This window comes from Homalodisca vitripennis, chromosome 1 (genome assembly GCF_021130785.1).
Source record: "Homalodisca vitripennis isolate AUS2020 chromosome 1, UT_GWSS_2.1, whole genome shotgun sequence".
NCBI lineage: Eukaryota > Metazoa > Arthropoda > Insecta > Hemiptera > Cicadellidae > Homalodisca > Homalodisca vitripennis.
In genome coordinates this window covers 94,485,675-94,539,735 of record NC_060207.1, presented here as the reverse complement: position 1 = coordinate 94,539,735, position 54,061 = coordinate 94,485,675, and the positions used below count along the sequence as shown (strand labels likewise).

The 54,061-nt window shown below is 35.0% G+C and overlaps 3 protein-coding genes across 3 annotated transcripts; 1 reads left to right on the top strand and 2 right to left on the bottom strand.

Moving 5' to 3' along the window:
* Positions 1-1,764: 1,764 nt before the first annotated feature.
* Positions 1,765-7,807, bottom strand: LOC124371116 (oocyte zinc finger protein XlCOF22-like). The gene is made up of 2 exons (XM_046829460.1): positions 7,780-7,807; positions 1,765-2,214 (listed from the first exon to the last, which is right to left on the bottom strand). The coding sequence occupies exon 2, from the start codon at positions 2,212-2,214 to the stop codon at positions 1,765-1,767; it is 450 nt and encodes a 149-aa protein (XP_046685416.1). The 5' UTR covers positions 7,780-7,807.
* Positions 7,808-8,149: 342 nt separating this feature from the next.
* Positions 8,150-17,611, top strand: LOC124366861 (zinc finger protein 708-like). The gene is made up of 2 exons (XM_046823463.1): positions 8,150-8,166; positions 15,357-17,611. Exon 2 carries the CDS (start codon positions 15,357-15,359, stop codon positions 17,289-17,291), a length of 1,935 nt encoding a protein of 644 aa, XP_046679419.1. The 5' UTR covers positions 8,150-8,166; the 3' UTR covers positions 17,292-17,611.
* A 19,435-nt stretch (positions 17,612-37,046) lies between these two features.
* On the bottom strand, positions 37,047-39,039 carry LOC124366854 (40S ribosomal protein S7-like). Its single transcript, XM_046823455.1, has 2 exons — positions 38,860-39,039; positions 37,047-37,171 (listed from the first exon to the last, which is right to left on the bottom strand). The coding sequence occupies exons 1-2, from the start codon at positions 39,022-39,024 to the stop codon at positions 37,094-37,096; spliced, it is 243 nt and encodes an 80-aa protein (XP_046679411.1). The 5' UTR covers positions 39,025-39,039; the 3' UTR covers positions 37,047-37,093.
* Between the last annotated feature and the right edge of the window lie 15,022 nt (positions 39,040-54,061).

Sequence of the window (54,061 nt, the reverse complement as noted above, 5' to 3'; positions counted from 1 at the left end):
AAAAAATAATATAAGTGCTTTGTATTATGGTATACACTAACAGGTATATTAAAGTTTAATATTTTTATACTAATGTTTCAACTGTGTATAATAGCTTTAGAGTGCAGCTTTAACTTAATAAAGAATCACTAAGATTAAAACTAAATAACTACATGCTACCTAGTCCAGCCAATATCACAGAAAGCTTAAGGGAGGTCTATAACACTAGTGTACTCGGGGAGGTTATGATTCATGAGTCACACTGTGCTTCTTGAGGTACTCCATGTTAAGGAAACTCTTCCCACAAATGTGGCAAGCTACAGTGTTTCCTTTGGCATGGATTGACTGGTGCCCGTCTTAACGAAGCGTTCTTCAAAAATGCCTTGTTGCAAGTCACACATACAAAAGGCTTCACACCAGAATGAATCGGAATATGATTTTTTAAATGAGACGAACTTTTGAAACACTTGAAACATTCAGGACATTCGTAGGGTCGAGCTTCCGTATGGGTGAGAAGATGCCGCTGGAGAAACAGTTCTTGGGAGAATGATTTGTCACAAATCTCGCACTGGAATGAATGTTCTCGATCATGATTCAGTGAATGTTCCTGCAAATGAATCGCGTGGGCAAACCGAAGGCCACAGATCGCACAGGTATATTGTTTGATGCCATCCACTTTACCCAAAAAAATCCTTGGACGTTCTCGTTGTGATTGTTCCTCATGTGGGCTTCAAAATCCTCCTGAAGAACTATACGTTATATTGCAAACATGACAATGGTACGGAAGTTGTTAACATTGATCTGTTTAAATGGTTTTAAATGTTTGGAATGTGTTAAGGTATGTTTCTTCAAATTTGAAGAGTCAGCAAACGCTAGACCACAAATATGACAAGCGAATGGTCGAGCACCAGTGTGGGTTAAAACATGTCCTTTTAACATCGGAAGGCCTAGTGAAAGCTTTTTTACAAATACTACAAGGATAAGGGCGACGCCCAGTATGTGTTATCATATGATTTCTAAGATTACTGGAATTTGAAAAGTTTCATTCCACACTGAGGGCATGTAAATGGTCCGTTCACCTGAATGGACAATAGCATGCCTCTGCAGTTCTGATGGTTTGCTGAAGGCTTTTTTTGCACTGAGAGCAAGGATAAGGCAAGCTTCCGGAGTGTCTTAGTTGGTGAATCTTCAAATTATAACTGGTGGTGAATGCCATCGGACACAAATTGCATGCATAAGGTCTTGCCCCACTGTGAAGACAGGCGTGTCGTTCCAAATCAGCTGACCTGCGAAATGACATATCCACACACCGTACATGGATGAGGTTTAACATCAGAGTGTGTCATGAGGTGCATTCTCAGATTGCTCTGGTTAGTGAAACTCATTTCACATTCCGAACATGTAAACGGCCGCTCCCCCCGTATGTATAACAGAGTGCCTGTTTCAGATCAGAGGGTCGGCTAAAATTTTTACCACAAGTTCCACAAATGTTTTGTGAGGCATCTGTGTGTTTTAGACAGTGTGCTTTCAAATCAAATTTACTTTCCAGAGTCAACCCACAAGTCTCGCATGTGAATGTTTCTTTTTCTGGTTGTTCGCCAACTAACTCTGATCGAGAGGGGTGACTGTCAAAGTCTTTATTATAATCTGAACAATTACCAGAAAAATCATCATGTGTTTTAGAGTGTTCCTTGACTTCATCAGCAGTATTAAAAGTGATGTTACATTCTAAACATGAATACCTTCCAGCATGAATCAGTTCATGTCGCCTCAAGTCAGAAGGTTTTAAACAAATCCCTTTCCACAAGAATTACAAAATGATTTTGATCTTGTGTCTCCTGTATGGGAAAATGAGTGAATTTTTAGATTGTGTGTGTTGGCAAAGTTTTTACCGCAAAATTCACAGCTGATCTGCCCCCGATGTACAGACCGCCTGTGGCTCAAGAGCTCAGAAGTGTTGCGGAAACTCATCTTGCAGACAGAACAGAGAACTCCGATGTCATTGGCAGTGCTACGCTCGTCATCATCAGAGTAAACAGCCTCTGCTACAGGCTCCTCTGTCTTCTCCTGCACATTGTTATAGGTCTGGATGGTACAGGGGCTCTGGTAGCCAGGGTTGGTGCCAAACCCCTCAGCAAGAAGGTTGAACTGGGAGCTGCTCGGATGACAGGAAGACTGCATGATGTGACTGAGAGCCTCCAAACTGACACCTCTCAGTGCTTCCTCCTGGTTCATCTGAAACAAAATCTGTTATTATTAGACAGTCAATGTTACATTATTCTGTAATGTCTATCAAATTTCTCTTCTGTCTCCACAATATCTCGAGAACAAAATAACCTACAGACTTGAAATTTTGCTTAAGCTTTATTTCTTTATAAGCACATCAAGTTCGTTGATGGTGTATGTCACTCCAGGGGATTTGACTTAGCATTAACAAACATTTTTACATTGGTCTTATGGGTAATAACGATGGCAAAGACAACACACAGAATAAACAGATTTGTAAATAAACTGAGTTTTTTATATATATATATATATATATATATATATATATATATATACAATAAACACTGAATCATATATACATACACACACACACATATATATATATGTGTGTGTGTATATATATATATATATATATATATATATATATACAGGGTGTTTGAAAAGTATGGGTACGGCTTAATATTTTAAAAACCATAGGAGATAACATCTACAAACTTTGCACAGTGTCATATGGCTATGTAAACTATTTTTCCTTCCTATTACCATGACATGCCAACCATGAGGGGACGGCCCACAGAGGAAAACATGGAAATCTTAAATTGAAGCATGGGTCGAGTGATACCTCATTTTGAAAGAGCTCACTTAGTAGAGTTGAATGCCACAAACCGCAAAAGGTTTATCCAATCAGAAATGGCGGGTTGTTTTAGGTACACATTGTGAAGTACATTATGCGCTGCCATTTCTGACTGGATCGTCGTATTCTGATGCGGTTGGCGGCGTTTCACTCTACTAACCAATGTGTTTTTCACTGACTTTTTTTAATTAGCAAATTATGTCATAAATTTATAACAGAATAAATAAAACACAATAAATACCGATGTTTTTTTAGTTTTTTTAGCTACTAAGTGAGCTCTTTCAAATGAGGTATCACTCGACCCATGCTTCAATTTAAGATTTCCATGTTTTCCTCTGTGGGCCGTCCCCCCATGGTTGGCATGTCATGGTAATAGGAAGGAAAAATAGTTTACATAGCCATATGACACTGTGCAAAGTTTGTAGATGTTATCTCCTATGGTTTTTAAAATATTAAGCCGTACCCATACTTTTCAAACACCCTGTATATATATATATATATATGTATATATGTATATATGATATTTTCAAATGTAACATATTAACACATTTAAATAAGGTTTACTTTGTTAGATTGGTTGGTTAGGTTTTAATTACGCTATGTTAGGCCCTTAGATACTCCATTAAGTACGGGTTTATTCATACTATCACCGTCCAGCTACTGTGTCAAAGTGGACTGAATGTGTCTCACATACTAAACTGGTAACCAATGAACTGAAATTTAAAAATTCTTTATTTATACAGGAAGATAAAATATGTAAGAGTTAGGGCCGCATGACCCTTTCTTACACTTAACCTGCAACGACAATGTAAAATTAAAATAAATAAAATATAACCTTAAGAATAAAAATTAAAAAAACAATTCAATTTAAACAAAGTGGCAAAAATTATATAATATTTTTAACAATTATTAAACTAACTACTTCTGTAAATCTTAAAAACATATTCAATTAAATTATACTTTTAATGTACACATAAAACTAAAGTAGTTATTATAACTAATTATTGCTAATAGGTCCTAACTTAAATTTCCACACAAAATTCATCCCTCTGCCAGTGTTACACCCACAGTAACATAAGCCGAACCTGCTTCGGCTAACCACCTAAAGGTACATATATTTCAGTTTCACCACAAACCAGGAATGGCTATCGATGGAAAGTAATTGTTTGGGAAAGAACATTCCACAATCTACAAGCCATTATATGGAATGACTTATCAAACACTGCTGTCCTGTACTGAGGCATTCTCAAAATGTACGAACTAGAGCGAGTGCTTCTTACACCTAAAAGAGATGACATAACAAAAAATCTCTATTTATAAGAAAGTTAATAAGGGGCGTCGGGGTGGGACTTTTAATATAATTGTAACATATAAATATACAAGACAGAGTTTGATGATGGTGCATATCACTTCATGGGATTCGGCCAAGCATTAGCAAAGTAACTCAGGGCTCTGACAAAAATTTTCCTCTGTCTGTCTTTTTGCTGGATATCTCATGAACAAATTTAGCTATGGACTTAAAACTTTGCATTTAACCTCATGCAACGTCATGTTTTGATAAAGGACATATCCCTCTATGAGATTTTGCTGAGGGTTTGTGTTGCCAGATATCGGCAAGATATCTCAAGTAAGATATCAATCCTTTGTTATTGACAATGGAAGGTTTGTAAGGATAATAGGATTTCGCACATTTGCCATCGTTATATTTTTCAAACAGAAACTTATTGAAGCTTCATACATAAAATTAGCAGACCAACCACTAAGTCAACCTTTGTGTTCATGTTCAGCTACTTCAGCTACCAATATTACAAAAGAATTAACTAGGAAAACCTAAAAAGATTTTAACAACCAAAACAAACCTCCAAACCCATAAAATTTGTACACACACCATTGAGGCCAAGGACCAAAAACAGAAAAGCTGCAAGCGGATGCCTTTTACCCCTTCCCGTCCCCGACCATCGCATTCCTATTCTCTTTTTTTCAAATGCCATGCCCACTATATCAACAGAAAATGCAGACATAGGATTCCTTGGCATTACTTCATCTTTGTTAGTTCGGGTGTGACATGTTTGTTCCTCTTCTTTCAATGACATAACTACATGCGGTTCGTTAGGCTGGGGTGTGATTTGCTTGTTCTCTTGGTTACTGTACAGTGACATTGCTTGGGTTCATTCTGTCTAGTTTGGACTTCATGCAGTTCATCAGGAATAACTTAATTATTTTAACTTTGAGTGGTAATGCACTGTCAAATATTTTAGTATTTTAAATGCCTTTGGGGGTTTTCAACCTCAAGAAGAGGGTAGATTTCAATCCTCGAAATATTAGTCTTGTTCTTTTTTGTAACATATAATGATGGGCAATGTCCAATATCCTATTATCCTTTCAAAGATTTTATATATATATATTAGAATTTTGCAAGGAACTTTGTCCATCAATGGATTTGGCCTGAGCGTCATTTAAGCATATTATAGTAAAACTGGCAAGTACTCTTCTGATTGTCTTGGGGCAGCAAATAATTCTTTTTGCCTGTCTGTCTATCTTGTCAGTCCGCAGGATATCTTGAGAATTAAATGCGCTTTAGTTAATTTTTTAGGCCAATTCAGCAAAATCTGTAAACGCAACATAGGGTCTGGTATAGTATTATCTTGTACATATATTTGACAGAAGATGATGAAGTTTTGATTTGCAGTGAGTCTATAGGAGCCTTTTCAGTACTGGATGGATTATATTGCCCTAAACAAAAATGGAGTATTGTCATTTTTGAAGGAAATAGGATTCTTCTGGACCTTTAACCATCGTTTAGTGATACAAGAAATAAAGTAACACTACGTTTCGAGAATCTGGCAATCTAATCTCTTCTCTTAGGTGAATAACTTACCTAACTCATAATTACAATATAGGTTAAAATAAACAAACCAAAACAGAGTGTTGTTGACATGCATATGTCAGGATCACGATAACCATGTAATGTGTAAATTAAAAGCACACTAACTTAAAAAGAATGAATTTAATAAAAACAAGACACTTAATTATTAAAACTGAACTAAAGAATACAGGTCACAATAGCTCTTTACTCACTGATCAACCACAAATGAACTGACCAGAGGCCAATAGTAAATGGCGATTGTTACGGCAAAAACAAGATGATAGCAAAAAGGAGGAAGCGGGAGTGGGCCTTTTTTTATTACTGGTTCAGTATAGATGAACTTCTCAAAAACATAATGAGACTGTGAGGGCAGACGCTGTCTTGCAGTAGAACAACTCCATACATCAGTATGCCTCTTCTTTTGTTATACGGATTGCCACAAACATTGTAAGGTAATAAACAACTGAATTAATCGTGGTTCCCAGCTGCATGAACTCCACAAGAAAAAAAACTTTTTGGCCCCAAAAGGTTGTAGCTATAACCTTTTGGTTGTTGAAAAGTTTGATTTGATTTTTTTTATTTGTTTGATGAATTTGTATGCTATTGTTGGGACTGTTGTTTTGTTTCAGGTATGTTATGAAGAATCCTGTCTCATCTCCGATTACAATTGGATTTACAAAATATCTTCTCCTTCAGCGTGATAATTTTCAAGGAATGTCAAAGCTGGTCATTCAGCGACATTTGTGGATTTCAGTCAACATCTAGCAACCTAGTAAGCACAAATCTTTTTGTAGTGTAAGGTTTCAATAGTAAAGAGACAAATGATCTTGACACTTCTTGGGAAATTCCCAAAGACAAAAGCCACTTATTGATTTGTTCTTGAACTCCTTCAACATGCACGTAAGTTCGGTTATCGTTAAATTTTCGACACCATTCAAGCACAATACCATCACTCCTAATTTTTTTTTCATATAAGCAGCACATTCTCCAATGGATTTCTGCTTGCACTAATTACTGTACCGTCTGCTTAGAAGAAACAAATAACACTCCTCAATTCACATTTAGCATGAGGAGAACAATAGAGAAGGCAATGTTTATGTGACTGCAGCTCAGTACAAACTAGCTACTTGAACTCGATAGTGACCGATGTTGAAGTGGGGGAAGATACACCAATCAACTACTGCACGCTCTACCTGACCTGCCACTTGTCTGGATCTCTTAACATAAGATCGGAGATTGAAAAAAAAAAACGGCCCTTGTACTAATAATATTTACATGAGTTAAAGTCATAATCATTTTAGTTGTCTTCATGACATAGATACTCTTACACTGAATGGTCTCTGTGATAGCCAGTTGTCAAGCTTACTCTGGAGCATCTTCCCTTGAAGGTTTCTTATTTCAGCTGGTAAATGGTTTGACATTTTTGGGCCGATTCAGGGTGGCTTTTTTCATATAAACGAAAGGTGGTGTGCAGGAAGGATGTACTGGTATCTATGGCAGGTGCTATAGTCATGCAGATCTTGGTGGCGGGCAATTCTTTATAATCAAGCATTCAGGATAACTTCTCTCGGATTTATAGTGAGTGATACTATTAACCAGCTTTTTAAGGTTTCCATGCAGTTGTCTCTAAGACCAACATTTCCAAGCGTTCTGTTACTGACAGAGGTGCTTCCAATTCCATGATTCTTAGTTAGTAGTTCCTTTACAGTATATTGCTTAATAGCCCAGCCAAATAAATCATTAATAGAGCATAATATTTATTAAAAAAATGGTTTTGCTGTTTACTACTTCTATTTTTTTTTTTTGACATGACCTACAACAGTATACAATTGTGATGTGTTCTAAACCGGACCGATAAGATTTGAATTGGGCCTAGAACATACCACGGTCTTTTGATACAAGCTGGCAAAATATCCACAGCTATCAAAGACTAGCTGATTCTTATTATTCTACAAGAAAGTGGAAATGTAAGATTCAAGAAATAGGCAAAGACCAATCAATCACATTGCTAAATAACAACATATTTAATGAGAGCATGAAATAGTGCATTACTTGTGGTACAATGTGGTCTTACCTGAAGACCAGAACCTAGCAGATACGTAGTAGGCAATTAATTAATAGCATGTGATTGTACCAATGCATTTCTTATGGGAATTTATGCATCTAGAGACCCGGGGGAGGGGGCCTGGAGATATTTTTGAAATAAGAATATGCCTGTATTGCCAAGGGACCCTAAGGAGTGTCCATGTAACCTTTCAATACTATTGATTGAATAGTTTACACGTGAAAGAACAAACTCATTTTCGCATTTACGATATTATCAGGATCAGTATTACTTTGAGTAGTCTAGTAAGTTATTTTATATTTTAATTAATTACCAAAATACCTCTGAAATGTTGTTGTTGCAGGGTAGTGTCCTCAGAGCAGCCTACTACGTAATCTGCTAGGTTCTGGTCTTCAGGTAAGACCCACATTGTATCCACAAGTAATGCACTATTTCATGCTCTCATTAAATTATGTTGTTATTTAGCAATGTGATTGATTGGTCTTTGCCTATTTCTTGAATCTACATTTCCACTTTCTTGTAGAATAATAAGAATCCAGCTAGTCTTTGATAGCTGTGGATATTTTGCCAGGCTTGTATCACAAGACCGTGGTATGTTCTAGGTCCAATTCAAATCTTATCGGTCCGGTTTAGAACACATAACATTGTATACTGTTGTAGGTCATGTCAAAAAAAAAATAGAAGTAGTAAACAGCAAAACCATTTTTTTAATAAATATTATGCTCTATTAAGATTTATTTGGCTGGGCTATTAAAGCAATATACTGTAAAGGAACTACTAACTAAGAATCATGGAATTGGAAGCACCTCTGTCAGTAACAGAACGCTTGGAAATGTTGGTCTTAGAGACAACTGCATGGAAACCTTAAAAAGCTGGTTAATAGTATCACTATAAATCCGAGAAGTTATCCTGAATGCTGATTATAAAGAATTGCCTGCCACCAAGATCTGCATGACTATAGCACCTGCCATAGATACCAGTACACCCCCTTCCTGCACACCACCTTTCGTTATATGAAAAAAGCCACCCTGAATCCGGCCCAAAAATGTCAAACCATTTACCAGCTGAAATAAGAAACCTTCAAGGGAAGATGCTCCAGAGTAAGCTTGACAACTGGCTATCACAGAGACCATTCAGTGTAAGAGTATCTATGTCATGAAGACAACTAAAATGATTATGACTTTTAACTCATGTAAATATTATTAGGTACAAGGGCCGTTTTTTTTTTTCAATCTCCGATCTTGTGTTAAGAGATCCAGACAAGTGGCAGGTCAGTAGAGCGTGCAGTAGTTGATTGTGTATCTTCCCCCACTTCAACATCGGTCACTATCGAGTTCAAGTAGCTAGTTTGTACTGAGCTTGCAGTCACATAAACATTACCTTCTCTATTGGTTCTCCTCCTGCTAAATGTGAATTGTTATTGCTAAAATGGAGTGTTATTTGTTTCTTCTAAGCAGAGGGTACAGTAATAGTGCAGCAGAAATCCATTGGAGAATGTGCTGCTTATATGAAAAAAAAAAATAGGAGTGATGGTATTGTGCTTGAATGGTGTCGAAAATTTAACGATAACCGAACTTACGTGCATGTTGAAGGAGTTCAAGAACAAATCAATAAGTGCTTTGTCTTGGAATTTCCAGAAGTGTCAAGATCATTTGTCTCTTTACTATTGAAACCTTACACTACAAAAAGATTTGTGCTTACTAGTGCTAGATGTTGACTGAAATCCATAAATGTCGCTGAATGACCAGCTTTGACATTCCTTGAAAGTTATCACGCTGAAGGAGAAGATATTTTGTAAATCCATTGTAATCAGAGATGAGACAGGATTCTTCATAACACACCTGAAACAAAACAACAGTCCCAACAATAGCATACAAATTCATCAAACAAATAAAAAAAAATCAATCAAACTTTCAACAACCAAAAGGTTATAGCTACAACCTTTTGTGGCCAAAAAGTTTTTTTTCTTGTGGAGTTCATGCAGCTGGGAACCACGATTAATTCAGTTGTTTATTACCTTGCAATGTTTGTGGCAATCCGTATAAACAAAAGAAGAGGCATACTGATGTATGGAGTTGTTTCTACTGCAAGACAGCGTCTCCACTCCCAGTCTCAGTATGTTTTTGAGAAGTTCATCTATACTGAACCAGTAATAAAAAAGGCCCACTCCCGCTTCCTCCTTTTTGCTATCATCTTGTTTTTGCCGTAACAATCGCCATTTACTATTGGCCTCTGGTCAGTTCATTGTGGTTGATCAGTGAGTACAGAGCTATTGTGACCTGTATTCTTTAGTTTCAGTTTTAATAATTAGTGTCTTGTTTTTATTAAATATCATCTTTTAAGTTAGTGTGCTTTTAATTTACACATTACTTGGTTATCGTGATCCTGAAATATGCATGTCACAACACTCTGTTTTGGTTTGTTTATTTTAACCTATATTGTAATTATGAGTTAGGTAAGTTATTCACCTAAGGAAGAGATTAGATTGCAGATCTCGAAACGTAGTGTTACTTTATTTCTTGTATCACTAAACGATGGTAAAGGTCCAGAAGAATCCTATTTCCTTCAAAAATGACAATACTCCATTTTTGTTTAGGGCAATATAATCCATCCAGTACTGAAAGGCTCCCTATAGACTCACTGCAAATCAAAACTTCATCATCTTCTATCAAATATATGACAAGATAATACTATACCAGACCCTATGTTGCGTTACAGATTTTGCTGAATTTGCCTAAAAAATTAACTAAAGCGCATTTAATTCTCAATATATCCTGCGGACTGACAAGATAGACAGACAGGCAAAAAGAATTATTTGCTGCCCCAAGACAATCAGAAGAGTACTTGCCAGTCTACTATAATATGCTTAAATGACGCTCAGGCCAAATCCATTGATGGACAAAGTTCCTTGCAAAATTCTAAATATATATATAAAATCTTTGAAAGGATAATAGGATATTGGACATTGCCATCATTATATGTTACAAAAAAGAACAAGACTATATTTCGAGGATTGAAATCTACCCTCTTCTTGAGGTGAAAACCCCCAAAGGCATTAAAATACTAAAAAATTTGACAGTGCATTACCACTCAAAGTTAAAATAATTAAGTTATTCCTGATGAACTGCATGAAGTCCAAACTAGACAGAACGAACCCAAGCAATGTCACTGTACAGTAACCAAGAGAACAAGCAAATCACACCCTAGCCTAACGAACCGCATGTAGGTAGTTATGTCATTGAAAGAAGAGGACAAACATGTCATACCCAAACTAACAAAGATGAAGGAATCCTATGTCTGCATTTCCTGTGATATAGTGGCATGGCATTTGAAAAAAAGAGAATAGGAATGCGATGGTTGGGACGGGAAGGGGTAAAAGGCATCCGCTTGCAGCTTTCTGTTTTGGTCCTTGGCCTCAATGGTGTGTGTACAAATTTTATGGGTTGAGGTTTGTTTGGTTGTTAAAATCTTTTTAGGTTTTCCTAGTTAATTCTTTTGTAATATTGGTAGCTGAAGTAGCTGAACATGAACCAAAGGTTGACTTAGTGGTTGGTCTGCTAATTTTATGTATGAAGCTTCAATAAGTTTGTGTTTGAAAAATATAACGATGGCAAATGTGCGAAATCCTATTATCCTTACAAAACCTTCCATTGTCAATAACAAAGGATTGATATCTTACTTGAGATATCTTGCCGATATCTGGCAAACACAAGCCCTCAGCAAAATCTCATAGAGGGATATGTCCTTTATCAAACATGACGTTGCATGAGGTTAAATGCAAAGTTTTAAGTCCATAGCTAAATTTGTTCATGAGATATCCAGCAAAAAGACAGACAGAGGAAAATTTTTGTCAGAGCCCTGAGTTACTTTGCTAATGCTTGGCCGAATCCCATGAAGTGATATGCACCATCATCAAACTCTGTCTTGTATATTTATATGTTATAATTATATTAAAAGTCCCACCCCGACGCCCCTTATTAACTTTCTTATAAATAGAGATTTTTTGTTATGTCATCTCTTTTAGGTGTAAGAAGCACTCGCTCTATTTCGTACATTTTTGAGAATGCCTCAGTACAGGACAGCAGTGTTTGATAAGTCATTCCATATAATGGCTTGTAGATTGTGGAATGTTCTTTCCCAAACAATTACTTCCATCGATAGCCATTCCTGGTTTGTGGTGAAACTGAAATATATGTACCTTTAGGTGGTTAGCCGAAGCAGGTTCGGCTTATGTTACTGTGGGTGTAACACTGGCAGAGGGATGAATTTTGTGTGGAAATTTAAGTTAGGACCTATTAGCAATAATTAGTTATAATAACTACTTTAGTTTTATGTGTACATTAAAAGTATAATTTTAATTGAATATGTTTTTAAGATTTACAGAAGTAGTTAGTTTAATAATTGTTAAAATATTATATAATTTTTGCCACTTTGTTTAAATTGAATTGTATTTTTAAATTTTTATTCTTAAGGTTATATTTTATTTATTTTAATTTTACATTGTCGTTGCAGGTTAAGTGTAAGAAAGGGTCATGCGGCCCTAACTCTTACATATTTTATCTTCCTGTATAAATAAAGAATTTTTAAATTTCAGTTCATTGGTTACCAGTTAGTATGTGAGACACATTCAGTCCACTTTGACACAGTAGCTGGACGGTGATAGTATGAATAAACCCGTACTTAATGGAGTATCTAAGGGCCTAACATAGCGTAATTAAAACCTAACCAACCAATCTAACAAAGTAACCTTATTAAATGTGTTAATATGTTACATTTGAAAATATCATATATACATATATATATATATATATATATATATATATATATATATATGTGTGTGTGTGTATGTATATATGATTCAATGTTTATTGTATATATACAGGGTGTATATTATGTCTGGAAACACCCAAATATATCCTTTAATAATTTAAATATAAATTTGAAACCTCTTACAATCGTGATAGAGATTGGGCATCTACTTTTTGGAACAATGTTTTGTTATGTCACACCAACGGGGGACGTCCTGCCGAGGGTATCGTGAATATTCTTAATGGAAGCCTATACCTTGTGATACATAATTTTAAAGGTAATAGCTTACTGAATTGAATGCCACAAACCGCATCTCAAAGGAATTATTCTATCAGAAAATAGAGCATTTTTAGTATTGAAAATTTACTGATGTTCAGCAATGTAATTTTAACATGGTTCTTGCCACAAAATGTGTTACACTAATTTTTTAGCATTTTTTAAATGTCCAATTAAAATAAAATAAACAATTTATTTTTAAAGCTGGTTTCATTAGTACAAATTTACCAGTTTTTATTACAATGAATAAAACTTATGAGTCACATTTCTCTGATTACTTATGAATCTGTACTTGGTGTTTTCCAGTCAGCAGGAAGGTTTAAAGAGACAAAGGTCACTAGCCTATGAGAAACATTATTGTGTTATTAATCATCTGGTCTACAGGTTTCAGTTTGTTGAGCATGGAGCTTTCACTAGACAGGTCTAAGCTTGGGAATTACAAATGGACAAAGGTCATATCATTCCTGTCGAGTTAATCAGTGTCTCTGAAGCATTGCTGTCAACAAGTTATCTAATTACAGTAGTTCAGTTTTTATTTGGCATTTTAATGGAATTGTCTGAAAGAGAACGAATTACTCTGTTGATGATGCGAGGATATGGCGATCGTCAAAGATCTTATCGGGAAGTTTGTAATTTGTTTAATGACACTTTCCCAGAAAGGAATCCCATAAGTGTTTCAACAATATCAAAAAACTATTGAGCGTTTTGAAATGACAGGGAGTGTACGTAATCGGGCCAAAGTCGGGTAGGATACAATCTGCAACAGATGAAGAACATGCACTAGATGTTTTGCAAACATTTATTGAAGACCCACATACATCGCTCCGAAAAGCTGCACAGCAACATGATATGCACCCTATGTCTGTGAGTAAGATTTTGAAAATTAATAAATACAAACCATTTAAAGTTCATTTAGTCCAACAGTTAAGTGAGGATGATTACGACAGAAGAGTTGAGTTTTGTGAACTTGTGATGCGCAAATGTGATGACAATAGAGATTTTCTGACCAACATACTATTTTCTGATGAGGCAACTTTTTTCCTAAATGGCAATGTTAACAGGCACAATTGCCGTTACTGGGCTAGTGAAAACCCACATTGGGATTACTGAGTCACATTCACAGCAACCACAAAAACTGAACGTATGGTGTGGAATTTTAGGTAACAAAATTGTTGGACCCTTTTTCATCAATGGAAATTTAAATGCCGAACTTTACTACAATATGCTCCAAAATGAAATAATCCCAGCTATTCAAATTGCATCAGGAGAATACTTTGATAATGTATGGTTTCAGCAGGATGGTGCTCCACCCCATTATGGGAGACAGGTAAGAGAGTATTTGGATTTAAGGTTTCCTCATAAATGGATTGGCCGAAGAGGAGAAATCGAATGGCCTCCAAGATCTCCGGATTTGTCACCAATCGATTATTTCCTATGGGGTCATTTAAAATCCAATGTTTATAGAAGAAAGCGTCATAATTTGGAAGACCTAAGAAACAGGATTATAGAGGAGATTGCTTTGATAACTGAATAAATGTTAGGCAACTCTGTCGAATCATTTTACACAAGATTGGCTCATTGTCAAAACCGTAGAAGGAACACAGTTCGAACAATTGCTTTGACACCAAATGCAGGTAAAACGTTTGTTGTAAGACTTTTCTAACAGCATACATTATTTTTTATTTGTAATAAGAAATCAATAACATAAGTATTTCCATAATTGTACTGTAATAAAAACTGGCAAATTTGTGCTAATAGAACCAGCTTAAAATGAAATTTTTGTTTTATTTAATTGAACATTTAAAAAAATGCTAAAAAATTAGTGTAACACATTTTGTGGCAAGAACCATGTTAAAATTACATTGTTGAACATCAGTAAATTTTCAATACTAAAAATGCTCTATTTTCTGATAGAATAATTCCCTTGAGATGCGGTTTGTGGCATTCAATTCAGTAAGCTATTACCTTTAAAATTATGTATCACAAGGTATAGGCTTCCATTAAGAATATTCACGATACCCTCGGCAGGACGTCCCCCGTTGGTATGACATAACAAAACATTGTTCCAAAAAGTAGATGCCCAATCTCTATCACGATTGTAAGAGGTTTCAAATTTATATTTAAATTATTAAAGGATATATTTGGGTGTTTTCCAGACATAATATACACCCTGTATATATATATATATATATATATATATATATATATATATATATAAAACTCAGTTTATTTACAAATCTGTTTATTCTGTGTGTTGTCTTTGCCATCGTTATTACCCATAAGACCAATGTAAAAATGTTTGTTAATGCTAAGTCAAATCCCCTGGAGTGACATACACCATCAACGAACTTGATGTGCTTATAAAGAAATAAAGCTTAAGCAAAATTTCAAGTCTGTAGGTTATTTTGTTCTCGAGATATTGTGGAGACAGAAGAGAAATTTGATAGACATTACAGAATAATGTAACATTGACTGTCTAATAATAACAGATTTTGTTTCAGATGAACCAGGAGGAAGCACTGAGAGGTGTCAGTTTGGAGGCTCTCAGTCACATCATGCAGTCTTCCTGTCATCCGAGCAGCTCCCAGTTCAACCTTCTTGCTGAGGGGTTTGGCACCAACCCTGGCTACCAGAGCCCCTGTACCATCCAGACCTATAACAATGTGCAGGAGAAGACAGAGGAGCCTGTAGCAGAGGCTGTTTACTCTGATGATGACGAGCGTAGCACTGCCAATGACATCGGAGTTCTCTGTTCTGTCTGCAAGATGAGTTTCCGCAACACTTCTGAGCTCTTGAGCCACAGGCGGTCTGTACATCGGGGGCAGATCAGCTGTGAATTTTGCGGTAAAAACTTTGCCAACACACACAATCTAAAAATTCACTCATTTTCCCATACAGGAGACACAAGATCAAAATCATTTTGTAATTCTTGTGGAAAGGGATTTGTTAAACCTTCTGACTTGAGGCGACATGAACTGATTCATGCTGGAAGGTATTCATGTTTAGAATGTAACATCACTTTTAATACTGCTGATGAAGTCAAGGAACACTCTAAAACACATGATGATTTTTCTGGTAATTGTTCAGATTATAATAAAGACTTTGACAGTCACCCCTCTCGATCAGAGTTAGTTGGCGAACAACCAGAAAAAGAAACATTCACATGCGAGACTTGTGGGTTGACTCTGGAAAGTAAATTTGATTTGAAAGCACACTGTCTAAAACACACAGATGCCTCACAAAACATTTGTGGAACTTGTGGTAAAAATTTTAGCCGACCCTCTGATCTGAACAGGCACTCTGTTATACATACGGGGGAGCGGCCGTTTACATGTTCGGAATGTGAAATGAGTTTCACTAACCAGAGCAATCTGAGAATGCACCTCATGACACACTCTGATGTTAAACCTCATCCATGTACGGTGTGTGATATGTCATTTCGCAGGTCAGCTGATTTGGAACGACACGCCTGTCTTCACAGTGGGGCAAGACCTTATGCATGCAATTTGTGTCCGATGGCATTCACCACCAGTTATAATTTGAAGATTCACCAACTAAGACACTCCGGAAGCTTGCCTTATCCTTGCTCTCAGTGCAAAAAAGCCTTCAGCAAACCATCAGAACTGCAGAGGCATGCTATTGTCCATTCAGGTGAACGACCATTTACATGCCCTCAGTGTGGAATGAACTTTTCAAATTCCAGTAATCTTAGAAATCATATGATAACACATACTGGGCGTCGCCCTTATCCTTGTAGTATTTGTAAAAAAGCTTTCACTAGGCCTTCCGATGTTAAAAGACATGTTTTAACCCACACTGGTGCTCGACCATTCGCTTGTCATATTTGTGGTCTAGCGTTTGCTGACTCTTCAAATTTGAAGAAACATACCTTAACACATTCCAAACATTTAACCCATTTAAACAGATCAATGTTAACACTTCCGTACCATTGTCATGTTTGCAATATAACGTATAGTTCTTCAGGAGATTTTGAAGCCCACATGAGGAACAATCACAACGAGACGTCCAAGGATTTTTTGGGTAAAGTGGATGGCATCAAACAATATACCTGTGCGATCTGTGGCCTTCGGTTTGCCCACGCGATTCATTTGCAGGAACATTCACTGAATCATGATCGAGAACATTCATTCCAGTGCGAGATTTGTGACAAATCATTCTCCCAAGAACTGTTTCTCCAGCGGCATCTTCTCACCCATACGGAAGCTCGACCCTACGAATGTCCTGAATGTTTCAAGTGTTTCAAAAGTTCGTCTCATTTAAAAAAATCATATTCCGATTCATTCTGGTGTGAAGCCTTTTGTATGTGTGACTTGCAACAAGGCATTTTTGAAGAACGCTTCGTTAAGACGGCATCAGTCAATCCATGCCAAAGGAAACACTGTAGCTTGCCACATTTGTGGGAAGAGTTTCCTTAACATGGAGTACCTCAAGAAGCACAGTGTGACTCATGAATCATAACCTCCCCGAGTACACTAGTGTTATAGACCTCCCTTAAGCTTTCTGTGATATTGGCTGGACTAGGTAGCATGTAGTTATTTAGTTTTAATCTTAGTGATTCTTTATTAAGTTAAAGCTGCACTCTAAAACTATTATACACAGTTGAAACATTAGTATAAAAATATTAAACTTTAATATACCTGTTAGTGTATACCATAATACAAAGCACTTATATTATTTTTTAAAGCTAAATTGTGAAGCATAAAGTGTTTGGTAAATACCAAAAACTCTTTTTTCATTATGAATGATTTAATTACCAAAAAGTCTTTTTTCATTATGAATGATTTAATTATAGTAAACACTCTCTGGTCTGACCCCTCTTAATCCGATTCCATGTCTAATTTGGCTATGATGGAATGTTTATAGATGGAAACTCTTTTTCAATCTATAACCGTTCACTGTTTATTTTAACGGTTTCCATTCATAATCCTAGTCTTTTACTAATCACTTCTTTACATTATGACCGTACATCTTGCCCTTTAATGGATAAACAAGAGTCAGCTGAGGGTTAAGGAAATCTGTTACTTGAGGGGCTGGAAAAAGTTTATTTCTATGTGTCTGATCTGACTGTCCGCACAATATTTAAAAAAACAAACTGGTCTATTGTGAATTTTTTCAGGAAGCTTCATTTCTATATAGGTAACATCAAATTCGATGATAGTGCATGTCACTCCATGGTATTTGGTGAGCATTAGTGAACATTTTTACATTGGTCTTATATATAACCATGATGGCAACAAGAAAATTGCAACAATAAAAAAAAAAACAAATCTTTAAACCAATTGAACACAGTCATTTGACATTTTAACGTAGATATAGTAAACACATGGAATGAAAGCACTTTATTTGATTGGTCAGCAAGACTTTCGTTATGTTTTGTCAGGTCCTTGAATACTCAGTTTTATTGGTCTATTTGTGTGTACACAAGGTAGAATTCTATTATAGTCCATGTTCCTCCGTGGGAATTGATCAAACCTTTGCAAAGCCTATAACTCAGGGTGATAACTTAAAAATTAATTGTGCTATAAAGTTGAAATTTATATTTTTAAATTTAAATAAATTCAGATATATTTAATTAATAGACTGAGCGTTAGCAAAGCCATAATATCACTCAAGGGCCTGGAAAAATTAAATTTTTGTCTGTCTGCCCTCACAATATCTTATAAATGAATTGATCTATAGACTTGAAATTGTGCATGAAGCTTCATTACTACATAAGGAAAACCAAGTTCTGTCTGAGCAGTAGCAATATATTTACATTGGTCTTAATGGGTAATGATGATGGCAACTAAAATTTAGCAGAATGAATAAATTTGTAAACAAACTTAGTACATTCATAAAATATATTAACTTGTGATATATTGATACATGTAGCTAAACACATACACCAATTTATGGTGACTTGGTGTGTAGATTTATTATGTAAACATCTATATGTAACCCAATTTAATGAAAAAAATATGAATGAAACATGTGGCAAGATATTTCGAGAAAGATACCAATACTGTAGACTTTCATATAACCTCAAATTAAGTTTGCATATAACCTCATTTCTACATAGAAATAAAGAATGAGTTCTATCATGGTGGATGTCCAACCATGGAATTTGGCTGAGTGCTGTTTTAAGTGTATAACTTAGTAGACTGACACAATTTCTCTATTATTTGCTGGAGATGTTCCATATGATTGCCTGTCATTAATGAAATAAGTTATAGACTCGAAATTTTGCATTGAATGTTAGCAGTATGTTACACAACACATAGTGTGCATACTCCTACCTTTGCAATTAGTTGTACACAAAGATTCAATAAAATTATGGCATATGATGTTTAATAAAGATTGTATTTAATATTGTTAAAAAAAGAATATTAGTTACTTAATAATTTGGGACAGCAATGTACTTTTTCACAACTATAACTAAATTACTAGAGGTAATTAAGTTAAGAAATTTAAAATTGAAATAAGAGAGAGGAGGATTGGTGGTGGAAGGGTGTTTCTAAATAAGTCAGTTAATAAATAACATGAAATTGAAAAGGAACACTTGCTGCACACCTATCGTTGCAATTAATTGTAATAGCTTGTAGTTAACCAAACATATTTTGTGTTTAGTTTCATTCTTTGTATGGTAACATTGTTCTCACTCCAACACACAAACTATGTCTTCAGAGTTTCTCAAAATTGTTTCAATCTACTCTCCCTAATATCTTTTTGGTTACTACCAATGTCACCTTCCTTTTCATCAACACCTCTTATGTTCTTTGTCTGGCTGCTTTTGTAAAACTTTCTTGATCAAGATCTTTCTGATAAACCCACATAATCCTTCATATTTCACTTTTCCAACTCATTATTTAAAAAGTCACTTCCAAAGTGCCGGCAACAAAATTATACTCAAATCAAGACATGCTTCCCTAAATGGTCCCTTCATATACTACTCCTTTTTTCTTTTTCTTACAAAAAGGAAAGGCCGATCCCCTTTAAAGCCTTATTCCGTCTATTCACATGGGTGAGGGTCTTATCAAAGAGGATAGGGGGAAAGTCAATACAGTACAAGGTCGATGGTACTGATACAAAGTGTTGTATCTTAGGCTGTTAGGTCATCGTTTGGCACTCCCAAAGCTTCTTTATGGGTAGATTACTGAAAGATTTTCTCCAGAAACATTTCATTCAACCTCTTTGACGGCTACACTTCATGGGCATTATCATAATTTGAACTAGCATTAAATTAAATTTTGAAACCTTGCATACTTCTCATTTCTTGATTTATTTTGCAAACATCTTGGGAAAATATTAACTTTCTTGATGTGGTGATTGAACTTGAATTGAGGACTTTCCAAATGAGAGTGTTGAACAGAACACACAATCTTGTTATATGGAATTGGCCTGCAAGACAACCTTTATGTTTATGATAGTGTTCTTTGCAAGAGGCCAGTCTTTGGTGTTGTATTTAGATCCTTTGTTTTAATCAAATTTTGAGGTGTTTACTCCAGTCATTGATTACTTTCATACAGATAGGGAGATAATAATCACTCTTTTTTGAGGAGTTGTTTAGTTTTTTTGTAGATATTTCTGTGATATTCCCTTCTTCCAAATATTCTTTACTTGTTGCCCCTGGCAGTTTTAGGACTTGCTTTCCCCACAATGAACAATTAAATATCCAACTCCCTTCAATTCAACCTCTAGAGTTGGTAGGGGGACTGTTGATTCAAAACCAGTTTGTGAAGTTGAAGGTTTTTCCTTCAATATTAGTTTGGTTATTTTTGGTGACAAAACTTGTTTTTCATATTTTTACTTTATTTCTGGGTCAACCTCTTCAGTACGATTGGTGTATAGGTGAAGTTGATTTTTTTTTTTCATTTTAACTTCCTTGTTCCAGTTGAAATGAAACAAGGTTTTTTATCGTTAAGGTGAAATACCTACATTGAAGATTTATGTGGTACTTTCATAGGGGCTTGTGCACTTCCCTGGCTTACATTCCTTCTGGCTATCATTACCCTCAATAATTACCATCACTATAATAGCACCCGGAATTCGCTATGTATAGAATTATCTAAAGTACTATTGAACGTTCTAAAACTTTTTTTGGCGTTAAAAAATCTACTATACCTAAACTTTTTGTATGTCCTTGAACAATTGTGCACCTCTGAGACAATGAGAAAAAACCTAGATTACACTAGATTTTGTAGTCTAAGTGTCTCTGATGTCTAAAACGGAAATAAGAGTATTTTGAGCTGCTTCATCACGGACTTGATTGTTTTTATCTCTTCAGATGTACATGACTCCAGATTCCATAACTCAAACCTGTAACAGCGTCAAAGTTCAGATGCTGCACTAAGCGGAAGGTGAGCTGGATTTAAAATTAACATTCACATACTTGAGAAATTAAAAATGGTGATCTTTTAAAATTAAAAAAAGTTTGTATATAAGTTAGTAAGAAATTTTATAGCAAAACGAATAATAGATTCAATTTAAATAATAAATCATTTATAATAATAATAAATCGTTTATCTATAAAACATTTTTACAAGAAATGTATAGGATTCGTCAAACGTAGAAAGCTAACATTTTCCATTCATTCCACCATAAAAGATTCTTTCATACACATATTGTTTGCAGTCACTCTCCCATTCATTCTGATTGTACCATTCTAGTCTCTAGTAAGTCTGCTAATCGAGGGTCTAGGGTCATTTTCTAAAGCCATTCACAACAATGGTTGTTCTGACATGATTTTTGACATCATGTGAGGTTTCAAGATAGCTGAAGGAAGTTTTAACAAAGACACAGTAACATTTTTTTCCCAAGACAAGAGATGATTGTTCCCACACTTAGTCCTAAAAGGACCTTTGCGCCTCCATAACTTAAATTTATATCCTCAGAATCTGTGACTTACAGAAGCTGATCCGATTTGAATGCTCCTGTTCTCTGATGTCTTTGGGGCTGAGGAGATATGTCCCTAGGAATCTTTTCCGAATTTTAGATATGGCAGGACAGTTTAGCGAAATATGCTGTGCCAATTCCTCCTCTTCACAGAGTCTTAATAACGAGATACATAATAGATGCGCATGCGAGCTCGTGATAATCGAGAAAGCAGTAATCCATGCAATAGATACGAGGTCTGTCAAAAAAAGTATCCAACCGCCGACTAGTAGGCGGCTGCGGCGTAACCAACCGGCTCGAACCGGTTATTGGAGGGGAGGGGCGAGCCTACTCCTTCCCATATTAGGCATTGAATACGATCAGGTCACTCAGTGAGTCACAGCGCTCTGTTCCGTACAGTACTGCCGTGTGTGTGCGTCGCATTTCAATATCCAGATCAATTTTCATTCAAAGCTGTGGATAAACATTGGTAACTCTGCAGACAGAGTTCTCTGAAATATAGTATTAGCCATAATAAACGGTACTGAAACTGAATCAGCTCTAGTTGCCTTCTCGATCAGCTGATTCAATTGTCGATTGTTGCCACGGTTTCATGTTCATTACTTCTTTCTTATTTTAGGTTAGTTTTTGCTATCATGGTGCTAACAACGTTACAGAAAATTTTTATCATGGAGCATCATTTTCGCTCATAGGGATGGGCCAAGCTTGTCATAGACTGCACAACAACAACATGAGTCATTTTCAGGAAAAATTCTGCAAAAACCAGGTCTTTAGTAATGCTATGATTCTTACTGTTGTTGAAAAATTTCGAAGAACAGGTAGTGTTTTGACATAGGGAAAGGGCTTTTCAGGTCACCCAACTACTGTTTGTACAAATGAAAACCACGGAAGAGTGTTGCAGCAAGTGTTACAGTCACTGAAAAGAAGCCTAATCCAAGCTTCTCTTAAACTGAATATTAGCAATACGTCAATGCGAAGAATGTTCAAAAACATTGGTGGTTTTCCCTACAGGATACAAACTGGACAACCTTTAAACTGTAGAAACAAACTAGCCAGAGTTCAGTGCTATGCTTCAATGTTAGCAATATGCTATGAAGAACCTGAGTTTTTGAGTGATGTTTGGTTTACAGATGAATGTCATGTGCACCTTAATGGTTCATAAACAAACAGGCAACACGTTTCCTTGAATTTGAACGTCCTGATATTGTTGTAGAGAGGCCACAGCATAGTAAGTGTGTAACCATTTGGTGCGCTGTGTCTGGGGGGGGGGGGGTATAGTGGGACCATACTTTTTTGAAGTGGAGAGACTCTTACTGTAAATCAGTATCGATTTAGGGCCATTCTTGCTAGTTTTGTGAGAGATCTTAGGAGATTTTGTCGTGCACGAAACCTGCCGTTAAATTCAGTCAGTCACACTGCCGTTAACAACATTGCTTTCCTCCAACAAACCTTTGGCAACCGTCTTATCTCCCTTAGAACAAACTTTCCTTACCCAGCACACTCCCCCGATCTTAAAACACCGGACGCCTACGTCTGGGGAATGTTGAAAGAAAACATTTTCTCTCAATGACCCATCATTTACCGTCGTTCAACTCAAAGAAAAAATAACCATGTGTATTCGGAGAATGGAACAACCCCTATTCATAAAAATTATGCAAAACCTACAAGAACAGTACAAGTGTTGCTTCAAACTGAACAGGGGTCATATTGAACATGTTAATACCCAACTTTAACCGATTTTGCTTCCTTTGACTTGTATTTATTGGTAAAATCTATATGTAATGTTACTGTTTTCACCATAATAAAATATTACCATTTTGTACTGTTTATTTTTGCTAATACTGTATTACTGCGAAGCAAAAATAAGTTTTAAGCAGAGCGGTTATGAGAGCCTGGGTGAAGCTTATGGATATTTTTATCCTCTAGTATGAGAAAAACAACCACTTTTCATCTCATTACCATTAAAATATTTAGTTAAAAAAGGATTTATTTTTGTTGTCCAATTCCTCAAAAAACAAAGGAATGGCAGTTGTTAAAAAGATAACATAAAACTTCAAACTTTCATTTTTAAAGTAATAAAACAGCTTTACTATTTACTTTACGCTTTACTATTATTACAGATAGGCTAAGCGATCTATGCGTGTGGCCCAGTGCTGCCTGATGGGTGGGCGGGGAAGTGTCTTTTTTAAGAACATCGGGCTTTTGCTTAGAACAAAGATGAAAAAATATTAATAATAATAGGTTCTTTTCATTACAAGTAAAGTTGTATTGAAATAAAGGGTGTTCCAGTAGTTTAGTTCTTTTAAATCAATCACACTATGACAGCGGATAGGATGGCTAGTACAGTCTGGCCGCACTCAGAACGCTTGGCCTATCTGTAAAATTAGGTGTACAATTCAAATGAAATGGTGGTATTAGGTATTAGTCGACCCCCGGAAAGGGTCAATGGAATAACCGGTGTCAACGAATGAAAAGTTACATGGATGCCTTTTCCATTTATGTAAAATAAATCCGACTATTAAACAATATAAATAAAAACTTACATGGTTTTAGAAATCATAAACAATTTCAGACAAATGTTTTAAACATTTTATGACATCTCGTGTGAAGGTTTCAAAATTGTCATCTTACAGCATTTTTAAAAGCCTTTAAAATTCTCAGTTTATTTAGAACTGTAGTTCTTGCAGTTCATATTTTAGTTGGATGCTGTGTGGTGTTGAAAAATATATGTTAATATTGAATAATTACAACCAAATATAACAACAAACTCAACTTCTCGACTGATTGCCATCAAACTAAGTCCATATTTTTGAAACCACTCATATGCTTATACAATAAATATTTATAACTTTAATATTTCAAGATAATTGTTTTTTAGTATCATAACATCTATATTAACCAATTCATACAGTCATATTGTTCAAATTAACCTTCAAAACATAATGTATCTTCCAATGTAAAATTTTGAAGTGACAACTACACATGAAATATATCTTTTGTTAACTATAACAAAAGAGATATTTTTATAAAGAACATAATTTAAATTGTATAAATTATTTACACAATCGTCCATAGTAATTTCCAGCATCACTAAGCCTACTTATTACAAATCCCTATTAATATGCTTTGCTTCCCATCCTATCCCTTCCAGAATTCTCAATCAGCCATCCTTCTTCTCTCATGTGTCTTTCTTGTCAACATAAAGGATGGCTTCATCCTCATCATATGCTCAACAAGGTTTTTTTTTTCCAAAGCTACACTTGGAGTATGTTTTAATTATGTGTACATAAATGTGAACATTTCCCCAAAATTTTAATATAATCATCTAAATTTTGTTGAGCTAATTTCATAAAACAATGTATGATTTGAAAGCATTAAATATTTTCAATACACATATAAATATTTTGGTATCAATTTACTAGAAATTAAAATAAAGCAATATTAATAATAATAAATAATAAAACTATTTACAGCAGTGGCGTAACTAGGAGTTAGCTTGAGGGGGAGGGGGTATGAATCTGATTGAAAAACACAACACACTCCAGGGGCCATGGAGTGATTCTAAATCAATCTAAATTTGAATAAATTATAATAGCTTAGTTAAAATTTAAACTTTTTATCACTGTATTTAAAACCAGTTTAATAGCTGTTATGCAATTATTATTTTTAGGGCTTTTAAGAGGTGTTCTATACCCCTCATCCCCCTTAGTTATACTACTGATTTGCAGTTAACTTCTGGTGTTCTACATTCTAATTGGACTTTTAAAAGATTTATTCATATTTGCTTGTGTTTCTTTTATCACTATAGTATTCGAAGACCACAAACATTTTTGTTAGCATCATTTTGAGAATAGTTCAATCTTGTTTTTATAAATATACATTTTACTTATATGACTAGTATACGTCTAACCTAATATATAATTGCAAGTGCCATGTATAGACAAAATATCAGTTATAAATAATTATATAATTGTTAATTTATTATCAACTCGGTTGATCATCCTTTTGAAAGATTATTGTTTATCATTAGTTTTTGTCATATCATATTTAAAATATACAGTTAGTACAATGTTACAAATGAAATTTTGCTTGTATAGTATTCTAGTTGTTAGTCATAACTTTTGAATCACTTAAACAATAACATATCTTATTATTATCTTATATTGTCACTTAATCGTTATTAACATTGTACAAACAATAACAATGTAAAACAAAAGATGCTCTTTACACACCTCAATTTTGGTTTTTATTTGACCTCTTATATGGCTTCTCATGGACCAAGGTAAGTCAGTGATGGTGGTTTGTTTCTGTAGTATCTAATTATTTCTTTGTTAAATAAGACATATTTCATTATTCTTATGTATTGAATTGTTGGTCTTAAAGCTTTGGTGATGTAATGTATATTTGTTGCTGGATAATTTTTCGAGGAATTTCAAACTTTACTTTAGGTACTGGGACTCTGCTTATTACATTCATAATAACTAAATAGCTGACATTTACAAAATAATTCATTCATCAATTTTAACCCTTAAAATGCTTGTGAGATGTTTTCACCAACATTGTTCTTAGCGCTTCAAACTAAATATGATGGTTTTTTATCGATCTGTGACGAAGGCAAAGTGTAGTAGATATTGTGGTAAACTAATTGTAATACTGACTGCAGAATGAGACAACCAGTCAGTGCTGCTCTGTAGATCACTGATTGTCATTTTATATTGTATACAAGAAAGTAGTACTGATGATAGAGAAATAAGATGGTATTATGAAATCCCTAGTTGAGAATTTAAACAGTGAAAATGTCTCTTCTCAGGAAGTCTTTTACACATCTCCCTTTAACCAAAACCAATAACTTGCTACAATGTATTTATAATAACTATAGCTTTTATTGTGTTGTTATTCAATTTATTGTTTTGATAAGTATAGTAGGCTAGCATATAAAATAGGTTGTATGTATTGATTTATCTGTACCAATTTTGGGTAAGGTAACGGTTACTATGGATGCGAATTCTGACGAAAATCTGTTCTGACGAGTTCGTACGAAGTCGTCCGAACAAACAAAAGCCTGTTTTCTAATGATACTGTTTACAGTGGCAGCGATTTTTGCGTCAGAAAAGACACGAAGTCATCAGAAACGATTTGATCGATCAAACATGTTTGATTTTTTTTGTGCGGCCAGCAACTTATTTCATCCTGTGCGTCGAATTTTAGAGTTATTAAATTAAATTAACCATGGATATTGATGAATTAATCGGTCTTGTGTACGAGAACAGGTGTTTGTGGGACATGAGAGATAAAAATTACCACAACAGAGATCTTGCTCAGAAGAATCAGAATATGGTTGCAGCAGAACTCAGCACAATTTAGGGAGAATGTGGGTTTTCAGTAAAACTATTTTTTTTTTTTTTTTTAAGGAAAATTATTCTTTTTATCAAGCAAAGGTTGTTTTATTTCTAGGGTTAATTGTTATTTCAGCACAATTTAGGGAGAATGTGGGTTTTCAGTAAAACTATTTTTTTTTTTTAAGGGAAAATTAATTTTTTTATTAAGCAAAGGTTGTTTTATTTCTAGGGTTAATTGTTATGTCAATCAGATTTTCAATAATTTTATGAATGAATCTAATTTGGTTTTTTTTTTTATGAGATTGTTTTGTTATAATAAATAAATAATTTTTATTTTACCAATTAAATACATTGTTACATACATACTACCAAATATCGGGTTAACATATTCTGTTTTTACCCTATTCAACAACATTATTTTTAATAACGGCCTTTCAAGAAAATATTGTTCATCGAGTTTATCCATTTAGCTGGGCAACTTTGATACGTACTGACTATCAGAAAATCTGAAAACGCGCACACTGTAACCGCCTTGTTCTGACAAGGGTTTCGGACGTACTCGTCAGAAACAGATTTTCGTCAGAATTCGCATCCATAGTAACCGTTACCTAACACCGTACCGTAACACTATCTACAGGACTAAAAAACATAAAAATAGTAAGGTGGCACGTCTCCAAGGAGGCCTCACTATCGGGACCACTGTCCAATTAGGTTCGACATAGAGGAGACAGGGGGAAAGATACGTGACCCACAGGGTTCCTAAATCGACCAATTGGAGAGGTTACAGAGAGTCCCCTGGCAGAAGAGTTGGAAGAAATAGGACCTTGCAGAGAAATGAATTTGAATTAGAAAAGGTCTGCACAAATAGTAGAGCAAGCTATAATAAAGGCCTACGAGAAAAACTGTCCTCCCAGGCAAAACCGGTTGAAGAGGGATGTGCCGTGGTGGATGGGAGGTTGGAAACATTAAGAAACAAAACGAGGAAATTATTAAAATGGGCAAAAAGGACAGACGACTGGCTCCCTTATATCTACAGGCCCAAAATGAATATAAGAAAGAACTAAGAACAAATAAAAGAAGAACTGGAGGAATTTCTGTAAAAATATCAACAGTCTTCCCGAGGCATCCAGGCTTCAAAAAACTCTCCAAACGGAGCATACAAATCCTATGGGGACTCTAGTAAAGGACAACGGTGACCTAACAATGAACAGGAAGGAGACCGTTAGAACTACTTCTGGAGAACACACTTCCCGGGGGGTCAACTAACTCGTAATGAGGATACTTATTCTCTATATGGGGGGGGGGGATCCAGTCGGGGAGGTGGCAAAAGCCAGACGGGTGTCTAACAGACTATTCACACACGAAAGAATTTAAATGGGCGATAAGATCGTTTCAAGCCGTTTAAATCTCCTGGGGCGGATGGAGTTTTTCCAGCCCTGCTTCAAGAGGGGCTGGACATTCTACTAAATACCCTTAGCATTCTATTTAGAAGCAGTTTCGCCCTAGGATATATACCCAAAGAATTGGAGGATAGCACTAGTGGTGTTCTTGCGGAAAAAATGACAGGGATCCAACAAAACCCAGTTCGTATAGACCCATAAGCCTAACCTCCTTCATGGTGAAAACTATGGAAAAAATAATAAATAGACACATAAGGGACGCAATATTACTGGAACACCCACTTAGTCCCACACAACACGCATACATAGAAGGAAAATCAACCACCACTGCTCTCCACAGTTTAGTGAAGAGAGGTGGAGAATACCTTCGAAAAAAAGGAAGCCCTAGTCAGCGTCTTCATGGACATTGAAGGAGCTTTCGACCGAGGTAGCATATCAATCCATGAAGACTGCGATGGAACGTTTTGGAGTTTCCTCAGACGTAGTCAAAAATGGATAGTAGCCCTTCCTAAAAAGCAGACAGGTGAAAAGCCAAGTACGGGGGACGAATCGGCTGCGATCACGGCCCAAAGAGGCTGCCCCCAGGGGGGAGTCTTATCTCCTCTCCTGTGGGCGATGGTAGTGGATGATCTGCTAAGAAAAGCAGAGAAGAGGGGGATAAGGCTACTATGTTATGCGGATGACCTAGTGCTTATTGATTAAAGGGAAAAAAAACACTGGCAGGCTGGAACGCCAATTACAAACAGAACTGAACTTCATAAGCAACTGGTGTCATGGGGAAGGTCTGCGGATCAACCCATCAAAAAACAAACATGATTACCTTTACCAGGAAAAGGAAATTCCAGCTAGCTAAACCGGTCCTGGAGGGAATCAGCATAAACCAAACAAAAGAAGTGAAGTATCTGGGTTTAATCTTGGATGAGAAGCTCACTTGGAACTCCCATATTAGAAACAAGATATCCAAAGCAATAATGGCCCTTGGGGCCTGTAAGAGACTCTTTGGATTTAAATGGGGACTTAAACCCAAAATGATTTATTGGATTTACGAAACCATAGTGAAAACCAATGGTCACATATGCTGCTTTAGTATGGTGGCCGAAGGTCGAACAAACAACAGCTGCAAAAAGGCTACAGAGTCTTCAGAGGTTAGCTTGCTTAAGCATCACGGGAGCAATGAGCTCCTGCCCAACACTAGCAATGGAAGCGGTTCTGGGTTATACTCCTCTTGGCCAGGAAGTGATGAGAACAGCTGCGATGAGCGCAATGAAGCTTCTAGGGACAAAGGTAATAAATGTTACCTCCCTAGAAGGCCATATGAAGATATTGGAAAATTTCCCTGAGGCTGAAATGCTAACCAAAGTATCTGATACTATGGTTAAGAAATACTCCTTTGAAAAAACCATAAACGGTCTCTAATCGGAAGTAGGGAGGAATGGATTAAAAGGGGAGGCCTACCCAAAAAAAGGAGTCCTGAAGTTTTACACCGATGGTTCACTCCTAGACTCAAGGGCAGGATATGGAATACATGAACCTGGAGTTGACATGGCTGTGCCCCTGGGAAGACATGCCTCAGTTTTTTCAGGCGGAGGTCATGGCAATAGATTCATGTTCTAGAAGACTCACACAGTTGGGGACTAAAGGATTATCATACCTATACTCTCTGATAGTCAGGCTGCACTGAAGGCACTGGATACCTGTTCGATTGATTCGAAAGCGGTCTGGGGAATGCAGGAAGGCCCTAGCAGAGCTAGCAAACAAGTAATAGAGTAAACACTCGGATGGTGCCGGGTCATGAAGGAATTCATGGAAACGAAAAAGCGGACATCCTCGCCAAAAAGGGAGCGAATCCATATTGGTGGGGCCAGAGCCAGGATGTGGAATTATCCTTCTCCAGCATTAAAGCTCTGGTTAAAGATTGGGAAAAGAGGACAAGATATAAGAATTGGAGCAGAGCCTCGGGTTTAAGAATATCCAAAATGTTTATCTCTCCTTATGCAAAAGGATGGACAGCTTCTCCTAGACCAGAATAAGGAGGATATAAGACTGATATTAGGAATGTTGACAGGACATGGCCCTCTGAGAAAGCACCTTTTGAAGGTAGGCCTTAGTCGGAGCAGCGAATGTAGACTCTGTGGAGAGGAGGAGGAGTCAGCGGTAGCACATTTGGTTGGATTGTCCTGCATCGTAGAGACTAGGAAAAGATACCTGGGAGCATACCTCCTCAGCCCCAAGGACATCAAAGAACAGGAGCCCTTAAATCTGATTGGTTTTTGCAAAAGCCTCGGTTTTTGAGGGCACAAATAAAAGTAAGGGAGGCGCAAAGGTCCTTTTAGGACTAAGTGCGGGGACAAAGTGTCCTCTTCCCTCAGAAGGAAAAAAAAAAAAAAAAAAAAAAAAAAACCGTTACCTAAGGAGTTATAGTCACAGTACCTCGTTTCTGATTGACTGACGTTAGCTGTTAATAAACTATTACGAAAGCTCCACATAAATGAGTAGATTTTAGAGTTGTTGTTGACTAATGAAACTTTAAAGTTTATATTTCAATTGTTCAAATTTTCATCTTTATTTATTACTTTAATTTTAAAATATCCATTGATAATAATTTTTGCTACAAAAAGTAAGACAAATGTCCCCCTAAGTAGTATAAAATTTAACTGCATTGTGACTAAAAAACTACAATAAATGCAATATTTTATCTTACTAAAACATTTAAAATGCTATTCAAAAGGAGGTGTAAAGAGTGTTTTTGTTTCTCATATCATGAAACAGAAAAAAGTGCTTCTTTCATCTTCAGGAAACACAAAGGCCAAAACATTTGTTTAATTAACAAGTAATTATTATATTTAGTGGTTTAAATAAACTTGATTTTGCTGCTAGGCTACGGCAGTCTAGTTTGTTTAATTACCAAAAGGTTTATATTGTACAAAGGCTGATTAAATATTTAATTTTAAACATAACTACTTGCCTGGGTATTTTACTTTATGCTAATTTAATTATGTATATATTTTAATTAACTTTACATTCAAATTTATAGCTAACTCAATTCATCCCTGCTTTGTTGAGGGAATCTCGTTGGGTATTAACAAAAAGATGATTAAAAAAAAATTACTTCTAGTAATTAAAATGAATTTAGAGTGTATAGGCTGTTATAAAGAAATCTAATTAGGCTATTTTATTCTTTTTTGATAAAAAAATTTTAGTTACCTTAATATCTTGTTTATGTAAAACTTTTTACTATAGTAACACCTAACCCAAACTCTATTACAGTTTTAGGCTTATGTTTAGAATAAATTTAATTAAAACTTTTCATGCATAGGTTCAAATTTTTGTATCACCTAATGACTGTTAAGCTTAATACCAAATTTATTGTACTACATATCCTATAGATTAATACCAAATTTGTTGTAATACACATTATATCTCCTCAAACTTAAAAGACCATCACATAATCTTTTGTATTTTGCCCTTATAGGGGTTTAAATTGTTATAGCTACGTTAAGGTATAACATGTCCACAACATATATCCACAATGTTAAGGTGGTATAATCGGTTTTTGGTTGAGCAAAACAATTTTATGATAGTCACAATCCTTCAATCCTTATGGCAGAAGAGAACAATAAAAAGTGTTGTCACTTCACGAAAAATTGTGGACATTTGTAATTTTGGACTTGGGCCATTTTAAAACCAGGCCCAATAGAAAACTGCTGAAGATAAAAATGTGAAATTTGTACAGTAGGTATGTGAAATACGACTGGTGGAATTGATATATTTTTTATTTTTAAAACCATGAATTAAATTTTCCCCGTTATATAGTACTGTATGTTCCCAAATTGTATGCACACTGAAACTAAACTATTAGAGATACAGCAAAGATTAAATGGATCAAGTTGTGGGTACTAACAAAACCAACAAATCAATGTGATTAGGTTCATTATTGGTTCACTCGCTACGCTTAAAAGTAAGTTTTGGTAAAACATTTTAAACTGTCAGCTCTTATTAATACATAGTACAGAACTTTTTACATGGAATTTCTTTTACTTTTTTAATATTATGATGAAAATTTACCCACCAGCAAGAAGGGGCCTTACGGGTCCAAGCAGGACACCTCTATATAGAACAAATTGAGCTATAGATCTGAGCTGAAGCTTATTACGTGACATGTAGTGTGGCAAACTCTTCACCTATTGTAGATATACATACTGTACAACTGTCATTCAAAACACTTTAAGCAGATTTAAGAATCTTACGTCCTGTTCGACATACAAATAGATACTACTAAATGTAAAGAATACAGTACATTTCCAATTTATTTACTTTTTGGACGAGGCCTTTTGAAACCAAAGGTTTCATCATCAGGCGACTCCACGAGAGGCCTCGTCCAAAAAGTAAATAAATTGGAAAATGTACTGTATTTTTTACATTTAGTAGTATTTATGAGTTTTTCCAATTGCTCCAAGAGTTTTCAATACAAATGATGTTTGAAGATGTCTAGAAATTCAAATAACAAGAGAATATGAATTTCATTAATTGGTATTGGTCTATTTAGTATATAGGCCTAATATCACTAACCTAATTATCTAACAATGAAATAGCTCTAAAATAGCTCACATATTTTGACTGTATCATACACACATTCACATGGCGTTGTTTATTTCTAAATCATGCTTGATTCCTTAACCATGTCTAAGAAGAAAAAGTTCACATGAGCCATACAATATGTGGTTCTCAAAATCAAAATAACCAAAGGTTATGCTAACAGCAATTTTAATAAAAACCGAAATTATGAGTTTTATGTTAATCCTATTTATTACTTAAAAGTTTAAGCTTGTATACTTTGTGAGAATGCTGAAATGATAAATATCCCTATATACTATCATGTTGAAAGAATTCGACCCAGGACTTCCTATTCAGTCGCTGTATTGATGTTATCCTTCTTACAGGATCCACTGTTCTTTAGAAAAGTGTTCATGTACTCGATATTGATTTTGTCGTTATTTCTCAATATTTTCTTGTGTAACTCCTTCAGTGGACATATTAACACTAACTAAATAGTGGTACCTTGTAAATTTTTTATAACTGATGCCTATCAGAAGGCAAAATGTTTTACTTCTTCTGGCTTGTGCAAGTATACCTTTAAAGTGGTTGTGCTCACTTATGGCATGGCAGATTTCGTTGAAACTAGTACCGTTGGAATTTCAATAAAATTCTCCAAATATCTGATGTCTAGTACATTTTTTTAACTCTACTGGTTATTTTATATTTGACTTTAAAAACTTTCAACAGACACAGTTTTTTTATATTACAGAAAATAATACAATTATTTGTTTATTATTTTTCTCTTACCTATTCAAACTAATGTGCCAAATTTGGTTTCTTTAGCTTTACTAGTTTTAGAGGTAATTTGTTTAATAAGAAATAGCGCTAAACGAAGTGGTAAAAAGTTATTCTTCATTTTTAGCTTAACCCTTCAACGCGTTTTGCCGTACTAGGTACGTCATGACACTTTTACTTGAGATCGCGTTTTTGCCGTACTGAGTACGTCATGGAGTAGTCGGTTATTTTTGTAGCTGTTAACAGACGACTATCGAATGTTTTCAATGAAAAATGTATACCAATCGAAAGGAGAAGATTCAAAACTTTCGATTAATTGAGTCGATATCTCGAAAAAATCGATCTTTTAGAAAAAATATCTGAGAAATCAGCTGCATTCAAGACGACGTCATTGCCGTGCAGCCGATCGTTTGTCAGCTTACGTTTTGTTGTTGTTTACAGTCATTGTTAGTGTGATGGTTATGTTCAACTGACATATTTTTGTGTGTTTTTACGTTCCTTTGTTTAGTTATTATTATTAGTTTTACAAGCTAACTATATTGTTTTGAAGAAGGAAAATCCCGTTTTGACAGGAACAATTTGTTGTGTTTTATAAACATGAGTTGGGGATGGTTTGTAGGTTAGCTAGCTTTTAGGGAAATTAACCTACAGTAGGTTAATTTTGTTTAATTTGGCTAATTAACACTAACAACATAGAAGTATAATAAAATAATTATAAACTTGGGTAATTTGCTTATATTATTTATAAAACACAAAATCTCTAAAAAACCACCAGAAAAATCAACGCAGGAGGGAGTATGACCATGAAAAAAAAAATAACGCGTTGAAGGGTTAAAATCACATATAAAATCTGAAAATGCATTGCCAGCCCAACCTTTTTGTTACAACCTGTATACTGTTTATTTAGAACATCGGCTGTTGATTTCCCAGCTGCTTCCTAAAGAGATGACTTAAATGAGTCAATGGCCCTTATTAGTATTTTTAAGGGAATGTTTGAATCTGTTTTTGCATAAAAATATTTCTTGAAACTTCTACCAATTGTGAGTATTGAACAAGGAAAGATTATATTTATTAACTACCATTCCTAATAAAAAATCCATCAGATAAGGATATATAAGACATGTGATGTATATGTGCATATTTTTACATAAAGTGGTTGGTAATGTTTCAGTCTTGCAGATCATAAGACAACTCATATGCAGTTTAAAATGTTTTTCTCCTCGATCACTTAGTACACATTTAACATAAAAATTCATTAATAAAACAAATAAATATTATTTGCTACATTTTTTAAAATTTGTGTGTGGTATCAAATCTATCAAGAGATTCTCTTAGTTTAATATGTTGCAATACATAAAATTGTATAAACTTCTTTCCCCTAAATAATAAAATATGAAGAGTCGGCTAAATCTTAACTTTTTTTGCTATATGAAATGTTGCTCAAAGACTTACCAATTGTCTTATCAAATACTTTTAAAATATTAAACGAGCAAAAATAAAAAAATTTACACGTATTAATCTTGTCTTGCCTTTCAACCTAGCATATAAATCTAAAACCTTTTTTATATAATCACTTTGCTTTGAAAGGCTTCACAAAATAGCGCACATGAGCTAAATTCATAATTTTACTGACATCTTGGGTTGTTATTGTAATTGAAGACTTGAAATATATAATAGGCTACGTTTGTTTATCATGAAAAAGGTTTTGTTTCCTCTTAAAATTTAGTGTTTTAGAAGAATCGTACTTGCTATTGAGTGGTTTGTTATACAAAAAAAAAAACTTTCATAAGACACATTAAATATGTTTGACATTGCATTACTACATATATTTTGTAATTGAACTAAAATTGATATTCCATAAACAAGAACTGGCTCACATCTTCACACAAAATTTCTCTATATTCACAGGAACATTTTATCCATTACCCTCCCTTCACTAAATCTGCGACGACGATAACTGTAATTAGAATTTCCTTTTTTTCAATATATGGTCGTTTAACAACACAAGATATATTTCAAATTATTGTCAAACTATTTTATTAATTTTTAAACTATCGATTTATAATTCATAAAATATTAATAACCGAACAAGTACCCCAGATTTAAAAATTTTCATTTTGTAATGTAGGCCTACATGAAATCACCTTCAATAATTATTTGTACCTTCACCAGCTTTCCATACAGTATTAAAATCATACTTCCTTCTGTTTATTAATTATTTTAATTGACTGATTAACAATGACTTAGCTGATCAAAATTATTCCATAACTTTCAATCCTTATTAATTTATATCTTAGAAGAACTTACTTTCCCTCCCTGCTTTTGCATATTTTAAAGCTTCAAATTTTTTTCTATCATTTAATCCACTACCTATTTGTGCCCCCTCTTTTCAAAAACTGACATTAAATCGCAATTTATGATTGGACAGACCTTCACATCACTGTAACGGATCCCAATTGACGCTTCAATCATTCCCACTGTATCTACAAAGCATCCAAAGGATGCCTAGCTCAACTACAAGCAGCTCTTCCACATCATCAGTATTAGAGCTTGTTCCTTTACTAATTAATATTAGTCCTTTAATGATCATTCCAAATTAACAATTCTTTGATTTATTTTAAAATTAAATATTGGTTATTCTTCGCAAAAGCTCAAAACCCACGGTTCTGATATTGAAGTTATAGCTCATTTTATTTTATTTTACATTTATTAGTTTTTAAGTTATATTAACCTTTATTAAAGAAACATTTAGCTGGATTGTTATTTCACCAGTGTTAATAAATTTCAACAATTTGGTTTTTATATTTATTTTAAATAAAATAAAATTAAAGGTTATAAGTTTATATATTTTTTATATTATTTAGATGAATCATTCATTTATCTAAATAAATGTATAGTATTTTGTATCTTTTGTAACTCGTAGTCAAAAAATAATTATCTATACTGTATAACCTTATTTATACCACAATAAAACCTTTATTTCAAGAACATAATTTCCCAAGTAACAAATAACCCTCAGCACAAGCTATCAATACAACATATATCATTATCAGTACTTGTCAATTTAATATTTATCACAACAAAATCTTACCTTCTATTCTTGTAGGTAAAATAAAACTGCTTATAATTGACATTTTGTTAAAAGGTATACACCATTGATGGCAAAATTCCTCTCCATTGTATTTACTTATATAAGGGAAAAGGAAGGCAAGTGATGCAAACAAACACATTCACCCAAAGTGGATTTTATTTAAACATTTTATTGTAATAAAACATTTACAGGTACGTTTCTGGGAACTCAAATTTGACTTCCCTCCCTGTTAACTTCTTATACACTGAAGCAAATGTGTCGAGCTGAAACATACAAAAATAAAGGTATAAATTCACAACAACCCAAATATTCACATTCAAATATTTTAAATTAGTTTTCAGTATGGTTACTTTTTCTAATTCTGAACAAATATGTCACAGCATAAAATAATGAGAAATAGTTAGGAACCTTATAAGTAAGAGAATTATAAAAATTTTGTAACAACATATAATTAATATTTTTTATCGTACCTTATACTAAACAAATTTAGAAAATCTGTTAATTTAATCTTTACTTAAAGTTAGTGTATGTATTAATTATTAAAAGGATATAAAACGATTTTGGACATTTGCCATTATTATATGTTACAAAATGTATAACAACTTTTCGATGATTAAAACAATGTTATATTATACCTTTTGTAACACATAACAATGGCAAATGCCCGTTAACTGTAAATTTACTTTATAAAAACATCATAAAACGTAAAATTATTCATCAAGAAAAATATACAGATAAATAGTATTTTATAACAACTGAAAATCTCAACTTTTGATTCATATACAAAATTTGTTGTATGAGAAAAAGGTGGTTGGCACCAACTATAGTACGATTCATATCATTGCAAGCCTGGACGTTTAGTTTTATTATGTATTTCTAATGTAGGGATCTCAATTAATTTTCATACTTTTGTGTTTATCACAAGGAAGTAGTCTTCTAAACTCATGTGAAGTTTACACAAAATATTTCAGCCCAAGCATTAAACAACAGTTTATTTTTCACAACTCAGGCTTGCATATGTACTGTACTAGTCACTCACTACTAGCATATGTACTGTACTAGAATTAACTTACTGATGGTTTAATATGTGATAAAAATAAACTCAAAACTTCAACTAGAATCTAGCTGATTTTCAGGTTATTTGTTTATCCTATATAAACTTCATGGTGGTTATGGACAAACATTCTGTATAATGATGGACGAATTGGCCACCAATATGTAGTACAAAGCACTATATTAAAATAAACAAAAGAATCATATGAAAATGCTAATTTTTGTTAAAGATAAATGCATATTGTAAGAAATCTTCACTGATCAACACCTAGCTATCAACAATACAAAAACAAGATAAATACTGACTACTTACTAAAATTTAACATTCAACGGTCTTGTCAAAAAAAAAATGGATAACTGCCATATAAACTTCACACTTAACAAAAATTTCCTGATAAAAACAAACAGTACTGAAAAACTTGAAACAGCACTACCTTCCTACTATAATATAAAATAGTGACACATTTAGTTGCTGTAAAAACCGAACCTCCACTACTACATGATAATATAAAAAGCTTACTGGATATCCTTGCACTAGTTATAATTTTTAATTACTTTCTATTATAAGATAAAATTTGAATACTGGATATCTAATGTCATGATAACAATTACAATTGTTTATAGTAATGCTGTATGTACTTTAGATTTTTTTTTCTGTACCTAAAGGCTTTTTCTTTTATGTGATAGAATTTGCTTGTATTTTAATTTTTTATAAATTACTCTAGTTCATTTATTTAAACACTTTTTTTAATGTTAGCTCTACATTAACCCAGCACGACAAGAGCCTGGCCAGGGCACAGAGAGCTGATATTGTGGCACTGTTGTGGACCATTGAGAACTTGTCGCCAACAACGGACTTGTCAGTGCTTGTGATCTGTGACACCAATAACAATCTCACCTTGTGATCAATGTTCGTCTGCTGGTTCTTGTCCAAATGGACCTTTATCAGTTGTTTACCGTCCATCTTGACCTGTATCCTCTTCCCCACTATTTCAGCAGGATACACTAAATCCTCTAATATAGCATCATACACAGCAGTTAGTGTTCGGCTGCAACAACACATCTGGTAAGTAAAAGAGTAACACAAGGTTTGATTAAAAAACACAGTATGTAAGATATAACGGCTAAGTTTCAACATATATTTTTAACGAAGTTCTAATTAACATATCAAATTAAATATCTTATTGCATCAATCAAAATAAGGTCACAATGGCGAACGTATAGGGATAGTAATAGTATATTGTAAAATGTACTAAATTTGCAAGATAATTTTATTGCAATAAAAATGTTTTAATGTGAATACAAAAAACCCACTGTATGATTTATAAAAATTATATTTCCTTGGTAAAAGTTACATGACATAAATAACCAGTGTAAAAAAAGTGGTTGGCACGAAAAACACTGGAAATTTTAATACATAAACATTCAAGGATGCCATAAAAAAATGTTTTGAGACTTGAAAATTAGGTACTAAAATTGTGTATGTATTTTTCTAATAGAACTAAATAATTGGATGAACATATTTTGTAATGAGTCAAAGAAGAGTTTTTATAAATATGAGACACTGTAAGATATACATTGTCATAAAGTACTAAAAAATAAATGTTAAATTTACATTTTTATAAGATTAGGAGTGTTAAAAAATTTACAGTTTTTATTAGGTTTAACTACAAGAAGATGCACATACAATGTATGGATCAACAATGCTGAAAAAACAAAATTCAAAATGGTTCTTAAAATTTACTTTATATCCGCCTTTTACACTAAATTTTAGTCTGTAATATAACTATCATAATTTTATTTTAACCCTCTCCTGGTCACGATAATGTGATATGCTTTAAAATTGCCATTCAAAACAGCTCTATTTAAATAGAAAAACTGTTACTTACTATAAACTATTGAGAATAATTTTTTACATAATAACAGTTATTTCTTGTACATAACAATATGTCAGTAAACAGTAGGAATTGTGATGAAAAATGACAAAATAGGATTAAACATTTCATATATTACACCTAGATAGCATCGCTGAGTATTATCATTCAATTTATAGCACCAAGCTCACTGCCGTGATTACCCAGGAGAGGATAAAAGTAAGAACTGACTGCACACTAAGCAACGTAGGCTGTCATGTGACATCCATTGAAGATTAGCTACTCATCGCAAATCCTTCACTATGTTCTACCTCTTAGGTGAAGTTGGTTGTGTAGATATACTGTTTTGTTTGTCATAATATTGATCAATAATCCTGCCAATTGTTACGTGCACTACAATGTTCATTACTTCAACTCAGCAAAAAGTTTTTGCTGCTGAAATTCATTGGCAGCTTATTCTAATTTTGAAGTTTATGGCAAAAGTGTAATGGAAATGTACATAAATAGTGTAAGCATTTAGACGAAGAAAGGATTATCTGTTAATGATGAAGAAAAATCTAAATAGCCTACTCTCATAAATGAAAAGCACTTCACTAATGACAAACTTTGAAATAAATTCCTGCATTCTGAATATCAGAAAAATTCCTGTTTTTCAATTAGTATTTTATCAAATTGGTACTAACAAACGATGGTAACAAGTAGATGGCTTACTGTAATTTCAGAGGCTAGACATCAGGACATTAAGTGGCATCGTTAAAATTTCTAAAAAAAAAACAAAAATTCAAGCAAAAACACATTTAACACAAAACATTATGGTCATAGTTCTTCTTGAATCAGAAAAGCATTTTTCTAATAATACTTTCTGGCTAACAATGTAATAAACCCATTGATAAAACCGGTACAATCAGATAATGATTACCTAGGGATAAAAATTATGTATATATTAGAGACATTATGAGTAATGATGAGTTAGTTTAACTCTTTAGTTTTTTGTTAGCATATTCCAATGACATTAAGTGAGGTAAAATATTAAGAAATGTACTTAAAGAGAATTTTATTAATATACTAGATTTAAATTATTTGGGAGTACCCAAAATGTTAAAATACAGAATATACAATTATGAATGATCAATTATTTAAAGTAAATGTGTCACTTCACTTAGTAATGGTCATCTAATAAACAAGAAGCCACTGTGGAGAAATGGCAGATTACTGTTTGTCCACTTTGACACTACACAATCACCAAACTGCACAGTAACACAGTGACAGTTGTCAATATGTTGTCAGTTTCACACGTATTAAAAAATAAATACAGTACAACCCCGATAAGTCGGCCCCCATTAACCCGGAAGTCCGGCTAACCCGGACCAATTTTCAATTAAAAAATAAAAATCAGACAACCATTTCAATAATAAAAACGTAATATTTTTGAGTGGTATAGTATCCGTGAATCGATGTTGCATCAGTATTTGATGGGACTGTACGACAGTGAGTGTGTAACTCATGGATTCTCGGAAACAATAACAGACGCGTATTTCCTTAAATCCTCTCCCACGCTACCGCCACGCCTGGCCCCTCAGGTACCCGTTCGTACCTTGCTCCGCTCGCTTGTGCCCGTGTTTGTGTGTGTAGTGTACTGTATTGTTTGCTTCGGTTCTGCAATCGTGCTTCAGATAGTGTGCTTCATTTGTGTTGTGCGTTTGGTTTTATCTACGCGATGGCAACAAAACGTAAAAATGTTGTAGTGGACAATGGAAAAGAGACTAGAAAATTTTACTGCGAGTCAAGGATCATTGGATAGGTGGAAAAAACAGCATGGTATTCGCCAACTATCTATCACAGGAGAAAGTCTATCTGGGGACAACAGCACTGCTAAAGACTATAAAAACAAGTTTTTGGATTTTGATAAAGAAGAAAATTTTACGGCAGATCAAATATATAACGCCGATGAGACGGGTCTGTTTTACAGAATGTTGCCGAGCAAAACTTTGGCCTCAAAAACTGAAAAAAGACGCAAAGGGATACAAAAAAAGCAAAGACCGATTGACAATAATGGCCTGCAGCAATGCTTCGGGGAGGAAGCATAAATTTCCTCTACTCTTAATAGGAAAAGCGAAAAATCCGCAAGCACTGAAAAACGTAAATTGGGATTTTCTACCAGTTGTCTACAATTCTCAAAGAAATGGATGGATGGACAGCAACACTTTTAAAAACTGGGTTTTTTATTGTTTTGTGCCAGGTGTGACGAAATATTTAAAAGATTGTGGGTTGCCAATTAAAGCTGTCCTACTAATTGATAATGCTCCTTCACATCCGTCTGCAGATGTGCTAGTCAGTAGGGACATTACCGTCAAGTTTTTGCCCGCCTAATGTAACAGCGCTATTACAGCCCATAGACAGGGGGTTCTCGAGAAAATCAAGAAGGTTTACAGAAGACAGATGCTAAGCACAATCATTGACAATGAAGGAGAACACGGTGTAGTTGAGATTCTCAAAACATTTAATGTGAAAACTGTAATGTACATGATTGCAGAATCTTGGGAACAAGTGACTAGAATTAGCATAATTAAATCTTTGAATAAAAAAACTGTGGAAGGGTGTATAAAAAAAACTGTGGCGACTTGCCTGAAAATATAATTCAACCAGTAGGGAACTGTAATATGGAAAATGACTCTCCAGACGATGTCCAGCCCCAAGAACTTTAGTATATGTTCCAAAATATTGATGGCTGCTCTGAAGTCGATGAAAATGACATTACTCTATGGTTAGGGGCAGACAATAACGGAGGCTATGAGCCACTTACTGACGAGGAAGTGATCGCGTCGTTTTTTACCTGATGCTAATGAATCAGACGCTGAGGAGGCAGACGGGGGACATTGAAGATCCAGTGATGAGTCATGGAGATGCAGTGACCAAACTAAACGAACTAATGGTTTATTTCGAGCGGCAGGCAGAAACATCGCCGGCTGAATTGCTAATGTTGAAGAGACTGCGGGATCGCACAGCACGTAAGTGGCAGACAACATTGTCACAAACCAAAGCTGACTGAGTTTTTTTACCAGGAAATGAACAGTTATAAATGTTACTGTAAGGATTAATAATAATTAAATGTGCATATGTTTGATGTTTTTACAATTATAATGGAGTTTATCTGTAAGTATACTGTATTTTATTAATTTTTACCTAATTCTCCGGCTAACCCAGATTTTCGTTAACCCGGATCGGCTGCGGTCCCGATTAATCCGACTTATCGAGGTTCAACTGTATATAAGAATGTTTTTGTAAGTAACAGAAAGACCCCCTTTGTATTATACAACGATATCAACTAAATATAGATTTTTTTAAAGGAAGGAAACACACTGTGCAATAATTTAGAAATCCCCTTATTTGTGTAAGAACACTACAATGTTAGCCAAATAGGGATAGATTCTCACTGGAACATAATACTCTAAAGATAAAAAAGTCTACCTTAATCAAGTAATACTATATAAAAATGTATAGTAGAATTACTAATCGTTTGACAAACGTGTTTGAATATCTGTTTGGTCCGGGTAGTAGTAGTAAACTTTTCAGTTAATGTACAATGAATTTTATTTTAAAAAATAAATGTGTCACTTCCTTAGTAATGGTCACCTTATACAAAAGGTGCCACTGTGGAGAAAATGACAGTTTACTGTTTGTCCACTTTGACACTACACAATCACCAAACTGAGCAGTAACACTGGGACAGTTGACAATATTTTTGTCAGTTTCACACGTATTCAAAAATAAGTATATCAAAATGTTTTTGTAAGTAACAGGAAAACCCCCTTTGAGATACATGATATCAACTAAATATGGATTTTTTTAAATGGAAGAACACACTGTGCAATAATTTAAGCAAACCCCTAAAATACTACAATGCTAGTCAAAAAGAGACAGATATTCACTGGAACATGACATTCTTAAGAAAAAAAGTCAACCTTAATCAAGTAATACTATATAGAAACGTAATATAGAATTTACAAATCTTTTTAAAAACTTGTTTTAATATCTGTTTTGCTCTGGGTGGTAAGTAGTTAAACTTTTCAGTTAATGTACAATGAATTGTATTTTAAAATAAATGTGTTCACTTCCTTAGTAATGGTCACCTTTATACAAAAGGTGCCACTGTGGAGAAATGACAGTTTACTGTTTGTCCACTTTGACACTACACAATCACCAAACTGAGCAGTAACACTGGGACAGTTGACAATTATTTTGTCAGTTTCACACGTATTCAAAAATAAGTATATCAAAATGTTTTTGTAAGTAACAGGAAAACCCCCATTTGAGATACATGATATCAACAAAATATGGATTTTTTTAAATGGAAGAACACACTGTGCAATAATTAAGCAAACCCCACTAAAATACTACAATGCTAGTCAAAAATAGACGGATACTCACTGGAATTACATGATAATTCTTAAGAAAAAAAGTCAACCTTAATCAAGTAATACTATATAGAAACGTAATATAGAATTTACAAATCTTTTAAAAACTTGTTTTTAATATCTGTTTTGCTCTGGGTGGTAGTAGTTAACTTTTCAGTTAATGTACAATGAATTGTATTTTAAAATAAATGTGTCACTTCCTTAGTAATTGGTCACCTTATACAAAACGTGCCACTGTGGAGAAATGACAATTTTAATGTTTGTCCACTTTTGACACTACACAAATCACCCAAATCTGGAGCAGTAACACTGGGACAGTTGAACAATATTTTGTCAGTTTCACACGTATTCAAAAATAAGTATATCAAAATGTTTTTGTAAGTAACAGGAAAACCCCCTTTGAGATACATGATATCAACTAAATATAGATTTTTTAAATGGAAGAACACACTGTGGCAATAATTTAGCAAACCCCTAAAATACTACAATGCTAGTCAAAAAGAGACGGATACTCACTGGAACATTACATTTTATACTTAAGATAAATAGTCTACCTTAATCAAGTAATACTATATAGAAACGTAATATAGAATTTACAAATCTTTTAAAAACATGTTTTAATATCTGTTTTGCTCTGGGTGGTAGTAGTTAACTTTTCAGTTAATGTACAATGAATTGTATTTTAAAAATAAATGTGTCACTTCCTTAGTAATGGCCACCTTATACAAAAGGTGCCACTGTGGAGAAATGACAGTTTACTGTTTGTCCACTTTGACACTACACAATCACCAATCTGAGCAGTAACACTGGGACAGTTGACAATATTTTGTCAGTTTCACACGTATTCCAAAAATAAGTATATCAAAATGTTTTTGTAAGTAACAGAAAAACCCCCTTTGTGTTACATGATATCAACCTAAATATAGAATTTTTTAAATGGAAGAACACACTGTGCAATAATTTAGCAAAACCCCTAAAATACTACAATGCTAGTCAAAAAGAGACAGATATTCACTGGAACATGACATTCTTAAGAAAAAAAGTTCAACCTTAATCAAGTAATACTATATAGAAACGTAATATAGAATTTACAAATCTTTTAAAAACTTGTTTTAATATCTGTTTTGCTCTGGGTGGTAGTAGTTAACTTTTCAGTTAATGTACAATGAATTGTATTTTAAAATAAATGTGTCCACTTCCTTAGTAATGGTCACCTTATACAAAAGGAGCCACTGTGGAGAAATGACAATTTAATATTTGTCCACTTTGACACTACACAATCACCAAAACTGAGCAGTAACACTGGAGACAGTTGACAATATTTTGGTCAGTTTCAACACGTATTAATAAATAAGTATATCAAAATGTTTTTGTAAGTAACAGGAAAAACCCCCTTTGAGATACATGATATCAACTAAATATAGATTTTTTAAATGGAAGAACACACTGTGCAATAATTTAGCAAACCCCTAAAATACTACAATGCTAGTCAAAAAGAGATAGATATTCACTGGAACATGATATTCTTAAGAAAAAAAGTCAACCTTAATCAAGTAATACTATATAGAGAAACGTAATATAGAATTTACAAATCTTTTAAAAACATGTTTTTAATATCTGTTTTGCTCTGGGTGGTGGTAGTAGTTAACTTTTCAGTTAATGTACAATGAATTGTATTTTAAAATAAATGTGTCACTTCCTTAGTAATGGTCACCTTATACAAAAGGTGCCACTGTGGAGAAATGACAGTTTACTGTTTGTCCACTTTGACACTACACAATCACCAAACTGAGCAGTAACACTGGGACAGTTGACAATATTTTGTCAGTTTCACACGTATTCAAAAATAAGTATATCAAAATGTTTTTGTAAGTAACAGGAAAAACCCCCTTTGAGATACATGATATCAACTAAATATGGATTTTTTAAATGGAAGAACACACTGTGCAATAATTAAGCAAAACCACTAAAATACTACAATGCTAGTCAAAAAGAGACGGATACTCACTGGAACATTACATTTTATACTTAAGATAAATAGTCTACCTTAATCAAGTAATACTATATAGAAACGTAATATAGAATTTACAAATCTTTTAAAAATATGTTTTAAATATCTGTTTTGCTCTGGGTGGTAGTAGTTAACTTTTCAGTTAATGTACAATGAATTGTATTTTAAAATAAATGTGTCATTTCCTTAGTAATGGTCACCTTATACAAAACGTGCCCACTGTGGAGAAATGACAGTTTAATGTTTGTCCACTTTGACACTACAACAATCACCCAAACTGAGCAGTAACACTGGGACAGTTGACAATATTTTGTCAGTTTCACACGTATTCAAAAATAAGTATATCAAAATGTTTTTGTAAAGTAACAAGAAAAACCCCCTTTGTGTTATACGATATCAACTAAATATAGATTTTTTTAAATGGAAGAACACACTGTGCAATAATTTAGCAAACCCCTAAAATACTACAATGCTAGTCAAAAAGAGACAGATATTCACTGGAACATGATATTCTTAAGAGAAAAAGTCAACCTTAATCAAGTAATACTATATAGAAACGTAATATAGAATTTACAAATCTTTTAAAAAACATGTTTTAATATCTGTTTTTGCTCTGTGGTGGTAGTAGCAGGTGAAACCATTCTTCAGTCAATGTACAAAGAATTATTATTTTTTAAAAGAAATAAATGAATCAATATTCATCTAACACTGTACACAACAACATCCGTGGCGTCCCCCAAATAATGATACTCCCAGGTGTCTCTACAACTAACCGGACAAAGACCAAACCGAAAAACTTTTCACGTCAAAAACCCCATAAACCCTGCCTTACCGGACACTTTCCGTTACAAGTCCACAATACACAACACAAATAGCAAGGGCCAAAACCCCACCACTACCCAGTAACAACCCCACCACCCCCCCAAGACACGCAACAAGCCTACCTACCCCGACCATTTGGTTTGCCTGCACTTCAATAACACACCCCCCCAAAATCCCCCACACCTTAAAACCTTTCACATTTGAACCAAAGTACCACGAGCCACCTACCCGGCCCCCCGATTAGCCCTACCTTCCTGCGATATAATCCCGACCCAACACATAAAACACGCATAGTGTCATACCTTCTAAATTTTAATTCCCCACCTCTATCTCAAATTACACAAAACCAGACCCTCCAAAATCCGTCCCCTGAACCTTCTAGCTCTCCGCATCCTTCTAAAAAATTTTGCCCCCTCCCCCACCCACCACAATCATGACCCCTCTCCGAATAAACATACATACCTATCACCCTTTTTTCCCTGAATCCCCACCCGAACTCCAAACCATGCCAGAAAATTCCCCAGGGATCACAGGGAACCGCCAAAACCTCTCTATCACAGGAAAGCAACTCACAATTCCAAATACCCACACAAAACACCCAAATGACACACCCCACCCAACTCAACATACAACTACCCTCACACTCCGCCCACCAGCCCAACAAAAACACCCTCAGCAGCGCCCCAATGTTGAAACACCAAAAAAAAAACAAGAAACTTCGTGCATGACATCCACCAACAAAACCCCTTAAACCACCCAAACCCTAAAACCCACCAAATTTTGCCCAACAACAACCAACCAAACCCAACTCCGGAAAACACATAATACACCACACAAATACCCAACAATTTAACCACACCACCACCCTCCTCCCAAATCCAACACGCAAAAACCAAACCCCCACACATTATAAATCCACAGCAACCCTTATACCCGAATCACCAAGTTAAAAAGCGGTTTTGCTAAAATGTCCCGCCCCAGAAGTCCAGACGACTACATTCCCGAGCCCCATAACCCCCCTAACCACACTAACACACTAGACAAAACCGCCACCCCTATACCTCCACCTCTCCCCACCACAAACAGCCAACCAACCATTTTAAAATGCCATAAGCGTCTCTTTAACAAGCCCCCCAAAACCCCTTTTGCCAGGGCACCAAAACAAGTCACTCTCGGCTCCGATAGACCCCCCCTCTCTGCAAAGCTAGCCGAGACCCACGGCTCCTCGAAAAGAGACAATCCTAACGATACCAGTGCCGGAGGGCCCGTCGGAACGAGATGACTTTCTAGATTTACATCTTTACGTACCGTCTATCACCTTTATCTCCATACTCGCGTAATAACCAACCACATGGCAAACTATACAACCCCACCCCCACAGCCAAAACCCTTTTCCCGAACCACCAAATCACAAAACATCTTAGCCCACCCCCACACCCCCCCATGCCCCACCAAACATCGCAGGTCATTCTCACCCCTCTTTCCTCCATTGATTAGCCCCCTTCGTAGTGCGCCTAAAAAACACAACACACACAATATTGCTAAATTTTAAAACAACAAAACCCCAAAAATCACTCTAACAACCAATGCAAAAATACCAATCACCCCACTATTCATCCCGACCCAAACGCCACCAAAATAAGAACTGCGCCGCAACAAAAAATAGTAGACCATAAACACCAACCGCTGAAGACCCAGCCTGCCCTTATAAAAACGCTTGCTAAATAACGGCCAGTCGACCGATCACCATAAACAGAAATCTTTAAAATAACCACATGACCAATAAACCCAACCCACAGCAAAATCCCTGAAAAAAATACTAAAACACCCCATTAAAAAATATTTTGCGTTACCAACACAGGTGACATCTCCCAAGAATACCCCCCCTCCCTCACCCCAACCCCACCCAGAACATTTCACCCCCCCCCAGAGTGTCAAAAAACGCCCCCCCCCCCACTCCGAGCGCAACCCCCCCCCCCAGTATAAGACCGCCTAATATACAATATCCCCACAATCCTTTAAACAGTACCCCCAGAAAAACGCTTGATAATAAAGTCCCCATCACATAGTTCCCTCCACCCCTACAATGTCCCCCAACTAAACCCCACCCGTAAAACAACACTACTAACCCGATGTCAAAAACAAACTAATACCGTACCCCCGACCCAGTTCACCCCTATCAAAAAACCCCAACAAAAACCAAAGGGGACAGACCCGCACACCAATAAAACACGCCAAACATTTTTGAATTCACAACGCAAACCACAAACTACACGACTTACACAGGGGGCTGCTTAAAATTTTAATGCACCCCCAATATCATTAATAACTCGTCTTACAAAAAAATAATCCCCCAAAACAATAGCCACCCCTACCACACACACGCCCAACTGACTATTTAAAACAAAAAAACGCCAGCAAAAACTTTTTTAATACCGCACAATTCCAACCAACCCGCCATTCAAATATTTAATAAAAAACCCCCTCACAAAATACCACCATGACCTACAATCCCAACCCTACACCATGGGTACAAAAAAACAACCCCACTAACAAACCCCATCCCCCAACATTTTTTTAATCAATAAACCATAATGTCAATACCATGGCCCAGATAAGCCAGAAAACCTCAGTGGTAAAATTTTTGGATCACCCAACAGAAACAAACACAAACCACCGTCTCAAAAACATCACCCCCCCACCCAAAACTTTTTACACTATTATTAAAAAAAACCCCCCCCAAGGTAAAAAGCTTACTCCCCCAAAACCCCCACGAAGTCCCCATCACCGAACACACCTGTGAATAGTAGACTGATCCCACTCCCTCACGCCGTTCCTACCTCAGCCGCACCCTAGGAGAAACCCCCAAGTGCCCAAATCCCCTAAACCAAAAACCTTTTTCCCCCGGATCACGATAGAGATAAACTACAATGTGTTTATGATGAGTATTATAACAATTAATTCCCCCCCTTTTACACTCTGTGTATTGCCCCCCGGGTTTTTCTTTACAACCAAAACAACCAAAACAACTCTCCCTTCCCCCCAATATATGTTGCAAGAGACTAAACCGATACATTCCCGTCCCCAACCAGCCACTAAAACCCTGAAAACCCCACGTCTGAGATTTGGTTGTGAGTCTAATCCTGTAAATTTTACCAAAAATCACTGACATTGAAACATATACATTTTTCCCCAAATTTTTCTTTACTTTGAAACTATTGGAATAAACAATATGCTACAGTGTTGTATAGCCCTTGTTTTCACTAATGAGTTAAGAAAAAAATTATTCTAAAAACTTTGTGTCAAACCTCACCTTCTTTTGTTTGGGGGGCCGTTTTCTGCTTGTTCCCTTTTTGGGTTCGGGGGTTCTTTCTTGCGTTGGCTTCGGCAATAAATCTTCCTCTCAGGAACTTCTGTCCCAACAAATACGACACATGTATAGGGCACTAAAATTACATTTTAACTAGCTCTCTGACCCCCTAAAACCCCGTATTTTGAGGACTTTTTGTGGAAAGACTTGAGTTGAGGGAAAATTTGGGGGACGAGAATTGATTATTGACCTGCCACTAACATACCTCTTTCAAAACCCAAAACCCACCAGAAAATTTAACACACCCCCACAAAAATCCTATTCAAAGCCCAAAAACCCCCCCCAACCCAGGAGAAAACTACATCTCACCAACGAAGACAGCAAAAATTTCAGCCCCGACCCCCATCCCACCAGGCTGAACAAATGTCTTCAAGTACCCCTGCCCAGAAATACCTAAATAAGAAACTGTGTCCAGTAATAGCGCAAATACGCATCTTCAGGACACAATTTTGCAACAAACATACAACATACATCTACAATCCAACCGTACAACCTACCATTGCTACGACTTCTTATTGGGAATCAATATTACCCCTTAAATATTAAAAAATAAACATACATCTATAATAATTATGAAATTTCTATTTTTTTGAGGCCTTTCATGTTCAAAGTAACACAATCATCAGACCTACATTGTCCAGTTAAAAATACAAAGGTTATAATACTTACTGGAGTGATTTGTTTATAACATATCAAGTATTAAGTATGCAATGGCAATAATCTGGTCCCCATAGAAGAAAATACAATAATTTATCATTTTTGCCACCCAGATGGTGTTTGCCATGCTGAATGGGCTTATATGTTGAGACTGTTAATGCAATATTATAATAAAGTAACTGACACTCTTTTGTCATATTAACAGTTAGGCTTACTGTACAATAGCAATTGTAGGATTTGTAACACTGCTTCTCTCTTTTGACAATATTTGGAAGAATAAAATTTAATAAATAATCAAAAAAAATTTCATGGAAAAAGCACTTTTTAAAACATTTTTAGTATGCTGTTAAGGGGTTAAATTCAAATTGTCACCTAACCACTAAGCTGTGTACAGAAGTTAGTACTCTACATTTAATTCTCAAACCAATCTCCCTAGGCCCATTAATGATGTTAAGGTGATGACAAAGAGAGTAATAAAACACCAAATGGTATTACAACGGAAAAAGATAAGTACAAGGTTTAACAAAGACTTAAGGTGACACTCGATGGTATATGAGAGACCTTTATTATAGTGTACCATCCAGAAACTAAATATTTTAAAATGAACTGGCTAAACAGGACTTATCTCATTTATAAAGTTGCACAATATTTTACATAGAATATAAACATACTTATTAAGTTATTAAACTATAAATGTGTAAATGAAGGTTTGAAACTTTACCTATATCACAGTAATAACTATGATTTGGCAAAGGCATGAAGGCCTGTCGTTTTGGGTTCTCTTCAAAACTTCATTGTTTGAAGGGGTTACTATCAAAGACACCACAGTATATAAATGACTGCATTTGTATATCTATAGTTCAATCTAAAGTTCTGGTACACAACAGCAAAATTTGAAGCATAAAAGATGTAAAATGGTTAGTTCCAAGGGACAATTTTGCACTGAACTATAATACCATTCTTAAAATTAAGCCCTATTAAATAAGTTTTGCCATTAAAAAGGCAATGGCAAATTTAAGTTGACTATAAAACTCTTACCTTCTTGCCATTGTTATATTCCACCTCCTTGGCCCTTTGGTGATGTAAGAGCTCTCACTTAGCTGTGCCTTAAGATCGCTGTTCATCTCCCAACTCGTAGAACGGGCTTGTAGAGATTGACACCGTCAAAACTGGGTCGGGCATCTGCCCCCCCCCCATCTCTTTATTATTTTTAGAACTGAGCAGGAAACTATCTGGGAAAACGGTATTTCATCAAGAACATGTGATTAAACTAACGTTATATTAACTGTCTAGCATTTAGTGCCATAAGCCCATAACACTATAATATCCATTTTTTGAATCTCGACTAATTAACATGTTAATTGGCAGAGTGGAGGAGACAAGATTTATAATCATTAGTTATTTTTATTCGGAGGCCACTCTGACCCTAATCTACTACTTGTTAGTTATCGTGATACACAGTAGGTTTTATGATTAAGTTATCATAAAATATGTAACTAGTAGTAACCTACCCACAGTTTAAGTTTAACCTTTATAAAGCGAATTTTAATTTAGCTTACTATTCTATGAGGAGTTTTTCTCTTTTTCCCCCAGACATGCTGGGCGCGGTGGCGCAGAAGGCCCAATTCTGTATGACCCCAGGGTCATTTCCAATCAGGAACTTTCCCAACCTATAGATCAGGTACTGATCATTGATCTGACATCAGTAAGGATTGGAATGACTCTGGGGACATATTCTAGGAAAAGTACTGATCGAAAAATGCCCCCTGACCATCAGTGCGGGGCTTTGATGATGCAGGGCAAGGCAACACTCCCCGACTCCGTAATTCTGGGCAAAAAAGGACAAACCCTCTTGGAGATACCTAAATTCAAAGTTCAATGATAGCACAAGCGTGCTTGTATTGTTAACTTTAACTTTTTAATATTTATGAATCGTCAAATGTAAAGTATTTTAACTACATCATATAGCCTAATAACAAGTCAGTATTTAGGAACCATAGTCTGCCTCCGGGATTATTATCCCAAAGTAACCAATAAAGACAAAACTATCAAATCCTGAAACCAAAAATAAATTGTATACAAGAGGGAGATGTATAACTACAATAAATAATAGTGGTCCCAAAAAAGGTACTGACTGCGTCATATGACGTTGTATGCCTCTTTATTTTTTGTATTATCGTAAACTGGCAATGCTATTACTTGATTGCCCTTAAGTAAAATTTGTCTGTTAAAAGTGGTTCCTATCTATCGGCAACCATACTTAATCTTAAACTTTCAATGTTTGTGCTCCTCCGCATTCACATTGTAATCTGATTTTAACCACCAAGAATCGCAGTCAGCCACATTGGGTAGATAGCCACTGACTGAAGGTTGTGTTGCGCGCGCATTGCCTTGGTTTTGCTGTCAGAATATGTCCGCCACATTATACTAGCACCATTCATGTTATACCTGCATACTGCGTGACCCATATTTATCTTGGTGAGGAGTTAACTTATATTAATTGATCAACCATGTTTTGTTTGTATTACTATTGTCCAAAATGGCAGGACCAATATTGATCAAGTCTGTCGTAGAGAGGAAATAAGATCATTTGGTAGTTTTGAAAAGTACTCGAAAATATTGGGACTTGTGGAAACATGTAGTCCTTTTTATTTTAAGCTTTCAAATGTAAATAAAATATTTTTTAAGAGATTTTTAAGTTTTTTTCTATTTTTTAACTCCTTCAAGTAATTTTATTGGATTCCATCCTTTACTCATTTTAGCCTATCAAAAGAAGACTTCATATGGCGTCCATACTCCTTAAAGGGTATTTAAGGAGTTTATTTTTAGATAATGTCATCAATTAGTCCATCAATCTTTGGGGCCCGGAGGAATCAGGGTTTCTTAGAAGGGGAAGGGTAACAAACTAAGAAAGGAAGGTCTTTAAGCGAGGAGGTAACAGTGATGGCAAC

Bases quoted from the DNA above. Each gene is read 5' to 3' on its own strand.
- LOC124371116 (XM_046829460.1), bottom strand. From the start codon at position 2,214: ATGAACCAGGAGGAAGCACTGAGAGGTGTCAGTTTGGAGGCTCTCAGT.
- LOC124366861 (XM_046823463.1), top strand. From the start codon at position 15,357: ATGAACCAGGAGGAAGCACTGAGAGGTGTCAGTTTGGAGGCTCTCAGT.
- LOC124366854 (XM_046823455.1), bottom strand. From the start codon at position 39,024: ATGTGTTGTTGCAGCCGAACACTAACTGCTGTGTATGATGCTATATTA. The intron at 37,172-38,859 runs GTGAGATTGTTA...TGTATGTTTCAG, and splicing joins AGACGAACATTGATCACAAG to CTCGACACATTTGCTTCAGT.